The 72,089-nt window shown below is 44.9% G+C and overlaps 1 long non-coding RNA gene across 4 annotated transcripts; it reads right to left on the bottom strand.

Moving 5' to 3' along the window:
• Positions 1–19,058: 19,058 nt before the first annotated feature.
• LOC120974437 (uncharacterized) lies at positions 19,059–64,890 on the bottom strand. 4 transcript variants are annotated; one of them, XR_012201895.1, is made up of 5 exons: positions 64,397–64,890; positions 64,236–64,271; positions 63,186–63,363; positions 19,638–19,784; positions 19,059–19,548 (listed from the first exon to the last, which is right to left on the bottom strand). It is a non-coding gene; the product is annotated as an uncharacterized lncRNA (long non-coding RNA). The 4 variants fall into 4 exon arrangements; XR_006671015.2 differs by lacking the exons at positions 19,059–19,548; positions 19,638–19,784 and adding an exon at positions 60,909–61,304; XR_012201894.1 differs by lacking the exons at positions 19,059–19,548; positions 19,638–19,784 and having other exon boundaries at positions 62,941–63,363; positions 64,397–64,491; positions 64,569–64,890.
• Positions 64,891–72,089: the final 7,199 nt, after the last annotated feature.

The raw sequence follows: 72,089 nt of genomic DNA, 5'->3' as shown, positions 1-72,089 counted from the left end.
ATATGATTAGTTGATAGCTTATAGGGTTTTTGTTGTCGCAGAAATCTAGGAGCCCCCCTCCATCATCCCCGCCGTCGTCCCCGTCACCGACCCCCTCCGACCTCGAGGTGAGAACAACCAAATCCTTTTTTAGAAAGATAATTAAACGATATTTCGGGTTGACTTTAAGTCTGTCGAGTCTCCATCATATATGAGAGGACGAAGAATCCCGACTGTTGTCGTGGGGGTTGCTTCTCCCTCGTTCCCGTGTGCTAGACATTTTGGTGTAATGCACTCGGGGACGAATGGAGGAGCGATCGAACATCACCAACGGTCGAATGTATACACCACGTGAGCTGAGAGTTTTCAAGAAAAGACTCGACAAACCGATAGTCAACCCGTGATGAATAATAATGATCTAATTTAGTTTTTGTAGTACATATATTTAATTGTACAAGTTTAACCTTCGAATTATGAACGTAGGAAATGTCGTCATCGGACGACGAAAGTCTCCCGGGGGAGTGCGGCTGGTGCCACGACGATCGAGGTCTGTGCGACAGGCCTCACCTGGATGATGATCGGCGCTTCAACATTAAGCTCGAGGAGACCTTCGATGTTGAAATGGTACGCAACGACGATAAGTCTTTTTTCGTAATTAAGCATGACTTCAACTATTTCAACGTGTAATTTTCATCTTTTACAATTCGAGTATAGCTTATCCCATGCCATGCAAGACGCTATGTCTTGGAGAGGATGGATTTTGAAGACCATGAAAATTTTGAAATGAAGAAAATTCACCTAAGGACCCATCATGATGTGGATTTTGAAGTAAATTTGTATAATGCTGAGAGCGTAACCCATTTTGGTTGCAAAAATTGGGAAGCATTTTGCAAGATGTATGGTTTTGATGAGGGTATGCTTGTCACCATGGATCTTGGTGATCCTGACATCGACCAAGACAATATGTGAAGGAAATATGCCCTAGAGGCAATAATAAAGTTATTATTTATTTCCTTATTTCATGATAAATGTTTATTATTCATGCTAGAATTGTATTAACCGGAAACATAATACATGTGTGAATACATAGACAAACACAGTGTCACTAGTATGCCTCTACTTGACTAGCTCGTTGAATCAAAGATGGTTAAGTTTCCTAACCATAGACATGAGTTGTCATTTGATTAACGGGATCACATCATTAGGAGAATGATGTGATTGACTTGACCCATTCCGTTAGCTTAGCACTTGATCGTTTAGTATGTTGCTATTGCTTTCTTCATGACTTATACATGTTCCTATGACTATGAGATTATGCAACTCCCGTTTACTGGAGGAACACTTTGTGTGCTACCAAACGTCACAACATAAATGGGTGATTATAAAGGTGCTCTACAGGTGTCTCCGAAGGTACTTGTTGGGTTGGCATATTTCGAGATTAGGATTTGTCACTCCGATTGTCGGAGAGGTATCTCTGGGCCCTCTCGGTAATGCACATCATAAGCCTTGCAAGCAATGTGACTAATGAGTTAGTTGCGGGATGATGCATTACGGAACAAGTAAAGAGACTTGCTGGTAACGAGATTGAACTAGGTATTGAGATACCGACGATCGAATCTCGGGCAAGTAACATCCGATGACAAAGGGAACAACGTATGTTGTTATGCGGTTTGACCGAGAAAGATCTTCATAGAATATGTGGGAGCCAATATGAGCATCTAGGTTCCGCTATTGGTTATTGACCGGAGACGTGTCTCGGTCATGTCGACATAGTTCTCGAACCCGTAGGGTCCGTACGCTTAAAGTTCGGTATTATGAGTTTATGTGTTTTGATGTACCGAAGGTAGTTCGGAGTCCCGGATGAGATCGGGGACATGACGAGGAGTCTTGAAATGGTCGAGACGTAAATATCAATATATTGGACGACTATATTCGGACATCGGAAAGGTTCCGAGTGATTCGGGTATTTTTCGGAGTACCGGAGAGTTACGGGAATTCGCCGGGGAGTATATGGGCCTTATTGGGCTTTAGGGGAAAGAGAGAAGAGAGGCTGCGCTCCCCCCAAGGCCTAGTACGAATTGGACTAGGGGGAGGGGCTGCGCCCCCTCCTTCCTTCTCTTCTCTCTTCCCTTTCCTTGACTCCTACTCCTACTACTTGGAAGGGGGGGAATCCTACTCCCGGTGGGAGTAGGACTCCTCCAGGGCGCGCCATAGGGGACGGCCCTCTCCCCCCTCCTCCACTCCTTTATATACGTGGCCAGGGGGCACCCCATAGACACAACAATTGATCTCTTGATCTCTTAGCCGTGTGCGGTGCCCCCACCATATTCCACCTCGATCATATCATAGCGGTGCTTAGGCGAAGCCCTGCGTCGGTAGCATCATCATCATCGTCACCACGCCGTCGTGCTGACGGCTCCCGTGAAGCTCTACTGGATCGGAGTTCACGGGACGTCATTGAGCTGAATGTGTGCTGAACTCGGAGGTGCCGTACGTTCGGTACTTGGATCGGTCGGATCGTGAAGACGTACGACTACATCAACCGCGTTGTGCTAACGCTTCCGCTTTCGGTCTACGAGGGTACGTGGCCACACTCTCCCCTCTCGTTGCTATGCATCACCATGATCTTGCGTGTGCGTAGGAATTTTTTTGAAATTACTACGTTCCCCAATAGTGGCATCCGAGCCTGGTTTTATGCGTAGATGTTATATGCACAAGTAGAACACAAGTGAGTTGTGGGCGATACAAGTCATATTGCTTACCAGCATGTCATACTTTGGTTCGGCGGTATTGTTGGATGAAGCGGCCCGGACCGACATTACGCGTATGCTTACGCGAGACTGGTTCTACCGACGTGCTTTGCACACAGGTGGCTGGCGGGTGTAAGTTTCTCCAACTTTAGTTGAACAGAGTGTGGCTACGCCCGGTCCTTGAGAAGGTTAAAACAGCACTAACTTGACGAACTATCGTTGTGGTTTTGATGCGTAGGTAAGAACGGTTCTTGCTCAGCCCGTAGCAGCCACGTAAAACTTGCAACAACAAAGTAGAGGACGTCTAACTTGTTTTTGCAGGTCATGTTGTGATGTGATATGGTAAAAGACATGATGCTATTGTATGAGATGATCATGTTTTGTAACCGAGTTATCGGCAACTGGCAGGAGCCATATGGTTATCGCTTTATTGTATGCAATGCAATCGCCCTGTAATGCTTCACTTTATCACTAAGCGGTAGCGATAGTCGTAGAAGTAATAGTTGGCGAGACGATGATACGTCTCCAACGTATCTATAATTTTTGATTGTTCCATGCTATTATATTATCTGTTTTGGATGTTTATGGGCTTTATTATGCACTTTTATATTATTTTTGGGACTAACCTATTAACCCAGAGCCCAGTGCCAGTTTCTGTTTTTTCCCTTGTTTCAGTGTTTCGCAGAAAAGGAATATCAAACGGAGTCCAAACGGAATGAAACCTTTGGAAACGTTATTTTTGGAAAGAAAGCAATACGGGAGACTTGGAGTGCACGTCAGGGAATCAACGAGGAAGGCACGAGGCAGGGGGGTGCGCCCTCCACCCTCGTGGGCCCCTCGTGGCTCCCCTGATGTATTTCTTCCTCCTATATATACCAATATACCCTAAAACCATCGGGGAGCAGAATAGACCGGGGGTTCCGCCGCCGCAAGCCTCTGTAGCCACCAAAAGCCAATCGGGACCCTGTTCCGGCACCCTGCCGGAGGGGGGATCCCTCACCGGTGGCCATCTTCACCATCCCGGCGCTCTCCATGACGAGGAGGGAGTAGTTCACCCTCGGGGCTGAGGGTATGTACCAGTAGCTATGTGTTTGATATCTCTCTCTCTCTCTCTCTCTCTCTCTCTCTCTCTCTCTCTCTCGTGTTCTTGATTCGGCACGATCTTGATGTATCGCGAGCTTTGCTATTATAGTTGGATCTTATGACGTTTCTCCCCCTCTACTCTCTTGTAATGGATTGAGTTTTCCCTTTGAAGTTATCTTATCGGATTGAGTCTTTAAGGATTTGAGTACACTTGATGTATGTCTTGCATGTGCTTATCTGTGGTGACAATGGGATATTCACGTGATCTACTTGATGTATGTTTTGGTGATCAACTTGCGGGTTCAGTGACCTTGTGAACTTATGCATAGGGGTTGGCACACGTTTTCGTCTTGACTCTCCGGTAGAAACTTTGGGGCCCTCTTTGAAGTTCTTTGTGTTGGTTGAATAGATGAATATGAGATTGTGTGATGCATATCGTATAATCATACCCACGGATACTTGAGGTGACATTGGAGTATCTAGGTGACATTAGGGTTTTGGTTGATTTGCGTCTTAAGGTGTTATTCTAGTACGAACTCTTGAATAGATCGATCCGAAAGAATAACTTTGAGGTGGTTTCGTACCCTACAATAATCTCTTCGTTTGTTCTCTGCTATTAGTGACTTTGGAGTGACTCTTTGTTGCATGTTGAGGGATAGTTATATGATCCAATTATGTTATTATTGTTGAGAGAACTTGCACTAGTGAAAGTATGAACCCTAGGCCTTGTTTCCTAGCATTGCAATACCGTTTACGCTCACTTTTACCACTTGCTACCTTGCTGTTTTTATATTTTCAGATTACAAATACTCATATCTATCATCCATATTGCACTTGTATCACCATCTCTTCGCCGAACTAGCACCTATACAATTTACCATTGTATTGGGTGTGTTGGGGACACAAGAGACTCTTTGTTATTTGGTTGCAGGGTTGCTTGAGAGAGACCATCTTCATCCTACGCCTCCCACGGATTGATAAACCTTAGGTCATCCACTTGAGGGAAATTTGCTACTATCCTACAAACCTCTGCACTTGGAGGCCCAACAACGTCTACAAGAAGAAGGTTGCGTAGTAGACATCAAGCTCTTTTCTGGCGCCGTTGCCGGGGAGGTGAGTGCTTGAAGGTATATCTTTAGATCTTGCAATCAAATATTTTTGTTTCTTGTTTTATCACTAGTTTAGTCTATAAAAGAAAACTACAAAAAAAATGGAATTGAGTTTGTCTCGTACGCTTCATCTTTTTAATGTCTTTTGTGACTATGATGGAAAGGAAAATTGTGCCAAAGTGTTAGAAGAAGAATGCATTAAAATGTTTGGCACTAAATCTTTGAATGATGAGCATGATTGCAATGTTGTTAGTATGAACTCCTTGAATATCTATGGTACTAATGATGGTTGCACTAGTTATGATGAAAATGTCTCCTATAAACATGTCAATTTTTGTGGAGTGCATTGGGTTTGCAAGTACACACCAAATAGGGAAGATAGATATTGCAAGAGGCATAAGCATTTAGAAACTAAATGGTTGCAAGAAAGGCTAAATGTTAGTGCTGAAAATTTAAAATATCTTAGCCATACTTGTTGACTTTGCAATGAACAAGGTCATTTAAATATCAAATGCAAATTGTTTCATGATCGAATCGTGTCCAAAAATTTTGATGACTTGATTTCCCTTGCACATTATAATGAACTTAGTCTGCTTTTAGGTTATGAAGAATTGAAACATCAAACTAAGTTTATTCCAGAATATAACCTCGAGAAATTCCTCGATATTGATCTAGAAGAAATTTATATGTATTTGCGGTGAATTGCATTGAAAATCCTTATATTGCCAATTACATAAAGAAAACAAAACAAATAGAAGATGAAGAGAATACTAACGAAAGGGAAGAGACTTCCCAATATTCTCCTATTGTTTCTTATGATGAATCAGGTAACGAGGAGGAGCCTTCTATTCAACCAATCTCATTAATAAGGAGCTCCAAAAAGAGGATTGAAACCACACATGATGTGGTGAAGAAGAATAAAATAAAAAGGAAGAGAGGTAAAAAGATATCTCCCCCAAATAATGTTGCTCCTATTATTGGTGTGCCTAATGAAAATGAATCAAAAATAATTATGGAAGATGATGCACTTGATGATGATCTCGTTATGCCTATTGCTTGTTGTTGTGATGATTATGATTGGGAAGATAATGATACTTCTTATGATCTTGAAAATCTTTTTGGCACTTGCTTGGAAGAATATGATAATTGCTATACTATTGGTGCTATCCATACTATTAATGATGAGAGTGATTATGCTTATGATATGAAAAGGCCCAAGCTTGGGGATGCTATGTTTGAAGAAGATGATGTTTTTGAGAATATATTTGCTGCAATTAATGTTTGTCCCAAGCTTGGGGATGCTACGTTTAATAAAGATGATATTTTTAGTCTCCCAAGTTTTGATATGCAAATTTATAATGATGATAGCATGCCTCCTACTTATGATGATTATTGTGATGAAACTTATGCTATAAAAAGTAGTGATGATTATATTTATAAAACTTGTCATGATTATGATTACCCTTTTTCTGAACATTACTCTTTTAATGTGGAAACAATTTATAGTATTCAAGTCTCTTATGATACTCCCACTATTCTGAATGAGAAGAATTTTGCTTATGTGGAGAGTAGTAAAATTTCTATGCAAGTAGATCATGAAAAGAATGCTTTAGGTGCTGGTTATATTGTTGAATTCATTCATGATGCTACTGAAAATTATTATGAGGGAGGAATGTATGCTTGTAGGAATTGCAATAATATCAAGTTTCCTCTCTATGTGCTTAAAGTTTTGAAGTTATGCTTGTTTTGCCTTCCTATGCTAGTTGATTATTGTTCCCGTAAGTTGTTTGCTCACAAAATCCCTATGCATAGGAAGTGGGTTAAACTTAAATTTTCTAGTCATATTCTTCATGATGCTCTCTTTATGTTTCAATTCTTATCTTTTATGCGAGCATCATTGAAATCATCATGCCTAGCTAGGGGCGTTAAACGATAGCGCTTGTTGGGAGGCAACCCAATTTTATTTTAGTTTCTTGATTTTTGGTTCTGTTTAGGAATAAATAATCCATCTAGCTTCTGTTTAAATGTGGTTTTATGTTTTAATTAGTGTTTGTGCCAAGTAGAACCTTTGGGAAGACTCGGGTGAAGTCTTTATGATCATGCTGTAAAAAACAGAAACTTTAGCGCTCACGAGATTAGCTAAAACTTTTTACTGGAGAGTGATATTTAGTTGATTCTTTTTGAAGATGATTACTAGAAAAATTCCTCAGGTCCACCAATTTATTTTAAAATTTTTGGAGTTCCAGAAGTTTGCATTAGTTACAGATTACTACAGACTGTTCTGTTTTTGACAGATTCTGTTTTTCGTGTGTTGTTTGCTTATTTTGATGAATCTATGGCTAGTAAAATAGTTTACAAACCATAGAGAAGTTGAAATACAGTAGGTTTAACACCAATATAAATAAATAATGAGTTCATTACAGTACCTTGAAGTGGTGTTTTGTTTTCTTTCGCTAACGGAGCTTACGAGTTTTCTGTTAAGTTTTGTGTTGTGAAGTTTTCAAGTTTTGGGTAAAGATTCGATGGACTATGGAATAAGGAGTGGCAAGAGCCTAAGCTTGGGGATGCCCAAGGCACCCCAAGGTAATATTCAAGGACAACCAAGAGCCTAAGCTTGGGGATGCCCCGGATGGCATCCCCTCTTTCGTCTTCGTTCATCGGTAACTTACTTGGAGCTATATTTTTATTCACCACATGATATGTGTTTTTCTTGGAGCGTCATTTTATTTTTTCTTTAGCTTTGCTTGCTGTTTGAATAAAGTACCAAGATCTGAAATCCTTAAATGTTAGAGAGTCTTCACATAATTGCATAATTATTCAACTACTCATTGATCTTCACTTATATCTTTCGGGGTAGTCTGTCGTTTGCTCTAGTGCTTCACTTATATCTTTTAAGAGCACAATGGTGGTTTTATTTTGAAGAAATAGATGAACTCTCATGCTTCACTTATATTATTTTGAGAGTCTTAAACAACATGGTAATTTTCTTAATCCTAATATGCCAGGTATTCAAGACTAGTAAAAACTTTCTTATGAGTGTGTTGAATACTAAGAGAAGTTTGATGCTTGATGATTGTTTTGAGATATGGAGGTAGTGATATTAAAGTTGTCACTACAAAAAAAAGACACATCCGTGACATTTTGGGCCGAACGAAATTTATTTATGTCATACATATGACACTTCTATGATGATAATTGTGACAAAACCCGGTATCATCATAGATGTGGTGGGCTCCTACTTCTATGACAAAAAATCATGACAGAAAATGGGCTTTTCGTCCTGGGTGGGCCGGAGACGCAGCTGCATGACATTCTTTGGGCCGTCCATGATGGAAAAAACCGTGGTAGAAGCGAGGGCGAGGAAAATTTCGGGGAGTTCCCAGTTACGGTGGGAGGTCGGGGGCCGAGCGATGCGCGTTTCTCTCGTACACGTACGCGCGTGTGTGCGAGGCGTTGGCTCTAACTGAACCCGAGCGAGGCATTGGGCTCTAACTGAACCCGAGCGATTGCACTGTAGGCTACGCGTTACTGAACCCGAGCGATCGATCGATGGCTGTTAACTGAACCCGATCGAGCGATTCCTTCGCTACTGCTGCTAACTGAAGCCGATCGATGCTGCCTCTGGATGAGCAGTGAGCGTTGCTGGGGGGGGGGGTTGGATGAACAGTTCCCGATGGGGGTGGATGAACAGGACCCCGTGGTGTTGCCTCTGGATGAACAGGACCCCGATCGATCGAGCCGGTTGGGGCTGGATGAACAGGATCCCGTGGAGGGCAGGATGAACAGGACCACCCCGTGGAGGGCAGGATGAACAGTAGACGGTGGAGGTCTGGATGAACATTAGCCCGTGGAGGGGTGGTTGAACAGGAGCCCGTGGAGAGGGCTGGTTGAACAGTAGCCGGTGGAGTAGCACGTGGTGGAGGCTGGATGAACAGGAGCCCGTGGATGAACAGTCGCAGGTGGAGGCTGGAGGAGGTCGACGGTGGATGAACAGTAGCCCGTGGAGGCTAGAGGGGGTCGACGGTGGAGATGAATAGTGTCCCGTGGAGTCCCGTTTTGCGGTACGCCACACCCCTCCCGATGAACAGGACCCCCGTTTCGACCGTAGGAGGTCCGTTTCGTCCGTTTTGCGGTACGCCATACCCCTCCCGATCAACAGGACCCCTGTTTCGACCGTAGGAGGTCCGTTTCCTCCGTTTTGCGGTACGCCAGACCCCTCCCGATGAACAGGATCCCGTTTCAAACGTGGCCGGTCGAACACAAGGCCGTTTCCTCCGTTTTGTGGTACGCCAGGCCTCGTTTCCATCGGCTGTTCCATCCAAGCCCTCCCGATGAACACGACGACGCATTCCGTTCCGACCCAGCCGGTTGGCTCCCCATGAACATGACGACGACGTTGTTTGTCCGTTCCGACCCAGCCATGTACACGAGCCCTGGCCATACGTATGCGCGAGTAGGTGTTCGAGACCCTGCCCGTATGTACGTACGTGGTCGTATTTTCTTTCTTGCACACTGGCCGCTGTACGTACGTGTACAAGCTACGTGCGCGCCTCTACTACGACACGTGCGCGCCTCTACATCGACCAGTATGTACGTACACGTTCGCGACCAGAATGACAATGCTACGTATGCTTCGACCAGGTGGGTCCCGACTGTCAGGCACTTCCTTGCCTGCGAAGATGTAGCTGGTGGGTCCCAGTAGTCAGGGGGGCGAATCGTTTTTTTGCCTGGACGCACTTCCTTGCGTGCGAAGATGTAGCTGGTGGGTCCCAGCAGTCTAGGGGAAACGTTTTTTTCACGAAATACAGTGGCCCGTCCGGTGGGTCCCAGCTGTCAGGTGGAGGAATCATTATTTTCCGCGTAATAAGGAGGCACTTCCTTGCTGCGGCCGTGGACCCAACTGTCAGCCTCTCCACGTACAGTCCACGTCCGATGGAAGTCGTTCCTTGACCACGTTCACCACACCGCGCCGAGAGCACCAGGGCGGTGGACGATGACGAGGCCTAGGAAGGGGACGACGGGGAGCCGGGGAAGACGCGGCAGTGGAAGCCCGCGCGGAGAGGAGTACGAGGGTTCACTGGTTCGGCTGCGGTGTGAGGCTGCCGTCACCGCAGGGCCTGGCCAGCAGTGGGAATAGTAGGGGGCGGTGAGGCCTCCGCGGCAGCACAGCCGACCATGGGAGGCAGGAGCATGCAGCATGACCGACGCTGCTTTGGGCGGCTGGAGCAAGAAGACCAGAGGTTGAGGAAGCACTACGGCCGTTGGATGGACATCGTACGGTCACTGGAGCTAGAATCGTTCATATTGACTAAAGTTGACAAACGCCCCCGTCCCAGTCAACTTAGTAGGCCCACAAGTCAGCCTCCCACCATGGTGGGTCCCAGCTAGCAGGGGGAGTATTCATTTTTTGTGCGTAATAAGGAGGCACTTCCTTGCGTGCGAAGATATAGCTAGTGGGTCCGAGCTGTCAGCGGCGGTAACATTTTTTTCGTGAAATACAGAGGCCCTTTCGGTGGGTCCCTGATGTCAGGTGGAGGAATCATTATTTTGCGCGTAATAAGGAGGCATTTCCTTGCGTGCGGCCGTGGACCCAGCTGTCGGCCTCTCCACGTACAGTCCACTTCAGATGCATGTCGGTCGTTGACCACGTTGACCAGGCCGCGCCGAGAGCACCAGGGCGGTGGACGACGACGAGGCCTAGGAAGGGAACGACACGGAGGCAGGGAAGACTCGACAGTTGTTTCCCACGCGGAGGGGAGTACGACTGTACGAGGGTTTACTGGTTCATCTACCGTCACCGGAGAATAACAGTAGGTGTGGGTGAGTAGAGGGATGGCTAGGCCAGCGATGGGAGTACAGTGGGGCGGTGAGGCCTGCGCGGCAGCACAGCCGGCCACGGGGAGGAGGGAGCAGGCAGTCCCGCCGGCGCTTGTTTGAGCGGCTGGAGCAGGAAGAGCAGAGATTGAAGAAGCACGACGGCCGTTGGATGGACATCCAACAGTCAGTGCTTGTGCGTCAACCTTTTTATAGGAAAGCCTCAAATCTGTGGAAAACAGCATACAACCCATCTGCCATTATTTCTAATAATTTACAGCCCATTTGCAAATTCTTAAGGGTATTTTTTGGAGCCCATATTCTTTTTGTTAGCATTACAGCCCATATTGCGGCCACGGTTAAAAAATTATACGAAATTTTGCATATTTCGGTGCGGTCCGAACTGTTTTTAATCCCGAAATTTCGACTAACATTCAAACTGATTTTAAAAATAAATGTATATCAATATAAAATCCAACAAATTCTCCACGCATAAAAATTATTGTAATTTAAAATCTTGAAATGAAAAAAAAGATATTTGAAACTAATTGCCGGTTTCATGTGTTTAAAAAATGTACAGCCCATTTCTCATTACTGATGGGCCATTTTCTCGGCCAGCCGAATGAAAGCTCTCCTCGTCTTGAAAGATTTGCAGCCCAACAGGCCTGACAAAGCGACTTACTTGGCAAATCACAAAAAAACTGGGCTGTGGCCGTGGACCCAGCTGTCAGCCTCTCCATGTACAGTACTCTTCCGATGGAAGTCGTTCCTTAACCACGTTGACCACGCCGCGTGGAGAGCACCACGGCGGTGGACGACGGCGAGGCCTAGGAAGGGGACTACGCGGAGCCGGGGAAGACGCGGTAGTGGAAGCCCGCGCGGAGAGGAGTACGAGGGTTCACTGGTTCGGTTGCGGTGTGAGGCTGCCGTCGCCATAGGGCCTGGCCAGCGGTGGGAATAGTAGGGGCGGTGAGGCCTCTGTGGTAGCACAGCCGGCCATGGGAGGCAGGAGCATGCGGCACGACCGGCGCTGCTTTGGGCGGCTGGAGCAAGAAGACCAGAGGTTGAAGAAGCACTACGGCCGTTGGATGGACATCGTACGGTCACTGGAGCTAGAATCGTTCATATTGACTAAGTTGACAAAGCCCTTCGTCCCCGTCAACTTAGTAGGCCCACAAGTCAGCCTCCCACCAAGGTGGGTCCCAGCTAGCCGGGGGAGTATTCATTTTTTTGTGCGTAATAAGGAGGCACTTCCGGTGGGTCCGAGCTGACAGCAGGGGGAATGTTTTTTCGTGAAATACGGTGGCCCGTTCGGTGGGTCCCAGCTGTCAGGGGGAATCGATTTTTTCGCAAAATACTGGTGGCCCGTCTGGTGGGTCCCCGCTGTCAGGTGGAGGAATAATTATTTTCCGCATAATAAGGAAGCACTTCCTTGCGGCTGCCGTGGACCCAGCTGTCAGCCTCTCCACGTACAGTACTCTTCCGATGGAAGTCAGTCATTGACCACATTGACCACGCCGCGCCGAGAGCACCACGGCGGTGGACGACGACGAGGCCTAGGAAGGGGACGACGCGGAGCCGGGCAAGACGCGGCAGTGGATGCCCACGCGGAGAGGAGTACGAGTGTTCACTGGTTCGGCTGCGGTGTGAGGCTGCCGTCGCCGCAGAATAACAGGGGGTGTGGGTGAGTGGAGGGATGGCCTGGCCAGTGGTGGGAGTAGTATGGGGGCGGTGAGGCCTCCGCGGTAGCACAGCCGGCCACGGGGGGCAGGAGCAGGCGGCACGACCGGCGCTGCTTTGGGCGGCTGGAGCAAGAAGACCAGAGGTTGAAGAAGCACTATGGCCGTTGGATGGACATCATACGGTCACTGGAGTATTGACTAAGTTGACAAAGCCCTCCGTCCCCGTCAACTTAGTAGGCCCACAAGTCAGCCCAACAATATGGTGGGTCCCAGCTAGCAGGGGGTATTCATTTTTTTGGGCGTAATAAGGAGGCACTTCCTTGCGTGCGAAGATATAGCTGGTGGGTCCGACCTGTCAGCGGGGGGAACGTTTTTTTCGCGAAATACAGAGGCCCTTCCTGTGGGTCCTAGCTGTCAGGTGGAGGAATCATTATTTTGCGCGTAATAAGGAGGCATTTCCTTGCGTGCGGCCGTGGACCCAGCTGTCAGCCTCTCCACGTACAGTCCACTTCCGATGGATGTCGTTCATTTACCACGTTGAGCAGGCCGCGCCGAGAGCACCAGGACGGTGGACGACGGCGAGGCCTAGGAAGGGAACGACACGGAGCCAGGGAATACTCGGCAGTTGTTTCCCACGCGGAGGAGTACGAGGGTTTACTGGTTCGTCTGCCGTCGCCGGAGAATAACAGCATGTGTGGGTGAGTAGAGGGATGGCTAGGCCAGCGATGGGAGTACGGTGGGACCGTGAGGCCTGCGCGGCAGCATAGCCGGCCGCAGGAGGAGGGAGCAGGCAGTCCCGCCGGTGCTTGTTTGAGCGGCTGGAGCATGAAGAGCAGAGATTGAAGAAGCACGACAGCCGTTGGATGGACATCCAACAGTCACTGCTCTCGTGTGTTGACTAAGTTGACAGGGCGTTGCCTGTGCGTCAACCTTTTTTTTATGAAAGCATACGCGTCAACCTGTAGTAGGCGCACAAGTCAGCCTCAAACCTATGGAAAACAACATACATCCCATCTGCCATTATTTCTAATAATGTACAGCCCATTTGCTAATTCTTAAGAATTTTTTTGGAGCCCATCTTCTTTTTGTTAGCATTACACCCCATATTGTGGCCACGGTTAAAAAGTATACGAAATTTTGCATATTTCGGTGCGGTCAACTGTTTTTAATCCAGAAATATCAATTCACATTCAAACTATTTTGAAAAATAATTTATATAAATAAAAATCCAAATAATTGTCCACGCATAAAAATCAATGGAATTTAAGATCTTGTAATGAAAAAATTTGAAACTAATTCCCGGTTTGATGTGTTTTAATAATGTACAGCCCATTTCTGGGCAAACCGAATGAAACTCTCCTCGTCTTGAAAGATTTGCAGCCCAGCAGGGCCGATAAAGCAAGTAGGCCTTGTTTGGGTATTTCTTAAAAAAAATAGAACTGGGCTAGCCATTTTCAGCAAGAAAAAAACACAACTGGGCTCATGATGTGGTAAACATAAATAAAACCCTGGCTAGACGGGCCACAGCCCCCGCACAGCCCCGTTGTTACCCTGATCCGTCGCTAAAACTAGTATAAATAACAACTGCTTGTTCCTAAAAAAAACTGCGCGACTTGCTGGGTCCCTGGTGTCAGCCGCTCGTAGTGTAATTCTCTCGTTTATTGACTACGTTGACAATGGCGTGAGCCCCAGATGTCCAACCATTAGGAGGAACCATATTTTTGGGTTTGTACTATAGAGGCACTTGCTTGCGTACTGCCATGACGCTGGTGGGTCCCTACTGTCATCCTCTCAACGTACAGTCATCTCCTTGTTCCTCTCGGTTATTGACGACGTTGACAACGCAAGAGGGTGGCGCACCGCGCACGGCGAGCGAACCAAGGCCGCAAGGCGGAGGACGACGGCGAGGCCTCGGACGGAACGAACAGGAGCCGTTGAAGATGCGCCGGTCCAGTCGCAGGCGGAGGGGAGTACGAGGGTTGACTGGTTCGGGCGCGGGTGCGTGTTGGGGCTGACGTCGCCGGAGAATAATAGGACGTGTGGGGGAATAGAGGGAGGGACTGGCCAATGTTGGAGGGTACGTACGATAGGGCGGCGGAGGCGCAGCCAGCCATGGGAGGCGGGAGCAGGCGGAGCCGACGGGGTGGTTTGGTTTGGGCGGCTGGAGGAAGAAGAAGACAAGAGATAGAAGATACACGACAGATGTTGGATGTCAATCCAACGGCTGGTAGGCAGAATCGTTTGTTGACTGGCTAGTAAGTCGACACCACCTTGGATAGGCTATTTCCTCGCGGGTCCCAAATGTCAGAATCCAAATCTGTCACGGTCATGCAGCCTTTCCTATGAAAATTTACAGCCCATTTGATGTGCTAGTTCGAAATAAGTTTGTGGGTGCTGGTGGGGGCTAATCACTTGGCTTCTGTAATGCACAGTGAGCTCAAGCAGTCGGCGAGAGTGATGTTATTTCCCTTGGTTGGGATTTGTTACAATATTTCACTCTAAATTAAACGAATGGCAAGCCATTTGCCTTGTTTCAAAGAAAATATGACAGTCACAGCCGAGTTGAAAAGGGCAGGAACATCTAACTCCAGCTTACAAACTGTACAAAAGCACGAGGGTTAATTGTTCACCAGGTTTACAAAAAAAACCAGATTGAAAAGGGCAACAACATCTAACTCCAGCACTGTTTTCAGCAGTCACAGTCAAATGGATCGGTCAGGTCCATAGAATGAACATCCTGGGTCGTAAAATTTACTGGATTATGACCACAATATGTTGTAAATAGAAGCCCGGCACGTTCAGAAGCTCTTTTGCCCACCTGAAACTCCTTTTTTTGCTCTTCGACATACCCATCCGTCAAAACCATGCTGCTGATAAACTTAAGCCTGATGGACAATAGTAACCTCGCATTCAGCAGGAAGAATGTGACAAATCTTGTGTTTGCACGGTTGGCTACATATCGTTCTAGCGTTATTGTCTTCAATCGAATCTCATGAGAAGTGAGAAAATCCCGATGCTTACGAATCCAGTGATTGGTTATAACTTTCTTACCCCGTCCTGTTGCCTAAATAGACATGAAGATTGAAAACAGTTAAGGTCTAAAAGAAGAGTGTCGAAAGAGCAACAGCTGAACGGTTAATTCTAGTACACTATATGCGGGCTTCCAATGTGCGTGAAATTATCACCTTTATATACAACTTCTCCAGACATGGAAAGCATTGCAGCAAGCCAATAATCTTGTTCAGATCAAAACTATTCATTTGGATATATAAGATCTTGACAGAATCCAGCACCATTGATAGGCCATCCATGGAGAAACTCTTCATTGAGCATAGAACATAATATTAGTACAAAATGTGTACTCCAAGATGATATATAAATTATGCACAGAAATTTAAAATGCAGCTTATGGTTACAAGTGTAGATGATAATATAAAGTACCTGAAGAACTATGGAGCCAAACACCATATTGAAATGAGCACAAAGATCATGTATTACACCCAAGGTCTCCAGTTTAGGTGCAGAGAGGACGGTTATTTGCAATGGTGAATAACTAGAATCAAGGATCAACCTTTGAAGCGAACGGGCATCTTGGATGATGAGCTGCCTTCCGTCAAAAGAAATTCCAATTCTTACAAGGTTAGGCGACTTTATTTGGAGACAACCGATTCTAACTGTGAAAACAAGCACCAAGCACTCCAGCGCAGGGCAACTGGAGTGGATGATGCTGTGCAATGAGGCCTTCAATATACGAACCCGCACAAGTGAAAGTTTCTTGAGAAATGGGAGTCGAAGGTTTAGTACCAGATTGTCTGGTAGGTAGCACAGCGCAAAGGTGGCGGTATGGAGAGAGGACGAAAACCACGAGATGGACATCGGTGCTGAGGGCACAAGTTCATGGCGTTCGGTATATGGTATGTGATTTCCAGGGGAATAGTAGAACCCAAGCAGCTGTAGTTCTGTGAATTCAGGGGATTTCAGCCAGGCGTCCACTGTGCAGGGCATGGTATGCTTGCTCAGGTAGCATGACAGGATGCAGAGGCTTTGAATGGAGCCCTGGTGGGAGGAGATGATGGCTCTGGGGATTTCAAAATCATTGAAGAGAGATAGCTGACGACAGTCGAGATTAAGGGGCACGGCGCGCCATAGAGGGCGCCACTGAATTGAGAGGACTTGGGTGCGGCAGCAATCCTTGGTGGGGAGAAGCGAGATGATCTCCCCAAGGACGGCGTCCGGGAGATCGCTGATGCGGTCCACCCGAGATTCTACGGGTTCCTGGGATCCGGTGGGGGCGGGGTCGCCGCTTCTCCCCGCGCTGCCGGGTGCGGGATCTACAACAGGCGTCGCCGCTGGCGGGAGCCTCATCTTCTTGGCGCTGGGGTCAGCCGACTCCATTTTCCTCGAGGGCGTCGCGTCGCGCTCACAGATTTGAGCAGAGTAACGAATGACGAGCCTAGTTGTAGTGTGAGCGAAGAAGAAGTGGAGCTGGGGGTTTTCTGTAGGAGTGAGGAAGAAGGGGAGCTGGGGTTTTCTGTAGGAGCGAGGTGAGGAATTTGGGGGTACGAGTGGAGCGAGCTGACGTGAGGTGGGTGGGAGCGAGGAGGAAGAAGAGCACCTAGTGTGGATGGGCTTTTGAATTGATTTTACTATTTACTAGTGTTGATGGGCTATTTTGTCTTGGGCCCAGAGAAACAATTACTACTAGTACAGTGGAGATACTCTACAGCTACCCAGAAAAACAATTACTACTAGTACAGTGGAGACACTCTACCGCTTCTAGCTCCTCCTAGGTCATTGAAATGTCTCCCTCTACTGAATGCCGTTGTACTTTTGTTCACCGACATGCGGGCCATGCAGCGCACGGGCCCAAATGCCATCCACCAAATTAGAAGGCAGTATGCAGGGGGAGAGTCACCCCGGTCGTAGCGCGGCAGTAACGAGCCGTCGTATCACAAAACCCCACCTCCCCGCAGTCTAAGTTTGACGGACGAAGCAACCATCATTTCACTCTTCGCTGAATCCCCTTCTCCCTCACCGTCTTCAAGAAAGGCAACACTTGCATCTGCCACTGTTCTTCTCTCCGAACGAAGGGAAGGTAAGCAGATCCGTGATGTTGGTATATTTTCGTTCAGAGAAAAAAAAGAACTTTTGCAAAGCAGTAACCGATCCTCACTCTCTTTTTTGTTTCATTGTCATTGCGATTGTGTTTTCCTTTCAGTGGTCTCCTAGTATTCGTCAGTTTCATGATGGACCAAGGAGAACCAGGCAAAGATCTGCCGATATTGGAGCAGATGCGGGAGGCTGATCCCCACGAGACAGAGAGCTCCAGGAAGATGGAGGCAACCACCGAGCTGACCCCAGATACGCTCACGGCCACTACTGAGATGGTCAACGCCCATTTGAGGTTACAGCCCCCGTGGCACTGCAGGAGCAGTTTCCCCCCTTCGAGGATGTGTCCCCCCCGCTGAGCTGCCCAAGGTGATTTCCTTCTTTGCCGATCTCGATTGTGGTTTTTCATCTAAGTATGTGGTGATTTTTTTAGAAAAGGAAGTATGTGGTGATTAATAATGCAAAATTTTATTAGCTTCGATGCCATGCTATACATAGTGGTTTAAATAACTTGTGTTTCTTATACTGAAAAGTAATTCAGAATTTGTTTCTGTTTCAATTAGAGCCCTGATGCAGACAAGGATTGTGTGGTTGTACATGTCACTCGCTATGAGGCGGACGACCTGAATATACGCACTGGGAAAACAGAGTTCTTAGGATGTTGGATGCTGGAAGCCATTTGCGCTTATACAGATGTCGAGTTGTATCCTAGCCTCACTGTTGTCAGGCGTGTTGTCCAGGGTGTACTGAAGCACAAGAAGTTCAAAGCTACTTCTTCGTTTGTGAGGCATACTGTTCTTGTCAAGCTTACGCAGGAAGATGACGTGTCATGCCTCCACAAACAAGTTTATCAGTGGCAAGGCCACAAGGTTGTCTTCATGAAGGTTCACATGATTGAGCTACCGCGGGACGTCCTCGATGATGTTCATGGCAAGGTCCGTCTTGTGTCCAGCCCAAATTAGATCGAGGCATGAAATAGTTGCCCCAGCTAGTATTTAATAGTAGTTTGGATTGTGTCTAATTATCCGAACCTTGCCTGTTATCGACCCCTCTGAGGCTAGTACTCTGTTTGAATCCGTCTATGGGAACTGCTGCTACTTTTGTGTGCCCGTGAATCATGTGAGAACCATCGTAATTGTTGCCAAAATAGATGCGTCCTCACTAGTTTTTTCATGAATATGGCATGGTAAGACATAAGTTGTCACGGTTTATAATACGAGCAGTGTGTGTTTTGATGAAATAGAGCACTCGTTCGAGAACCGTGCGCCGACGTATACATAAGTACTTGTAAACACTGTTGGTGCTACCCCACTTGTAAGCAGTTGTGCAAAACACGGCACATTGGCTCAGCTCGCTTCAACACTAGGCTATCGACCAGCTAACAATCAACAATCTGTTGTCTGACATATAATCAACTATGTATCTTGTTACAGTGGTTCATGCAGTTAATTGAGACCAGAATGTAATAAATTCCAAACGTTCACACGCTAGTCCAGCGCTCATGTGGAACACTCACATTAAACTCGTCTTCATAAAAAACTTGAAAAGCATAAGTTAAGCAATTTTATACATCTCAATGATTCATAGAACATAACAAACATATACTAGTTCACAGCAAAAGACAAAGTTGTGAGAAGGTTTACAAATCAGGAAAAAACAAGCAAGGCTTCTCTGAGCAAAGGGCCTCCCGGCAGGCTTAAATTTCCTGGAGTTCACTCTGATTTTTTCTTGTTGCCACCATTCAGGGTTAGGTTCTCTCATTCCAGAATAACCAATTATAATTGTGGTCTCAGCTGGAATGCTGAACTGAACCATGCAGTGTACTAACCAGCTGAAATGCTTGTGCATTCCACTAAATTTAAGCACCGCTATTTGCAGAAATAAGCAGACCACAATGCCTCTTGTCCGCGCACCTGTCCAAAAAACCGCCATGCAGCCGTGCCAGCTAGTCCTCGGTCCATGGATGAACTGGTAGAAAGTGCATTCCGGACTAGGATGCAGTTGTTTTCGCTTGTCCCTGCACTGCAATCAGGAAGTAAAACGTATGAATCAGCTTCTTTTAGATTGCATTGGTCATTCTACCTTAGTTACTAGTACCAATGTAGGGATACCTTGAAGACGGGAGGTTAAACGACGGCAACGAGGGATAGCCATCTCATTTTGCGCAGTTGTACTAAAACTGAGGTGTGTGCTTTTGATTGCGCAGATAGAAACGATACGGAGACAGACATCCCGAAACGATATGGAGACAGACATCCCTGTTTGCGCAAATACGAAATACGGTTATTTAAACAGTGACAGATATTACTACTTTCCCCCGTTTCCTCTTAGAACCAAGTCCTAGATTCATGCTACAGCTTTCCCACTTTCTTCCCTATTTGAACCAACGCTTTGAGTCGACTGCATGAACTAGCTTTACTTCTAATAATTGTAGAAGTCTAGATGGCTTTGGAACAGCGGACGGAAGTAGAAAAGGATCCACACGAAGGGAGCTGGGGCAGTAGAGCAAGGCAGGTTTCGAAGGAATATATACCTGAGGGTCGTCGGAATGTGGCAAAGACGGCGTCGGGAGGCCGCATCTTGGCCACAATACCGCAGGGAGGAAGAAGGGGTCGGAGACCCTCCCGAGCCGGCGCTCTCTCGGAGAGAATGACACGGCCGCCGATCGGGACGCGCGGGCAGCCGTTGGTCTCCTCCCTCGCCGCCGACGACAGCGTGAACGATGCACCTACACCCCTGCCCCGGTCGAGGTTGTCCGGCCGGATTTGTGACCAGCCGTGAGCTGAGACAGAGTGTGGCCGCCTATGTGTTGCTTAGATCTGGAGAGCATGAGAGAGTGAACGAGAGGAACCCTAGTAAAGCAAGCGCTAAGGCTCCTGCTTTTATATATAGTGGAGTGATTTTGTTGTACCAGCTTGAAAAAAATGCGCTCCTACGTGTACCCGCAAGTGGGTGTGAGAGAACTAGTGCGTGCGTGCACCGTTTCTCCTCGTGAGAGTACAATATACTATGCCCAAAGAACGTTCGCCGCAAGAGTAATAGTATAAGTGTGTGACGTGTGAGCTAAAATAAAATGTGCGCGCCATCTTTTGTTTTTTAGAAGTTCTGAGGGTAGGATGTGAAGAGCACATATGTGCGTGACGTCTACCTGCAGATAGACGGTGGGTGCGATGTGCGAGTCTGCGAGAGGACTCGGGAGAGTCGTGACTCGTGAGGGTGCGTGTGCGTGAGAGAGAGGGGGGGGGCACGTATCAATGCAATGCATGTGTCCGTAAATCATTATCCGACAAACGTTCGCCACAAGCCTTTTCCTGACGAACGCCATAAGAACCGTTAGATCGGCATCCGACGGTGTCAGTTTTGCCATGTCATTTAACAGAACAGCCACTCCCCCTACACACAAATCTTCCACGTTAGTGTTAGCAACTGCCGTATGCTCCCTCCGTTCCGAAATGCAGTGCATATAGCTTTATTGAAAATTCGAACCTCACAAACTTTTACCGAGTTTTCGTGTACCAAATTGCACATGTAGAATACCATGTATATATCATTTCATTCATCTTTGAGAGGTAACTATAAAGATGGGTGAGGAGTCTACAAAGAAAGACCATCGTATCACCCGCAGCAATTTCAAGCATCCTTTAGTGTCGAGGAATATCATAGGAACTCTATATGATATGATTTTTATAGGATTTTTTCCTTTAGAGCCAATTGGTTCATAGGAATAGATTCATATACTCCACATTTCAAAGGAAATAAACATGATATCATTTCTATAGCTTTAGAGCAACTTGGTTCATATGAATGGATTCCTATACTCCCTTAATTTCAAAGGAAAATAAACATCAACGTATATTCAATAGAAAAGTTCCTACGATATGAACCAAATTACATCTCTTTTCTAATCCCTCCTCATAGGAATTGAGATACATGTCATCTCTAGATTCAATAGAAAAGTTCCTATGATGTGAACCAAATGACATCTCTTTTCCAATCCCTACTCATAGGAATTGAGATGCTCCATGTCATCTCTTTCCCTATAACTTCCATGTATAAATCTTCTATTCCTAAATAGATAGTACAACCCACTAGTAGCTTTTTTCCAAAACATGCAACTATGGCAGAAGAACTATATAGTGTGCCAATAACTTTGAAAGATGGTCGCTGGATGAAGCTAACCCGACAGTGCAGAGATAGGCAAATCCGAGCACTACTGGCCGTTGGATATCATCAACATTCCACCAGATCTGCCACATGTACAATTTAGAAGACTCCATGGTTGAACTTAAGCATAATGCACAAACCTCAAAACACAAGCACTTCTCCTTTGTTCTAGAATCTTCTGTACCATAATTGATTATTTTTTTCTAAATGAATTGCCATTATTTGTTTTTTACTTTATGATTTACAATGCACAACCCCATGAATCTTAACATTTTTATAAAACTAATTGATTTTGAATGAGATGAACTATAAGAACTAAGCGAACATCTACATCATGCATATATGACTCAAAGCTTTACATGCTATAATGTGTATTTATTCGTAATTTGGTTTCGAAATCTCATGCGTTCAATACATGTGTACCTTACTAGTTTTGAGTAGAGTAGCAAATTTCACGCGGCCCCGGGTATATCAAAATGCAGGGCCCATGCATCATTGCCTTTCGGTCGAACCTACGTCCACAATTTTTTGTACGTACTATATATATCTCCACTGGTCCCCGAACCCAAAATGTTGCCTCGTTCCTGTAAAACCAAGCGGCCCACACATATTTAAGGCGTCGACTCGAACTCGTTTACTACGACGTTGCCCCGCACGCCGTAGTACTCCTACAAACCCTACCACCGCACTCATCATCGGTTTTCTTCAAGAGGACGAGGGAGAAGCCGATTTGTAGTGGAGGCACTTTCAAAAAAAAAGGATCTGTAGTGGAGACCCCTACCCTAGGGTGCCCTAGGTAGCTGCCGCACGCATCATTGTTTTCTCTTTTCTTTATGCTCTTGCGCCCTAGAGTGAAATGATGGTTGCTTCGTCCGTCCAGCTTAATGTGGGAAAGGTGGGGCTTTGTGATTTGACCCCTCATCGCTCATTTTCTACTACTGCGACGCTACGACCGGGGTGCCTCCAATTCCAACCGCTGCTCCGAACTGTAATTTGGTGCATCGCACGTGGAACAAGACAGTGGATGAGCCACATGTCGGCCAAAGGGGTCCTGTTAAGTGTGTCGCCATTTCGTGTGCGGACTGACCCTGCTTGAGTTGCTACGCCAACACGACAGGAGCAGCCTGCCACTTGGTTTTGCTCCTTGGTGAATCCCGACTATATTGATCTAAAAAGATACGTGCTGAACTACCCTCTCCGTCTCGGTTTTTTATTTTTAGGCGTCTCGGTTTATAGGGCCTGCACGTAGTTCTAGGTCATCCATTTGACTAACTAAATATGAGTTACTATGTCACAAAAAGTATATCATTGGATTCTTACGCGGATGTAGTTGTATTTAAAAGTTGAGGGCGGGGCTTTTCCTGCGCGGTAGGCGGGGCAGTTCCGCCTAATCGGTTCGACAGAGACGCGAGAAGACGAGGGAGTAGGCTGCTACAAACGTAGGGCTGTGTGATTTGACAGCGAGTTACTGCTGGACAGGTGGGGCCCTGTGATTTGACTTGCCATTATCATTTCAACTGCGGCGCTACGACCGACGTGAGTCTCCCGATTCCTGACCACCTCCATACAGGTGCCTCTCCCAATGCTCCACCATGTAGTAGAGGCTGGCTCTTGCATGAGAGCCCACATCTCCACTTTTTCCTTGCCTCTCTTTCCTCCACATATGCAAAAATGCCATGTAAAGCGCACTATTGTACTTACTTTTACTTGCTCCTACAGGTGCTTAAGCTTGCCACATAGGCATAAAGTCTGATGTGGCAAGTTAATCAGGAAGAGAGAGACTAGTTTGGTGACCCAAGGAAGAAACGGTGCTAAGCGCGTGTACCTAGCTGAAAAGACAATTTTGAGTCTATAGCTAATTAAATGAAGCAAACTTAGCAACACCATTTCATTGGAAGAGGTCACTCCTTGGCAAATGCAATAAATACTAGTACTCCCTGTGTCCCATAATATAAGAACGTTTTTGGCACTACACTAGTGTCAAAAACATTCTTATATTATGGGACACAGGGAGTACGAAGAAAGAGATAGAGAGGAGTAAAAAAAATACACTTATAGCCAACCTTATAGCCAACCTTGTTGTAGTATGACTGACTAAGTGATGACTATGTATGACATGCCAACATCAGATAGCCTAACGCACCGTGTTAAATCTCCAAGGGCGCGACCGCGCGAGTGACGCGACGGTCGTGGTAGGCGCGACCATGATACAGGCTGCTGGCAGCCCTTGGATCTGAGGTCAAACGGTCGCATGCTAAGTTGCTGAAAATTTGCAGAATAACCCCCCAGGATAGGATATTCACCCATAGGTCTAGAATCACACCATGCAACCGTTCGATCCCAGATCCAAGGGCTCTCAGAAGCCCGTATCATGGGAGAATGGAAAGCCACTACCCTGCCGTTCGCACGCTAGTAGTTTGCTCCTACTCGTCCCCGCACGTCCTTCAATACTATGGCGGTTCGCTCCTAGTCGTCCCGTCCATTCACATTACGGCAGTTCCACTAATCCTAACCCTCCTCCCAAATCCATGGCGTCCCAAATCTCCATGATCGGCGGTGAGTACAAGGTTAGAACCATCACCGGCGATGAGTTCGACGTCATCTACACCCGTTCTTCCGCGACGGTGAAAGGATGCCTTTCTCGCTTCAGACGCATGTTCGAAAACTCAGATGATGAGTGGGTCGCTAGGCTAGATGTTGAGTACACCACAGTCCTGGGACGAGAGAAGGATCTAAAGGACGAAGAGAGGAAGAAGCCCGCCGTGATCTAGGTTTGCGTACATAACGTTTGCTTGGTCTACCACATATGCCATGCCGACGTTGAGTGCCAGGATTTTAAGAACTTCCTCAAGGACAAAACAGTGAAATTCGTTACTGTAGACTTTAAGAACGACAAAGAAGTCCTGGGTCGGATAGGCCTCATTGTAGGCAACCCCTTCAACCTCCAGAAGAATCGGCTGGTGCCCTCTCGTCAGCCTTCAATGCTGACCCTGGCAGGAGCCATGGTTCATCCTTCGTACCATAAACTAGAGAAACCTCATTACACGTTTCATCGTCATGCATGGCAGCGGAATGTACTAGGTAGACCACATCCACTACGCTGCAATGGATGGCTACCTTTGTTTCAATATCTACAAGGGTTGGATGAAGAGCAACAGCCAAGTGTGTGGTTCAAGCAAAGAAGTATCGGCCAAGAGGAAGAGGGACAAGGACGAAGTCGAGGATGTGGACGAGGACTCCGAGTAAGGTGGCAGTGTCATTGCTCATGGTGGTTCTAAACTTCTAATGCAGTGTCTACCGGATTAGTTGCATAGTTTAATTTCAGGTGTGCTTAGTTTAATTTGAGGGGTGTGTTGTGCTGAGCCCCTAGCAGAACTATGTTATGTTTCTTCTCGTTACTTTAACTCTTCAGTATGTACATACTACTAGTATTTCATTAATAGAATTTAGCACCCCGATTAAGCATGTACTAGCTTTTTAGATAGTACTATATGCATAATTTGGCGACGAGCGCTCTCTATATGTACCACCTTTTTTTAATTTCAATTTTTGCTCCATGGCGCAATCCATCGATACTACTACTGTACAAAAGTATAATTTTTTTAAAAGGCTAAAGTACTGTTCATCACATATATAGCCAGTTAAATTCTCAACCTAGAACGATGTGCATGCCATGTAGTAAACCGATACGGAGGAAGTATAGTAAAAATGAGGTGATTTTACCGAGCGATCGGCGGGGGAGCATGGCCTGTCATGCGGTCCCACGTGTCATGATGTACCAAGGCGATGCGCGTGTCCCTCTTGAGGCAGAAGCAATACTACGTGGTTTGAGATGATGGCGAACCGAAGTGTGAAATAATGGTTGCTTCGTTCGTCTAGCAAGGTGCGGCATTGTGATTTGACGTCTCATTGCTCATTACTACTACTGGGCGGGACGAGTGGGGTGCGTCCCCCCTGCTGTTCTGCACTGTTATTTGGTGCTTGACACGTCGACCCGGTTGCTATATGTCCCACATGTCGGCGGCAGGAAGTACAGAATTCATGAAAGGGAGCGTCGACGGAGGAGTATACTACAGAATTCATGAAAGGGAGCGACTTAGTTTTGGAAAAATCTGTTTTTACGGAGTACGTACCCACTAGGGTTTATAGGGCTCATCTAAAAAACATTCGTTTCTCCGTTTGATAAGTCTCAATTCTACTATACTAGTAGTAGTACCATTACATGTTGGATTTCGAGGTGCGTTAGATCACCCGACGCAAGCAGTGTCAAGAGGAAACTAACCAATGCATGTACAAGTTCATGGAAATTTAGTAGTCATTCATGCATTCGTTCTAATTAATGCCTCGGTAAACATAACTTCTTGAGAAAAACGAGCGTACTAATTACTTGTGCAAACTACGAAATTAATTCGACCACTCACCGTCTACCTTGGTTGGAGAGATTTTGAAATTGAGCCATAAACTGGAAAGGAGGGAGTAGTAACTTTTGTCTCGATTACTATTTGTGGCCTTGTATAGATGCAAAATGTATTTTTTATAGTGGCCTTGTATAAGTAAATGGAGGGAGTACTAACCAAAGTACGTAGTAGGGACGAGGAGTAAACAGAGGGAGTAGTAAAATTTTCTCCTCGTGCTGCGAGCCACCGCGCGCGTGGGCGAGGGAGCGGGCGTAAAGGCGTACAGTAGTAGTAGTACTACTACTACTCCTCGAAAGCAAGCTTCACCTCATCCTGCGAGCCACCGCGCCCGTGGGCGGGGGAGACGGCGTACTAAGCAAGCTTCTCCTCGTTCTGCGAGTTGACGGGACACATCAAAAGTACTCCAGTGTATAGAGCCTTGCCTCTAAGGTAGGCCCCACATGGTTTGCCTCTTTTTTTAATTTAACATAACGCGTCAAGTCGCAATTTGTTTGTTCACCCGTGGTAGACGATCCTCCCTCCACCAAGTGGACAACCAGTACACGTGCCAAATTACCATGTGGGCTGCCTTTTTCGTACCGAAATGAGCTCCACCGTGTACCCGCGCGGGTGTGGTTGGGAAAGAGACGGGAGTACGTGCGCCGTGCGTGCACCTCTTCTCTTCGTGCACGTCCCCCACCTACGTGGGTGTGTGTGAGAGAGATACAAACCTAGACATAATGCGCCGTCCATCCCCATGCCTCCGCCCAGTCCGACCACCAGTCACCACCATGCCCCACTCCTCCTCACCTTATCTCTCATCTTTCTCCCTCCATTTTTATATACAAGGGGCCACTATCAAAATTACAATTTGTAGATATACAAGGCCACTAACACTAATCGATGCAATATTAATGGTGTTTGCCTTGTGGTACTAGCAAAGGAGGACATTAATTATCCCTTGCATGCATGCGGGAGTTTGTAAAAAAATGCATCTTGATGTTCCGTGCAATGCACAGGCATCTTGCTAGTCCATGAAAACAACACATGGCAAAATTACATGGCGAATGAGGGATTTGAATCTTTTGGGAGGGGCTGTTTGGATCTTGCCCGGGGTAGCCAAAATATTGGCGACCCTTTTGTCCACCGGTGCCTTTGCCACCGATGAACGAGGAATGGCTCGGGTGCTCATGCTGTCATGCATCCTCCAGCGCGCACGTTGGAGACGAGCTCGCACGAGCTGTGTTTTTTTGTCCCACAACGCCGCCCGAGCCGCCCGCAGACCGACCGGCGACCCGCAAATTACGCCATCCAACCGTAGCCGCACACATTATGACAGCAACTCAACCAACCGAACGAAATTCACGCAAACACGTAGACAAACTGATATTTCATATAAACAACGACGAAAATCATATAAAATACCGGATTTCATACAAACATGACGGATTTCATTACATTCAAATGAACTACCCGGTGCTAGTTCTGGACAGCACAGGTATATAATACCTGGCCTAAATGGTCGCCCGCCGATCAATTTGTGTTCCTCATGTCCGGCAGCATGATCATCGGACTGCCGGGAGCCCCGGAGGTATATGCTTCAGCGCAAAGGATGGCTCGCTTCCCCATTGCCCAACTGATATCATTGGCTGGTGCCGAAGATGATGGTGGCCGGCACCGGTTCGAGTTCATCACCGGCCACTACTTCGCCATGGCCGGCACCGGCTCGAGTTCATCCTAACATTCCCCTCTTCCGTGGAGCCCATGCAGGGTCGACGAAGGTCCTCGCAACAAAAGGATCCGGCAAGACACCTGCTGTGTACGCCGGCGTCGCCTCTGCGGTGGCCTTCATGGGACCCAAGCGGCGGCGGCCTCCCGTGTTCTAGTTCTCCTCGATGATGGCGGCAGACGCGGAGGCGCTGGCCACCGACTCGTCGCTCTCCGCGCACCCGGCTTCTGTCGTTGCTTGCATGGCGCGGCCGCCGGCATGGGAGTCTCGGCCACAGAAACGGGAGACGCGGTACGAGGCGGCGGCGTGGACGGCAGCAACGACGCCCGTGCGCCGCTCCTCGTCGAGCTGGCCTGGAGCGGCGAGTTGCTGAACCGCGCGCCGGCTTGGGGCGGCAACTGGCTCCGTCGGGCGAGGGGAGGGAGGTGGATCAGCGAGCTGCATAGCTCGTATCCGGCGGGCTACCCAGCCGGCTTGGATGCAGAATAACTACTCTTCGTAAGCCATTGTAAGAGTGGACAAAATGGTGGAGGAGATAGGGGAGCGGCGGAGGTGTGAGATTCTTGGTCGGCGTTTGGCCTCGTTTAAATAGACGGCGGACGGGAGGAGCTCGGCCGGCGTTGCGTCTAATGCCGGCCCGGTCATGAACGGACGTGTGTCCAGAGTGGGGTTCTCGGCTTCCACACGGGCGGGTTTCATGGAGGCGTACGTTTGAATGCGGCACGGAGGCGTGTTCAGCCGGGCGTGCCGCGAGTGGCGCCCTCGACTCTGACCTAGGACAACGCGCCGTTCTTCCACTGACGTGTGGGCTCTTTGGGTGCATGGCCTGCATGTCAGTGACCCAACGCAGGCAGCGCACAGCAGAGGAACCTTTGGTGGGCCAGGGCGGTCAGAAGCGGGCATTTCATAAACCGATGATTGTTCATTGAGTGTGACGTCATCTTTTTCATGTAGATAAGCCTACTATGTTGATAGCCCGTTCGATACATTGTGATTCATAAAGACCGCTGCAAACATCAATGTTCTACTTATCACAGATAAGATTGATTAATACCCGTAACAATCCATGTCCTTAACAAAGGGTGCATGCACGTATAGGTTGAGCGTGTGTCTTGCGTCGTGTGCTGTGTGCATGCAGGCGTGCGAGTGTTGCGTGCGTGCAAGGGTACGTTTCAGTGTTGCATGCATGGGTGCGTACGTGCGTGTGTTCGTGAGTGCATGTGTACGTGTTAGTGTTGCACGCCAGCATGCGTGCGTGTGTACGTGTCAGTGTTGCACGCCTACATGCGTGCGTGTCTTGCGTGCGTGCATGTGTACGTGCGGGGTGAGGCTACACGTCAGTCGACTGACTTTTTCATCTCTGGTGATTAGATTTTCCAACCGTTGGATACGAAATCAAGGGCCTCCAGTTTATCATCAATTCCACCCCCCCCTTAGCCGCCAGCCACCACCGGCCGAACCGCCAGCCCCCGCCGCCCGCGGCCGGCCCGCCCTCCTCAAAACCACTCCCCACCGCCGGTCCGCCGCCGCACCGGCCATCGCTCTAGCCCCCCCCCCCCCGCCAAGCTTTTTCTCCGGGGATCCCCACCCCACCGCCCAATGAACGCCCCCCAACCGCCGGTGACTGCCAACCAGAGGTCTCACGACTTCGAATACCCACCGACCACTAATTTATTACCATTTCTGTCCTTCATATACGCGCTGACGGGTGGGCCCTATGGTAATGTGCGCTGCTGAATGTGGACCGTTTGACTGGTCAATTGATCGTGTTATCAACAAATTACGGAGCTGTATGGTGAGCCAGTGACTGTATGATCACCCTAAAATGTAATCCTATTTTATTAACACAGTACAGACTCAAACTACCATTTCTTTCTTTCATATACGGGCTCACAGGTGGGCCCCACGGTTACGCGCCCCGATGGTGCAACAGTAGTTGCGCCGCGTTGAACGTTTGACTGGTCAATTGATTGTGTCATCGACAAAATACGGAGTTGTACGGGTGAGCCAGTGACCGTATAATCATGATATGTACTCCCTCTGTCCCAAAATATAAGAACGTTTTTAACACTACACTAGTGTCAAAAACGTTCTTATATTATGGGACGGAGGGAGTATTTGTTTAACACGGTACAGACGCAAGGGCTCATATATACGCGCAAGCACTCACCGCTATAAGCGCACACACGCGAACCCTGCCCCTATGAGCACCTTCGAGGGAGTGGGCCAGCATATATGATCTTGAGATTTTACGAAGTCATCATAGGTGCCTCGTAGTCGAGTGGAACGTCTCCTCCCACTGAACGTACATCGCCGGAAAATACTGAAATTAACACAAGATAAATGTGAGCACCGGGACTTTAACCTTGGTGGGCTCGAGAAACCACTGTCCTCTAACCATCCAACCACATGTTGGTTAGCACGACAAAATGTATGTGGTGACTGTGATGAGCTTATTCTGAAGTCCAGTGACCATATCGTGCTTTCGCTTCAAATACAATGACCGTAAGTGTCGTCAACAAAATACGGAGCACGCATAAAATGCAAAGTCCATCAGTGTCATCAACAAAATATGGAGACGTATCGTGAGCTAGATACCGTTGTACTATTGTATATGCTTATTTTCTTACTGGCCGATTGCGTGTGTGGTGTGGTGGGCACATCATTTCTAGTTGTGGTGGGTCAACATGAAGACTCATGGGTCGGTTCCATCCTGCGCCACATATAGGTTGGACCGAGACGTGTTATACGAAGACCCATGTGGAGGACTCGGCGTACAACACGAAGCTACCAGAGTCGCGGAGGACTCTATCCCCACTGGTGATAAGCCGACTATATATGATTTGTAACCCTAGGCCCTTAGTATGTTATACAATCTTGGGGGCTAGTTGTCGATAGTATACACACACGCACAATGCCTGGTATTCACGTGTACTTTGTACACACCCCTATCACTAATATACAGTACCAGGAGTAGGCTCTTTCTTCAACTGCAAGGGTCCGATCCGAACTAGGGTAAAACTTTGCCTCGTATTACCATCCAGCCTAACAGCCAGGGGTATCCTATCGAATGATATGATGAAATCATATCTGCCAACTACTAAGAGAGAGGTGTGTCGGGGGGGGCAATGTTTGTGAGAGAGGCCTAAAGATAATGTGCGTGCGGGAGACACGTAGGCACATATATGTGCGTATAGAGGGCTAGTAGAGACCGTGCATGTGTATATATGCATGTGAGAGAAATAGTGTTTTCCAACTAAGATTAGTGAAAAGAGTGGTACATAGTAGTCAGAAAGAGAGAGAGAGAGAAAAAACAGAGAGAGCATGTGCGTGAGACACCCCGACACCCTGAGAGACATTGTGAGCATGTGTGAAAGAGAAATGCCGATGCATATAAAGTGTGTGCACTTATGCGTTAGATAGAGAGATATATAACGCGTTTCTGAGAACGGGGCGAGGCATAGTGCATCTACGTGTAAAAGGCGGTTCCACGCATTAAATTAAAATATAAATGGCATTATTATTTTTGGATGAGATCATGAATTTTGCAAATTGCGTATGGACGAATATCGGTCAATCAGACACCCATACTCTATTGAATTCTAGCATGTGCATGTGTTTATTTCATATTATCGATCCATAGAGTGAGAGCGGTTTGAAATACAGGCAATGGATGCTTTTGCAATTCATATATAAACATTAATTAGTGCACTCCATGTGTTAGTGTGAAGCACTTTATACATTTGTCACTCTCATGGATACATTCCAAATTGCTAGCTACGAAATAGAATACATGTCGAATTCAACATAAAGGGGATTTCGAAGATTCGAATTCATAGGAAGTGCATTCATCTATTTGAACCCGAGATAATGGCATTTGTAAATCAGATGTAAAAGGGGGCATCAATCTTTGTTGTGAGTTTGAACATTCTATATATATTCATACGCATATCTAACTTTTTTTTGCAACCAAGGAGATTATATCTGGAACCATGCATGAACTGAGGTAAGTTGCATATTTTTTAATATATACTCGTGTACAATGTATATTCAAATGTACCCCCTCCATTCCAAAATAATCGTAGCTTTAGGATTTTCAAGAGTAAAGATTTGTGAAGTTTGACAAATCCTGAAAGTTCAATTCAAGAGAACCGAAAACGTTAATGCTTCTGCTCCCAAATATTGAACGAAGCGCCAAATAGGCCTCTGGTCACCCGAAACCGCGCGAGACTAATGTTTTGGTGGTAGGAAATTACTGTCCTGACTCTGGCCCGTGTAGCCTATCGGCCCGATTCCAAAGGTCTAAACCGGGGTAGGTTTGTAACTTCACCAAGACGGCAGTCTCAACCGCCTCCGAGAAGCATTCATACGCCGTGGGCGCCTACCCATGCGCTCGGCCGAAATCTACCCCGCCCACATTTGGGACACCTGACATGACTGTCCTACCCCCAACCCGCAATATGTCCGAAATTTTAGATGGGGGCAAAGTTTGTAACTTTCCCCAAATTTCAAACAAGCGCGTCTCAAACCGAAACATTGTTCCCCCTTAGTTCCCCGCCTCCCTCCGTTTCCCCATTCATACTCCGTGGGCGCGAAAACACCCTCTCCACCAGCCGTGAAACCCCAGCCTCCTCTGTCCTCCACCCCATAGCGGCCAATCCACCGCCGCCCTCCTCCATCACGCCGGAGCCGGTACCCCGACGTCGTCGTCCAACGCATCCGCAACCGCAACGCCCTCAAGGACTTAGCAGCTGAAGCCGAGGCAGAGCTGCCTCCACGACGCCGACGTGCGCCATACCAGAACCACTCCGACCACGCCGTCCTGCGCCTCACTGCTGCGGCTCCACTGTCGCTACCGTCCACCGCACCAGAGCTGTTCCCGCTACATCGTCGTTCGCCGCCTTGGATCTGCTTCCCCGCCGCCGACAGACGGCCACCGCACCACACTCAACAACTTGGCCATGGGTTCGTCCAAGGCTGCACCGTCCTCCACAACTTCTGGTTTTCGGCGAACAACAAGAAGATCGTCGGAAAAATAGAAGGAGGACACAACACTGCCAGCAGAAAGAGGTACTCCTCTTCCCTTATTCGTGCAAATCTTACGTCTCCGCTCACACCGTATTTATCCCACGAAAGAAACTAGTTGAGCGCTTCTTACTGCATCTTCTTCGTGATACTAAATGCACAAGGTTTCCTCCCTTTTACTATTTCACCTTTGCTAGAGGTCAGTAGCCCGCCTGGATTTCAATTCAGGGTCAGTCGAACCGCAATTAAAAGAAGCAGCACCCGCTTAGGCGCACGGAGCACCTAGTCCGCCTGTTCCCCGGGGAAGCGGCGCATCGGTGTCTATCATAGGGGTGTGGGGCGCAGGAGCTGCTTGCGCCCAATCTGGAGGTCGGCGGGGCTTGAATGGATGGCCGGGGGGCGGTGCCAAGCACGGCGGTGCGGTGAGGTCGAGGGGAGGGCGCAGGCAGGGGAGGAATACTGGGCCAGTGGTCGCTGGCGTTTCGAGGAAGATCGTCAACACTGACTGGCTGGAGGTAGATGAAGGCGATCTGCCCGTTCTTTGTACATCGGACGGTGCAGAAAAAATGGACTGACCTATTTGCTTTCAGTCGACTGTTATTTTCATAGAATCCTGTAGTAATTTAGTGTGCCATGCATGTTGTAGAGCTATCATATGTCTCCCGTCATTTATTTCTCACCGACCTGCTATCTGCTACCTTTACACTGTACTAATTGTGCACACACTTCACCCATACTCACACTATTGTTTTTTTATGCATGGGTATTTCAGACTCTGACGCAGTGTTGATGAATGCAGAAAAGAAAAGACAGAAGTGGCTCCAGTGTAATTCGAAGATAAGCACTAAGCGTTTCAGCGCTCTAATGGGTGCAGTGTCAGCAGTTGGAGACAGTAAACGTACCTCTGCAGTTGATGATCTCAATTGCCACACACAACCATCCCAGGTGCTTGCTTTAACTTCGCGCTGTCAAATGTGGTTGCATGTTGCATATGGTGTCTAGCTTGTATTGCTTCCAATTTGGTTAAATTGCATCTGCTTACTTTACACATTATACCTTTGATAATGACATGCCTTCCTGTTTTTGATACATACTACATATGTCTATTAACCATGTTCGTACATCAAACTAATGCTCTTTTGTATCCCTCGTCAATCACTTATGATGAGACAGTCACCCGAGTGGGTTACTGTGAGACGCCCTACTCGTTTAAAGAGTGCAGTGTCATCCTCCCCACATGATTCTCAAGAAACAGCAAGGCTAAATGAAGATAGTCAACGTAGCTCTCTAGTTGATCACCGCAATTCCCCCACACCACCATCGCAGGTGCTTGCTCTTACTTGGCAGTGTGATATGTGGTTGCATGTTGCATATGGTGTCTACCTTGTAATGCTTCTAATTAGGGTAAATTGCATCTGCTTAGTTAACACATTATACCTGTGAATATGACATGCCTTCCTGTTTTTGGTACATACTACGTCTTTCTATTAACCATGTTCTTACATCAAACTACTTTTCTTGTGTATCCCTCATCAATGCTCCTAATTTGTTAAATTGCATCTCCTTAGCTTACACATTATACATGTGAATATGACACGCCTTCCTGTTTTTGGTACATACTACATCTGCCTATCACACCATGTTCTTACATCAAACTACTGTTCTTGTGTATCCTGCGTCTATCGCTTATGATGAGACAGTCATGCGCGTGGGTTAATATGAGACGCAATACTCTTATAAAGAATGCAATTTCATCCTCTCCACATGATTCTCAAGAAACAGCAAGCCTAAATGATGATATTGAACGTAGCTCTGTACCTGAAGACCGCACTTCCCCTACACCACCATCACAGGTGCTTGCTCTAACTTCGCAGTGTGATACGTGGTTGCATGTTGCATACGGTGTCTAGCTTGTAATGCTTCTAATTAGGGTAAATTGCATCTTCTTAGTTTACACACTATACCTGTGAATATGACATGCCTTCCTATTTTTGGTACACACTACATCTATGTGTTAACCTTGTTCTTACATGAAACTACCTCTATTCTGTATCCTGCATCAATCACTTACGATGAGTCACCTTTATTCGTTGCATATTGCATATTATTTCTAGCCTGTTGCCATGTATTGCTTCTAATTTGGTCAAATACATTTGTTAGGGCACCCTTTTAATTTGGCAGAGTGATATTGGTTTCATCTTTCATATGGTTTCTAGCTTGCATCGATTCTAACAAGTTCAAGCACCTTGTGCTTAGTTTACACTTTATACATCATACATGTCAATATGTCACGCCGTCCTGTTTTTCATACATATTCCATCCTCCTATCATGCGGCTGCCTTACATGAAAGTAGTGTTCGTCAGTATCATGCATCAATGAGTTCTGAAGAGCAAATTTTATTCCTTTTTTCTTGTGGGTTTGACTTGACAAGGAAAAATCAAGAAAGAGGAAGGAAAAGAGTAAGGAAGGCGATGATGGTGGTCCTCTGCAGCAACGTAAACGGAGCATCTGTACCGATTCTCCTTGTACTGATAGTGCATTACAAGGTCCAAGTTTCCGCTCCCCTACTCCACCATCCAAGGTGCTTGCTCTAACTTGGCAGTGTGATATCTGGTTGCATGTTGCATATGGTGTCTAGCTCGTATTGCTCCTAATTAGTGTAAACTACATTTGCTTAGCTTACACATGATACATGTGAATATGACAGGCTTTCCTGTTTTTGGTACATACTATATCTGTCTATCACACCATGTTCTTACATGAAACTACTCTTCTTGTGTATGCTGCATTAGTCACTTATGATGGGACACCTTTAAGTTGGCAGTATGATATTGGTTTGCGTCTTGAATATGATTTCTAGCATGTATTGCTTCTAGTTTGATGAACGCCACCTATGACGAGACAGTTTTAACTTGGCAGAGTGATATTGATTGCACCTTCCATATGGTGTCTTGCAGTGTTTCTAATTTGTTGAAGTGCCTTCTGCTTAGTTACCACATCATAGGTGTGAATATGTCAAGCCGTCCATTTTTTCGTACATATTCCATCCTCGTATCATGACTTTGCCTTTCATCAGAGTAGTGTTCGTCAGTATCATGCATGAATGAGTTCTAAAGAGCGAATGATATTCCTTTTTCTTGTCGGTATGACCTCACAATGCAAAATCAATAGAGCTGAAGGAATTTGGCAAGGCATTGGATGATGGTGCTCCTTCCGAGCAACTGAAACGGAGGTTCTCTACAGATTCTACTCCGCCATCCTCCCAACAAGATTCGCAAGACAACGCAAGGCTAGACAGTCAACGTAGCTGTGTAGATGATGAGCACATCTCCCCTACTCCACCATCACAGGTGCTTGCTCTAACTTGGCACTATTATATGTGGTTGCATGTTGCGTATGATGTCTAGCTTGTATTGCTTCTAACGCCTGTGAATATGACATGTGTTCCTGTTTCTACATCAGACTACTATTCTTGCATATCCCGCATCAGTCACTTATGATAAGGCACCTTTAAGTCGCCACTGTGATATTGGTTGTGTCTTGCATATGATTTCTAGCATGTACTACTTCTAATTTGTTGAAACGCCATACAGTTTGAACTTGGCAGAGTGATATTGGTTGCATCTTTCATATGGTGTCTAGCTTGCAGTGCTTCTAATTTGTTGAAATGCCTTCTGCTTAGTTACCACATCATAGGTGTGAATATGTCACACCATCCTGTTTTTCATACATATTCCATCCTCGCATCATGTGTTTGCCTTTCATCCGAGTAGTGTTCGTCAGTATCATGCATGAATGAGTTCTGAAGAGCGAATTTTATTCCTTTTTCTTATCGGTTTGACTTCACAATGCAAAATCATTACAGCTGAAGGAAATTAGTCCGGCAGTGGATGATGGTGGTCCTTCGGAGCAACTCAAACAGGGGGTCTCTACAGATTCTACTCCGCCATCCTCCCAACAAGATTCACAAGACAACACAAGGCTGGACGGTCAACGTAGCTGTGTAGATGATGAGCACATCTCCCCTACTCCACCATCACAGGTGCTTGCTCTAACTTGACACTATTATATGTGGTTGCATGTTGCGTATGATGTCTAGCTTGTATTGCTTCTAACTTGAATTGCATCTGCTTACTTTACACATAATGCCTGTGAATATGACACGTGTTCCTGTTTCTAGAACATACGTGTACATGATGAGCACATCTCCCCTACTCCACCATCACAGGTGCTTGCTCTTACTTGGAACTGTTATACGTGGTTGCATTTTCTGTATGATGTCTAGTTTGTATTGCTTCTGATTATGTTGAATTGCATCTGCGTAGCTTACAACTTATACCTGCAACGATCACTTACCCATAAGACACATTTGACTTGGGACTGTGATGTAGGTTGCATCTTGCATTGTCTTCTAGCTTGTACTGCTTCTAATTTCTTGAAATGGCACTTACGACGAGACACTTTTTACCTGATAGAGTGATATTGGTTGCATGTTCATATGGTGCCTAGCTTTCATTTCTTCTAATTTTGTTGAAATGCCTTCCGCTTACTGTTTTTTCATACATATTCCATCCTCCTATCGTACGTGTGAATATGAAATGCTGTCCTTTTTTGTATATATTCCATCCTCCTATCCTGCGCTTGCCTTACATCAAAGTAGTGTTCGTCTGTATCATGCATCAACCAGTTATGCAGAGCTAATTTTATTCATCTTCTTGTGGTTTTGACTTCATAAGGCAATATCAGAAAATAGGAAGGAAAAGAGTAAGTTAGGGGATGTTGGTGGTCCTCCGGACCGACGCAAACAGAGACTCTCTAGATTTGCCACTGCTACTGATAATGAAGTTGAAGTCCCAAGTCTACATGATGAGTTCATCTCCCATACTCCACCATCGCAGGTGCTTGCTCTAAGTTGACAGTGTGATAATTGGTTTCATGTTGCATATGTTGTCTAGCCTGTATTTCTTCTATTTTGATTAAGTTGCACGTGCTGAGTTCATACGTTATACATGTGCATATGACATGGCTTTCTGTGTCTAGAATACACTGCATCTATCTATCATACCATGTTCTTACATCAAAGTACTGCTGTTGTGTATCCCGCATCAGTCACTCATGATTGGACGCTTTTAACATGGCAGTTTGATAGTGGTTGCATCTTGCATTGATTTCTATGTTGTACTGCTTCTAATTTTTCGAATTGCCACTTATGACAAGACACTTTTAACTTGGCAGAGTAATATTGGTTGCATCTTTCATATGGTGTCTAGCTTGCATTACTTCTATTTTCTTGAAAATCCTTCTGCTTAGTTTGCACATCGTAGCTGTGAATATGTCATGCCGTCCTGTTTTTCTTACATATTCCATCCTCATACGGTTGTCTTACATCAAAGTATTGCTTGTCTGTATCATGCATCAATGAGTTCTGAAGAGTGATTTTATTCTTTTGTGTTGTGGGTACAGCTTGACATGGCAAAGTCAAAAAAGAGCAAGGAAAATAATATAGTAGGGAGTGCTGTTACTCGTCGGGTGAAACGGAAAAGGTTCTGCCATCGAGATTCTGCTGGTACTTATAGTGCAGTAGAAGGTCCAAGTCCACTGGCTAAATCTACAAACACAGTATCACCTGCTCCACCAGCTGCAGCATCCGCTTCAACTGTACCAGCATCTCAACCAGTTACTTGTTCGTTTGCTCCGAAACTGGCCAGTTCCCAAGCTGCCTTCACACCTAACACTACTTCCGAAGCACTGCTGACACAACAGGACTTGGCAAGATCAGATGAACCTCATGAGCATCAACACCACGACGGTACCTGACCGAGTCAAGTTGCAGTTGCATGCTCCTTTATATGTACTCTCACAGTTTGATGTACACTAACACTTTCCATATTCGTTGTTGAACTAGCACCACGGCGCAAGCGGAAACAGACATCAGGGATAATGCTTGACAGATTAACAAAATCTAAAGGAGGAAGAATGGAGATCCATTTTGAGGCAGGTTTAAAAAGGCCACGTGATGCTACAGAGTCAGCCAAGTTAGTATCAGAGGCAGCCGTTGCCGTTAGGTGTCATGCACGTATCCTCCCAACGTGGATCCAGTACAGGAATGAGAAAGACAATACCCAGTTTAACACCTTCCTTGACCATTTATCCGTAAGTAATGTTATTCATCGCAATTAGTAATATTGTCTTGTTCTGTCCCATACTCTCTAGCTTCCTCCTAATAAGACACATTCTTTTTTCAACAGATGAGGTTCAAGTTGGATCCGAAAGATGATGCAACTAAACAAGCATGCACTCATGTTTTTTCAGTCTGCTCTGCGATAGTATCGGTAGCACCTTAGAAAATCTCACTTTGAAGGCAAGCCTAACAATGAAATCGCCCAAACATCTCCAGTGGAATATATTACAGATGAAGACTGGACAACCCTCGTTAAACACTGGTCTGATCCAATGTATCAGGTAGGCTATATGTATTTGATCAGACCACATATTGAACTTGTATTTATGTATGTGCCTTACAAGTGTATCTTCTTCTAGGCTAACTGTTTGAAGAACAAAACCAACCGTTCTAAAGTGAAATTCCAACAGACAACAGGATCTCGTAGCTATATTGCACACTGCGAGGCTCTTGTAAATAGCTGCTACTTCCTTGTTTTTTTGTGCCATATTATCGTATCTATATTGACTTGTTCCAAATACAGAGGAAAGCCCGTGCGGACCAAAAAGAACCTGAACCGAATGCAGTGCAAATCTTCAAGGATTGCCACACCAGCAAGATGAAGGGCATGAGCACACCAGTTCAAGCCGCTGTTGTAAGTCCTTACTCCTCCTGCCCTGAACTGATTGGTACTGTGATGTGTTCATTTAACTACTTGGTTTGCAGCCAATGTCAGTTACTCTGTTCACTCTTTTGGTCTTGATCTGTAATCTAGTTGTTATGTTCACGTGCGCACACAATGATAAAATAGCCTGTTTGTTTTATATCTATTTGCCCATGATATGAATGATGTCATACTATGTTCATCCTACTTTAAACCATGCCTCTTTATCCTTAGATGTCAATGAATGTGAGGAAATAGACAATACAGTAGGCATGCTACATGGACATATGTTCCGAAAGTGATTTTATTATGTAGTTGGCACTACAATACATGCTAATGTACTACAGTAGTTCACCAAAAATAAGTTATGTATAAACGTTTAACCTACTTTGTTTGTTTTTGTCTCATTAGTAACTTATCTGGTACACTAATCTACAAGTTCAAACTTTCAGGAAGCTATGGAACAAATGATTGAACAGCCACAACCACCTGAAGGTGACGAGGCTACTACAGGCACAATGTCACCTCTTGTTGCAGTGCGTCAGTATCTCTCCACTAACAGTGCAAAAAGCACCTTCCTGCGTAATTCTGGGTTGGTTGTCAAGGTAACCTCGTCCAAATCGCCTACTGAACATAATCTTCCTGCTAGACAGAGTGATATATCTGCGCTCCAGACACAAGTCCAATCCCTAATGGACGTTGTTTCAGAAACAAGAATAGTGGTTGAGAAATGTCGTCAAGATATGAATGGTTTTGAAACCAGACTATCAGACATTCGCTTCGTTGTTCAAGAGCAATGGCCGAAAAAAGGTGGAGATCGTGCTGCTCCATCAGATTCTACAGCCTGAAACATTAGCACTCAGGTCAAATGATCTGTGCTTCTATACATCTGATGGTGCTTTTATCTGGAAGGACTGTAAACTTTATGCCAACAGGCCTTTTGTTGTATGGTTGGAATTTATTTTGTTGTGATACAACATTTATGATGCTGCCTCAGGCTGCAGTAATTACGATGCTATTTTTGTATAGTGTAGGTTTATCTTAGTAATGTATTCGGCCGAAAGCTTCGTAGGAGCCCAACATGCCAACATTCGTCGGGCCCATTCCAATTGGGCTAAAAACGATTACGGGCCGAAATTGGCATGTAGCCCACTAAAAATATCTGGGCCTAAATCAGCATAAGCTTTCATATTTTTCTGGTAGGCCTGTGCCCATAGTGGGCCTTTAACAGGCCTAAACATAATTTGGGCCCTCAGTAAAAATAGGTCATTTACAGGTGTAAATATCTCGAGCCCATAAAAACCATGGGCCTTTAATAGACCGAAAGTGAGATTGGGCCCATTTACGATGCGGATCTTTGATAGGCCGAAATTCGGACGGGCCGTAAATGCGCCGGCCTAATACACGGGCCTTTAACAGGCCGGAACTTCGGTCGGGCTAGATTATCGTCATTTTTATATGGGCCGTTAATGGGCCCGATATGACGTTGGGCCACATATGGCCCATGGTTTACGTACAGCGTTAACAGGCCGAAAATGACAACAGGCCGAAAGTGGCCCAAAGCTATAGTGGGCCTCTAACAGGCCGAATGTCAGACATGGCCGAATATGACCCAAACCCTTCAGGTTCATTTATGGGCCGAAAGTTTTGATGGCCTGTAAATGGGCCCAAATGAAGCCGGACCTTTAACAGGCCGGAAATACACCGGGCCGTAATTCGGCCCAATTACTTAGTGGACTGTTAACGGGCCAGAAGTGACCATCGGCCGCGTTGATGACAAGTTCAGGACAGGCCATTGACGGGCCGATTTGACAGAGAATGTTGGGCCTTTAGCTGGGCCGGCCCATTATGGTTTGCAGAATCTTGTGGGCCTTTAGCTGGGCCGGCCCATTATGGTCCGCAAAATCTTGTGGGCCTATAGCTGGGCCGACCCATTATGGTCTGCAAAATCGTGTGGGCCTTTAGCTGGGCCGGCCCATTATGGTCCGCTAAATTTTGTGGGCCTTTAGCTGGGCTGGCCCATTATGGTCCGCTAAATCTTATGGGCCTTCGGTTAGGCCGGCCCATTTAAACTTTGTGGGCCGGTCCACGTGTCAACATATCATAGGCCCATCTCGACCGTTGGATGAGTGACACCTATGCCAACGCGGAGCTGACGCGTGGATCCGTCAGCCAATGAGAATTTTACACATGGAAAATCGGCATTGGTCGTGGCTGTTAATGGGTTATCGGATCCAAAATCCGACCCGATAGCTTAACGGCGTTCCGTTACGGTGGATGCCACGTGTCGGTCACCCTTGACGAAAGCACATATGTGACGCGTGATTTATCATCATGCAAGTGGACACTTCCGTGATGATAATTTTGGCAATGTCATGGAACACTTCTACGACAGCACAAGTATGACTATCTTGATTCTGTCATAAATTTGTTATGGATGTACATGCATGACAGAAAACGCGACCTACTGTGACAAACACGTATCATCACGGAAGTGTATTTTTTTGTAGTGTGTGCTAGTTGAGTAGTTGTGAATTTGAGAAATACTTGTGTTGAAGTTTGCAAGTCCCGTAGCATGCACGTATGGTAAACGTTATGTAACAAATTTGAAACATGAGGTGTTCTTTGATTGTCCTCCATATGAGTGGCAGTTGGGGACGAGCGATGGTCTTTTCCTACCAATCTATCCCCCTAGGAGCATGCGCGTAGTGCTTGGTTTTTGATGACTTGTAGATTTTTGCAATAAGTATGTGAGTTCTTTATGACTAATGTTGAGTCCATGGATTATACGCACTCTTACCCTTCCATCATTGCTAGCCTCTTCGGTACCGTGCATTGCCCTTTCTCACATTGAGAGTTGGTGCAAACTTCGCCGGTGCATCCAAACCCCATGATATGATACGCTCTTTCACACATAAACCTCCTTATATCTTTCTCAAAACAGCCACCATACCTACCTATTATGGCATTTCCATAGCCATTCCAAGATATATTGCCATGCAACTTTCCACCGTTCCGTTTATCATGACACGTTCATCATTGTCATATTGCTTTGCATGATCATGTAGTTGACATCATATTTGTGGCAAAGCCACCATTCATAATTCTTTCATACATGTCACTCTTGGTTCATTGCATATCCCGGTACACTGCCGGAGGCATTCATATAGAGTCATACTTTGTTCTAGTATCGAGTTGTAATCATTGAGTTGTAAATAAATAGAAGTGTGATGATCATCATTTTTTAGAGCATTGTCCCAAGTGAGGAATAAAAAAAAGGGAAATAGAAAGGCCATAAAAAAAGAGAGGGCCCCAAAAAAAAGAGAGAAAAAGAGAGAAGGGACAATGTTACTATCCTTTTACCACACTTGTGCTTCAAAGTAGCACCATAATCTTCATGATAGAGGGTCTCTTGTTTTGTCACTTTCATATACCAGTGGGAATTTTTCATTATAGAACTTGGCTTGTATATTCCAACAATGGGCTTCCTCAAATGCCCTAGGTCTTCGTGAGCAAGCAAGTTGGATGCACACCCACTTAGTTTCTTTTGTTGAGCTTTCATACATGTATAGCTCTAGTGCATCCGTTGCATGGCAATCCCTACTCCTTGCATTAACATCAATCGATGGGCATCTCCATAGCTCATTGATTAGCCGCGTTGATGCGAGACTTTCTCCTTTTTTGTCTTCTCCACATAACCCCCATAATTATATTCTATTCCACCCATAGTGCTATATCCATGGCTCACGCTCATGTATTGCGTGAAGGTTGAAAAGGTTTGAGATTACTAAAGTATGAAACAATTGCTTGGCTTGTCATCGGGGTTGTGCATGATGAGAGCATTCTTGTGTGACGAAAATGGAGCATGACTAAACTATATGATTTTGTAGGGATGAACTTTCTTTGGCCATGTTATTTTGAGAGGACATAATTGCTTAGTTAGTATGCTTGAAGTATTATTACTTTTATGTCAATATGAACTTTTATCTTGAATCTTTCGGATCTGAATATTCATACCACAATTAAGAAGAATCACATTGAAATTATGCCAAGTAGCATTCCACATCAAAAAATTTGTTTTTATCATTTACCTACTCGAGGACGAGCAGGAATTAAGCTTGGGGATGCTGATACATCTCCAACGTATCTGTAATTTTTGATTGTTCCATGCTATTATATTATCTGTTTTGGATGTTTATGGGCTTTATTATGCACTTTATATTATTTTTGGGACTAACCTATTAACCCAGAGCCCAGTGCCAGTTTCTATTTTTCCCTTGTTTTAGTGTTTCGCAGAAAAGGAATATCAAACGGAGTCCAAACGGAATGAAACCTTCGGAAAAGTTATTTTTGGAAAGAAAGCAATACGGGAGACTTGGAGTGCACGTCAGGGACTCAACGAGGAAGGCACGAGGCAGGGAGGCGCGCCCTCCACCCTTCTGGGCCCCTCGTGGCTCCCCTGACGTATTTCTTCCTCATATATATACCAATATACCCTAAAACCATCAGGGAGCAGAATAGATCGGGAGTTCCGCCGCTGCAAGCCTCTGTAGCCACCAAAAGCCAATCGGGACCCTGTTCCGGCACCCTGCCGGAGGGGGGATCCCTCGCTGGTGGCCATCTTCATCATCCCGGCGCTCTCCATGACGAGGAGGGAGTAGTTCACCCTCGGGGCTGAGGGTATGTACCAGTAGCTATGTGTTTGATCTCTCTCTCTCGTGTTCTTGATTCGGCACGATCTTGATGTATCGCGAGCTTTGTTATTATAGTTGGATCTTATGATGTTTCTCCCCCTCTACTCTCTTGTAATGGATTGAGTTTTCCCTTTGAAGTTATCTTATCGGATTGAGTCTTTAAGCGGTGACAATGGGATATTCACGTGATCTACTTGATGTATGTTTTGGTGATCAACTTGCGGGTTCAGTGACCTTGTGAACTTATGCATAGGGGTTGGCACACGTTTTCGTCTTGACTCTCCGGTAGAAACTTTGGGGCACTCTTTGAAGTTCTTTGTGTTGGTTGAATAGATGAATCTGAGATTGTGTGATGCATACCGTATAATCATACCCACGGATACTTGAGGTGACATTGGAGTATCTAGGTGACATTAGGGTTTTGGTTGATTTGTGTCTTAAGGTGTTATTCTAGTACGAACTCTTGAATAGATCGATCCGAAAGAATAACTTTGAGGTGGTTTCGTACCCTACAATAATCTCTTCGTTTGTTCTCCGCTATTAGTGACTTTGGAGTGACTCTTTGTTGCATGTTGAGGGATAGTTATATGATCCAATTATTTTATTATTGTTGAGAGAACTTGCACTAGTGAAAGTATGAACCCTAGGCCTTGTTCCCTAGCATCGCAATATCGTTTACGCTCACTTTTACCACTTGCTACCTTGCTGTTTTTATATTTTCAGATTACAAATACTCATATCTATCATCCATATTGCACTTGTATCACCATCTCTTCGCCGAACTAGTGCACCTATACAATTTACCATTGTATTGGGTGTGTTGGAGACACAAGAGACTCTTTGTTATTTGGTTGCAGGGTTGCTTGAGAGAGACCATCTTCATCCTACGCCTCCCACGGATTGATAAACCTTAGGTCATCCACTTGAGGGAAATTTGCTACTGTCCTACAAACCTCTGCACTTGGAGGCCCAACAAAGTCTACAAGAAGAAGGTTTCGTAGTAGACATCAGACGACAATGATGCTACGATGGAGATCAAGGTGCCGCGCCGGTGACGATGGTGATCATGACGGTGCTTCGAAGATGGATATCACAAGCACAAGATGATGATGACCATATCATATCACTTATATTGATTGCATGTGATGTTTATCTTTTATGCATCTTATATTGCTTAGATCGACGGTAGCATTATAAGATGATCTCTCACTAAATTTCAAGGTATAAGTGTTCTCCCTGAGTATGCACCATTGCGGAAGTTCTTCATGCTGAGACACCACGTGATGATCGGGTGTGATAAGCTCTACGTTCAAATACAACGGGTGCAAAACAGTTGCACACGCGGAGTACTCAGGTTAAACTTGACGAGCCTAGCATATGCAGATATGGCCTCGGAACACTGAGACCGAAAGGTCGAGCGGGAATCATATAGTAGATATGATCAACATAGTGATGTTCACCATTGAAAACTACTCCATCTCACGTGATGCTCGAGCATGGTTTAGTTGATTGGATCACGTGATCACTTAGATGATTAGAGGGATGTCTGTCTAAGTGGGAGTTCTTAAGTAATATGATTAATTGAACTTTAATTTATCATGAACTTAGTCCTGATAGTTTTTGCATAACTATGTTGTAGATCAATAGCTCGCGATGTTGCTCCCCGTTATTATTTTGATATCTTCCTAGAGAAAAATATGTTGAAAGATGATAGTAGCAATGATGCGGACTTGGTCCGTGATTTGAGGTTTATCCTCATTGCCGCATAGAAGAATTATGTCCTTAATGCACCGCTAGGTGACAGACCTATTGCAGGAGCAGATGCAGACGTTATGAACGTCTTGACAAAAGCTCGGTATGATGACTACTTGATAGTTAAGTGCACCATGCTTTACGGCTTAGAACCGGGACTTCAAAAATGTTTTGAACGCCACGGAGCATATAAGATGTTCCAAGAGTTGAATATGGTATTTCATACTCATGCCCGTGTCGAGAGGTATGAGACCTCTGACATTACTTTGCCTACAAGATGGAGGAGAATAGCTCAACCAGTAAGCATATGCTCAGATTGTCTGAGTACTACAATCACTTGAATCAAGTGGGAGTTAATCTTCCAGATAAGATAGTGATTGAAAGAGTTCTCTAGTCACTATAACCAAGTTGCTAGAACTTTGTGATGAACTATAATATGCAAGGGATAACGGAAACGATTCCCAAGCTCTTCGTGATGCTGAAATCGACGAAGGTAGAAATCAAGAAAAACATCAAGTATTGATGGTTAACAAGACCACTAGTTTCAAGAAAAAGGGCAAAGGGAAGAAGGGGAACTTCAAGAAGAACGGCAAGCAAGTTGCTGCTCAAGTGAAGAAGCCCAAGTCTAGATCTAAGCTTGAGACTAAGTGTTTCTACTGCAAAGGGACTGGTCACTCGAAGCGGAACTACCCCAAGTATTTGGCGGATAAGAAGGATGGCAAAGTGAACAAAGGTATATTTGATATACATGTTATTGATGTGTACTTTACTAGTGTTTATAGCAACCCCTCAGTATTTGATACTAGTTCAGTTGCTAAGATTAGTAACTCGAAACGGGAGTTGCAGAATGAATAGAGACTAGTTAAGGGTGAAGTGACAATGTGTGTTGGAAGTGGTTCCAAGATTGATATGATCATCATTGCACACTCCCTATACTTTCGGGATTAGTGTTGAACCTAAATACGTGTTATTAGGTGTTTGCAATTAGCATGAATATGATTTGATCATGTTTATTGCAATACGGTTATTCATTTAAGTTAGAGAATAATTGTTGTTTTGTTTACATGAATAAAACCTTCTATGGTCATACACCCAATGAAAATGGTTTGTTGGATCTCGATCGTAGTGATACACATATTCATAATATTGAAGCCAAAAGATACAAAGTTAATAATGATAGTGCAACTTATTTGTGGTGCTGCCGTTTAGGTCATATTGGTGTAAAGCGCATGAAGAAACTCCATACTGATGGGCTTTTGGAATTACTTGATTATGAATCATTTTGACGCTTGAGAACCATGCCTCATGGGCAAGATGACTAAGACTCCGTTCTCCGGAACAATGGAGTGAGCCACTGACTTATTGGAAATAATACATACCGATGTATATGGTCCAATGAGTGTTGAGACTCACGGCGGGTATCATTGTTTTCTGACCTTCACAGATGATTTGAGCAGATATGTGTATATCTATTTGATGAAACACAAGTCTGAAACACTTGAAAAGTTCAAAGAATTTCAGAGTGAAGTGGAAAATCATCGTAACAAGAAAATAAAGTTTCTACGATCTGATCGTGGAGGAGAATATTTGAGTTACGAGTTTGGTCTTCAGTTAAAACAATGTGAAATAGTTTCACTACTCACGCCACCTGGAACACCACAGTGTAATGGTGTGTCCGAACGTCGTAACCGTACTTTATTAGATATGGTGTGATCTATGATGTCTCTTACCAATATACCACTATCGTTTTGGGGTTATGCATTAGAGACAGCTACATTCACGTTAAATAGGGCACCATCTAAATCCGTTGAGACGACATAATATGAACTATGGTTTGGCAAGAAACCAAAGTTGTCGTTTCTTAAAGTTTAGGGTTGCGATGCTTATGTGAAAAAGTTTCATCCTGATAAGCTCAAACCCAAAATCGGAGAAATGTGTCTTCATAGGATACCCAAAGGAAACAGTTGGGTACACCTTCCATCACAGATCCGAAGGCAAGACATTCGTTGCTAAGAATGGATCCTTTCTAGAGAAGGAGGTTCTCTCGAAAGAAGTGAGTGGGAGGAAAGTAGAACTTGATGAGGTAACCGTACCTGCTCCCTTATTGGAAAGTAGTTCATCACAGAAATCTGTTCCTATGACTCCTACACCAATTAGTGAGGAAGCTAATGATGATGATCATGTAACTTCAGATCAAGTTACTACCGAACCTCGTAGGTCAACCAGAGTGAGATCCGCACCAGAGTGGTACGGTAATCCTGTTCTGGAGGTCATGTTACTTGACCATGACGAACCTACGAACTATGAGGAAGAGATGATGAGCCCAGATTCCGCGAAATGGCTTGAGGCCATGAAATCTGATATGAGATCCATGTATGAGAACAAAGTGTGGACTTTGGTTGACTTGCCCGATGATCGGCAAGGCATAGAAAATAAATGGATCTTCAAGAGGAAGACGGACGCTGATAGTAATGTTACTATCTACAAAGCTAGACTTGTCGAAAAAGGTTTTGACAAAGTTCAATGTGTTGACTATGATGAGATTTTCTCACTCGTAGCGATGCTTAAATCTGTCCGAATCATGTTAGCAATTGCCGCATTTTATGAAATTTGGCAAATGGATATCAAAACTGCATTCCTTAATGGATTTCTAAAAGAAGAGTTGTATATGATGCAACCAGAAGGTTTTGTCAATCCAAAAGATGCTAACAAAGTGTGTAAGCACCAGTGATCCATTTATGGACTGGTGCAAGCATCTCGGAGTTGGAATGTACGTTTTGATAGTGTGATCAAATCATATAGTTTTATAGAGACTTGCGGTGAAGCCTGTATTTACAAGAAAGTGAGTGGGAGCACTACAGCCTTTCTGATAAGTATATGTGAATGACATATTGTTGATCGGAAATGATGTAGAATTTTCTGGAAAGCATAAAGGAGTATTTGAAAGGAGTTTTTTCAAAGAAAGACCTCGCTGAAGCTGGTTACATATTAAGCATCAAGATCTATAGAGATAGATCAAGACGCTTGATAAGTTTTTTCAATGAGTACATACCTTGACAAAATTTTGAAGTAGTTCAAAATGGAACAGTCAAAGAAGGAGTTCTTGCCTGTGTTACAAGGTGTGAAATTGAGTAAGACTCAAAGCCCGACCACGGCAGAAGATAGAAAGAGAATGAAAGTCATTCCCTATGCCTCAGCCATAGGTTCTATAAAGTATGCCATACTGTGTACCGGATCTATTGTATACCCTACACTGTGTTTAGCAAGGGAGTACAATAGTGATCTAGGAGTAGATCACTGGACAGCGGTCAAAATTATCCTCAGTGGAATAAGGATATGTTTCTCGATTATGGAGGTGACAAAAGGTTCGTCGTAAAGGGTTGCGTCGATGCATGTTTTGACACTGATCCAGATGACTCTAAGTCTCAATCTGGATACATATTGAAAGTGGGAGCAATTAGCTAGAGTAGCTCCGTGCAGAGCATTGTTGACATAGAAATTTGCAAAATACATACGGATTTGAATGTGGCAGACCCGTTGACTAAACTTCTCTCACAAGCAAAACATAATCACACCTTAGTACTCTTTGGGTGTTAATCACATAGCGATGTGAACTAGATTATTGACTCTAGTAAACCCTTTTGGTGTGGGTCACATGGCGATGTGAACTATGGGTGTTAATCACATGATGATGTGAACTACTAATGTTAATCACATGGTGATGTGATCTAGATTATTGACTCTAGTGCAAGCTGGAGACTGAAGGAAATATGCCTAGAGGCAATAATAAAGTTATTATTTATTTCCTTATTTCATGACAAATGTTTATTATTCATGCTAGAATTGTATTAACCGGAAACATAATACATGTGTGAATACATAGACAAACACAGTTTCACTAGTATGCCTCTACTTGACTAGCTCGTTGAATCAAAGATGGTTAAGTTTCCTAACCATAGACATGAGTTGTCATTTGATTAACGGGATCACATCATTAGGAGAATGATGTGATTGACTTGACCCATTCCGTTAGCTTAGCACTTGATCGTTTAGTATGTTGCTATTGCTTTCTTCATGACTTATACATGTTCCTATGACTATGAGATTATGCAACTCCCGTTTATTGGAGGAACACTTTGTGTGCTACCAAACGTCACAACGTAAATGGGTGATTATAAAGGTGCTCTACAGGTGTCTCCGAAGGTACTTGTTGGGTTGGCGTATTTCGAGATTAGGATTTGTCACTCCGATTGTCGGAGAGGTATCTCTGGGCCCTCTCGGTAATGCACATCACTATAAGCCTTGCAAGCAATGTGACTAATGAGTTAGTTGCGGGATGATGCATTACGGAACGAGTAAAGAGACTTGCCGGTAACGAGATTGAACTAGGTAGTGAGATACCGACGATCGAATCTCGGGCAAGTAACATACCGATGACAAAGGGAACAACGTATGTTATTATGCGGTTTGACCGAGAAAGATCTTCGTAGAATATGTGGGAGCCAATATGAGCATCCAGGTTCCGCTATGGGTTATTAATCGGAGACGTGTCTCGGTCATGTCTACATAGTTCTCGAACCCGTAGGGTCCGCACGCTTAAAGTTCTGTGACGATCAGTATTATGAGTTTATGTGTTTTGATGTACCGAAGGTAGTTCGGAGTCCCGGATGAAATCAGGGACCTGACGAGGAGTCTCGAAATGGTCGAGACGTAAAGATCGATATATTGGACGACTATATTCGGACATCGGAAAGGTTCCGAGTGATTCGGGTATTTTTCGGAGTACCGGAGAGTTATGGGAATTCGTCAGGGAGTATATGGGCCTTATGGGGCTTTAGGGGAAAGAGAGAAGAGAGGTTGCGCGCCCCCCAAGGCCTAGTACGAATTGGACTAGGGGGAGGGGCTGTGCCCCCTCCTTCCTTCTCTTCTCTCTTCCCTTTCCTTGACTCCTACTCCTACTACTTGGAGGTGGGGGAATCCTACTCCCGGTGGGAGTAGGACTCCTCCAGGGCGCGCCATAGGGGCCGGCCCTCTCCCCCCTCCTCCACTCCTTTATATACGTGGCCAGGGGGCACCCCATAGACACAACAATTGATCTCTTAATCTCTTAGCCGTGTGCGGTGCCCCCCACCATATTCCACCTCGATCATATCGTAGCAGTGCTTAGGCGAAGCCCTGCGTCGGTAGCATCATCATCACCGTCACGACGCCGTCGTGCTGATGGAACTCTCCCGTGAAGCTCTACTGGATCGGAGTTCGCGGGACGTCATCGAGCTGAACGTGTGCTGAACTCAGAGGTGCCGTACGTTCGGTACTTGGATCGGTCGGATCGTGAAGACGTACGACTACATCAACCGCGTTGTTCTAACGCTTCCGCTTTCGGTCTACGAGGGTATGTGGACACACTCTCCCATCTCGTTGCTATGCATCACCATGATCTTGCGTGTGCGTAGGAAACTTTTTGAAATTAGTACGTTCCCCAGCAATATGGACATTTGGGTCCTTGTTGATACGCCTCCAGTTCTACCGCTATGTGAGTTTCTCAAACATAGTTAATAATTAACTAATTTATATTATTCATTTCAAAATAGTTGACAGCTTATTTCCATTGACAACTTATTTTGATTGTTCAAAGAATGTGCAGAAGATGGTAGACAGAACCTACTACACATTCCTCCTCAACTCCTCATCCACAAAAAAAACAAGTCATTCAGCATCTTTCCCTTGCGTCTGCCATGGCCAGCGTGAGTTCTGGGTCGAGAGATTGCCACCAGGGAGAGGCGAGCATGGAAGCGGAAGCACGAGAGATGTCCCACCTCGCTGCGAGAGCAACCGACATGTCCCGCCGCGCGGAAGTAGCAGCACAGAGGTCCCGCCGCGCCGCTGAAGCAGCACGGAGGTCCCACCGCACCGTCGATGCAGCAGACTGGTCCGGCCGCGCCGCGGAAGCAGCAAAGATGTCCCGCCGAGCCACGAATGCAGCAGAGATGTCCCGCCACGCCGCGGTGGCCTGGGAAAATTTCTCGCGGGCACGCGACGACTGTTACAGGCGCATGCATGTGATCGTCCATAGCCAGATGGATCAGATCTCCGGCTGGGCAAGGTTGCAGGACGACATGAAAGCCTCGTTTGAACAGGCTACTGGCGTCATCCGACAACTAAGGGAGGGCAATGAGAGGCTCCGGGCCGAGCGCGACCTGCTGAGGGAGAAGATCGTCCGAAGTGCAGACCAGCAGGAGGAGACCAGTGCCTTGTTGAAGAGGACCGGCGTCATCGTCAAGAAACTTATGGACGAGAATGACATGCTCCGCAACGAGCGCCAAAGGCTGGTGGAGGAATCCATCGATGTTCTCAAGCAGCGTGTTCAAGACACGAAAGAGCTCATCGCCGCTTGCCGCGGATACTAGTTCCCGCGGCCTGCAGCAACACATCAAGAAAGTAGAGATGAGCGAGCCAGATCCTTGTCTTCCTTCTTCTTTTGCCCTTGTCTATTTCGGGCATAGCCGGATGTGGCTTTTTTAATTATCTTTCTAATTATGTAAGACAATTAATCATCCTTATCTTTCTGTGGAAGATCAATGTTGCGAGGCTGGAATGAAGAAAACTCTTGCTGTGGCGACCCTGGCGTTGCTGTTCTTCTAGTTGCTGCTGGGCCTCCTTCAGTTTCCTAATTTCTTTTGATGTAATAATCGGTTTAGGATGTGGATTGTGTCGTCGGTTGTGAAATGTTGGGTTCTAGCGCGGATGTTTGGCCTTTGTTGGCCTCTTGGGATGTTGCGATTTCAATCTGGTAGCTTTTAGTCCTTCGTGTTAGGCTGGAGTTGTGCTGAACTTCTTGTGAATTGTGGTGGTTTTCAGTAATGAAAATCGGAAGGGGCAAGCCCTTCTTTGATAAAAAAAATTAATCGTCCTTATATATTCATCAGTCTTGTTATAAGTCGCAGTAGATGCTATATAGGTCTGTCGGATCTTACATCAAGATCCGTGCTTTCAGATTTTCCTTTTTCTCTCTTAAATCTCAGTCGAGTGAGACATAGCCACGCCATTAAACAGAGGCTCGGGCGCCATTAATGGAGACCTTGGGAGAAGGTGGACTGCAGATGAAGGTCAAAGGGCTCTCCTCGCGATAAGCACGCGCAAGGGTCTGATCGCACGCCTCTCGTACTCAAATAGCTACCCTGCACGGCGCCTCCTAGCTAATAAAAAATGGGGACGCGTGGCGGCACGTAAATGGTACTAGTAAGTAGAACGCCCACAGTTTCAATAATACTTGTGTTTCCGATTGTAACGTGACAGCACTTGTTCCAAAATGACTTTGTTGATTAATGTGTGCGCCTTCCCAAATCGGACTGCAAATTTACCACAACATGTTGGTGCTATGTCATGGCACCAAGCCAAGTTTCATTATTTTCATGCATGTTTTGGATTTATAGGAATTAAAAAACTAAGTTTCTCAATGTTTCCAACCCAGCCACGACGCCCAGAATTTTGAATTTCATTCCCATTTCTTGCATGGAACCTAGAAATTTACCCGAGGACACACATGTGATTTGTCAACCAACTTTGGTGCACTGGAACATGTGCTTGTATTTCAAATTTGAATTATACACACAAAGGTGACACGTTCCCTCCCAGAACCACGAGCCTTCTTGAGAGAAGGTCCGATTTGCAAGAAGCTTATACCAAAATTTGTTCCTATTCGGCCAATTTTTTTTACCACGGCATGGTACTACCATGACATGACACCATGCCAAGTTTCATGATTTTAAAACCAAGTTTCTCAATGTTCTCGACCGAGCCACGATGCCCAGATGTTTGAATTTTATTCTCATTTTTTGCATGGGACCTACTCCCTCCTTCCATCTATATAGGGCCTAATGTGTTTTTCAAGACAGCCTTTGACTATTGACAAGATTAATAGCACATGAGATGTATACTATGAAAATTATATTATTTGAAGCTCCTTTGACATACAAATTTGAAGGTATGCTTTGTGTAAGTTGCATGTCATATATTATTGCTCTAACGTTTGGTCAAAGTTAGCCTCGAAAAACGCATTAGGACCTATATAGATGGAAGGAGGGAGTAGAAATTCACCCGAGGACACAAATGTGATTTTTCAACCAACTTTGGTGCACTGGAGCATGTGCTTGTAGTTCAAATTTGAATTATGCACATTAAATGACCAAAAACTCAATTAATGTGTAAATAAGGCCAAACGAAGCCAGGATAATTCCAAAATTTAACAGGGCACTAATGTAGTTCTATGTTGCCTTTGTAAAGAAACTCAAGGGGGACAACGTATATCGCTTCGCACTCAAAGATGGCACGTTCCCTCTCAGAACCACGAGCCTTCTTGAGAGAAGCTTCGGTTTGCAAGAAGCTTATACCAAAATCTGTTCCTATTCGGCCAATTTTTTTACCACAACATGGTAGTACCATGACATGACATGCATGCCAAGTTTCATGATTTTCAGACATGTTTTGGATTTACAAGAATTTTAAAACCAAGTTTCTCAATGTTCTCGGCCGAGCCACGATGCCCAGATGTTTTAATTTTATTCTCATTTCTTGCATGGGACCTAGAAATTCACCTGAGGACACAAATGTGATTTTTCAACTAACTTTGGTGCACGAGAGCATGTGCTTGTCGTTCAAATTTGACTTGTGCACATTAAATGACCAGAAACTCAATTAATGTATAAAAAACGACAAATGAACCCGGAATAATTCCAAAATTTAACAGGGCACTAATGTAGTTCTATGTTGCCTTTGTTAAGAAACTCAAGGGGGCAGCGTATATCGTTTCACACTCAAAGGTGGGACGTTCCCTCTTAGAACCACGAGCTTCCAAATCGGCCCAATTTTTTACCACAACATGTTAGTGCCATGACATGACACCATGTCAAGTTTCATGATTTCTAGGCGAGTTTTGGATTTACATGAATTTAAAATCAAAGTTTCTCGATGTTCTCGACCGAGTCATGACGCCCAGATGTTTGAATTTCATTCTCATTTCTTCCATGGGACCTAGAAATTCAACCAAGGACACACATGTGATTTTTCAACCCACTTTGGTGCACCGGAGCATGTGCATGCAATTCATATTTAGATTATGCACATTAAAAGTCCAGAAACTCAATTAATGTATAAAAAGGCCAAATGAACCCGAAATAATTCCAAAATTTAACAGGGCACTCATATAGTTCTATGTTTCCTCTGTAAATAAAATCAGGGGGAGGCAGCATAGATCGTTTCGCACACAAAGGTGACACGTTCCCTCTCGGAACCACGAGGCTTGTTGAGAGAATCTCCGGTTTTGCAAGAGGCTTATACCAAAAACTTGTCCCAATTCAGCCAAAAATTATACGTATGAAAACAGGGTTTTGATTATCCCAAACATCTCGCTACCTAGATCAATAATGTACTATGATTTGAATTCAACATAAAATGGATACAAATATTTGAATTGGAGAGCGTATGGTACATGTAGTTCATAGTGAAATATGATTACTGCTATATGTATGTTTTTTGTTATCAAGATAATATTTAAATTATTGTATAACTTGACAACAATCGTATTCAAATAAGTAAAATTGATTCAAATTTAGTCCATATGGTAGACGACAATATATATGTTCACATGGTGGAGTAAAATGTTCATATATGATGGAAGATCAAAATGTACGACTACATCAATTATAAACCGCAAGGTCACCTAACGATATATTCGAATTCAACATAACGTGGATTCAAAAATTGAAATTCGAGATCATGGCATCTATAATCATATAAAAAGGGACATTACTCTTTCTTTGGTGGGAACTGATTTTTTTTTTTTTTGTTGTTGAGGGAAGTGCGAATCGATTTGGTACTGTGCAGGGTAATCTTGTTCTCCCGATTTTTTTACATTTTTCTTGTAGTTTTTTCAATGGCATCTATAGCAATATAGTAAAAGGGGACATGACTCTCTTGTGTCTTGTATGAATTGTTTTTTTACACATTAAGTTTGTTCTGCCGAACAAGGAATCCGCACCTTGTAATTCCGAAATTTTCAAGCTCGAGTACCTTTTGTCTCACCTGCTTTGAAACTCCTGCTTCTTCAACCCACGCCGCGCCTTGTTATCCCGAAATTTGGACGCGCGCGAGAACTCCCTCCTCATCCGAAATCGCTCCCGCAGCCCAGACACACGAAATCCCCCTTCTACCCCTCAGCCGGAAATGAAGCTCCACGTCGCGGTGTCAAAACCGGTGGGGGTACGCTGGTAACTTACCCTACATTTCAGACAAGCGCGTCCCTAAGCTTGGCTCCCCCCTCCCCCTTCGCCCCCACATTCATACACCGAGGCCGGCAAAACCCGCGAAACCCCACGCTCCTCCGTCAGCCTCCCGACCGCCGCCCAGCCGGAGACTCTTCCCCGACTACGTCGTCCACCGCAACAGCTCGCCGTCCCTCATCCACCCACCGGATGAGGATCCGTTGTCGATCTCGTCGTCCCGCCGGATCAGCCGCCCCGTCCTCCACCTCCAAGGAGCTGCCCCGACGTTCGCCTCGTCTATCGCGCCACCTCAATCCCCACAGCGCCGTCTTGACCTGCCCCACTGGAACCGCAGCACCCTCACCAATTCCTCCGATGAAGCCGAGGCCAACTCGGCGCCACCAAGGAGGTTCTGCACTCACCGCTGCATTTTATCTTTTATTCGATCTCACGGGGCTGCCGGTGCTCGATACCGAGCAGACATGGCATGTCTCCATCGATGGTGCCGTCGCCGGCCACATCATCCACGGCGTCTCTCGCCCATGTCGTTGCTTCCTCGGCGGCGACTTCCACAACGGCACTAGCTGCAGCTGCTCCGGCTCTCGCTCGCGCTGCGGCTCTGTTCTTGTTGTCAGTCGCGCTGCTGCACTGCTCCTGCTTTCGTTCGTGCTGCTGCTCTGCTCTTGCTCTCGCTTGCGCTGCTGCTGCTGCTGCTGCACGACCTCCGGCAGCTACAGGAGTTGCTACTTTAGCACTCGCTCGCGGTGCTACTGCACGACTTGCTCTCTGCTAGTGCGTTCCCTGCTTGAACGTCTGCTGATTTAGATCACTGCTTCTCTGCTACTAGTGCTCGAACGCCCTAAACATCTATTGCAATGCTCTGTTACTAGTTCAATCAGTTTCGATAGTAAAATTCAGTTTCGACTGTGAAGTTCATTTTCTTCAGTTAAGTTCAGAGTGAACAGTACTTACAGCATCTGTCAGAGCGGCCGTGGCACGGCTGATGCGTTTTACATCTAGCACTTTTTGGTGATGTATTTTACATCATCTATTGCAGATGATATTAGGGTCCCACTTCAGATTAACGTTGTCTGTCTTGTCATGCTTCAGCCTCGTCGCCGTACACCTTAGCGGAGCTGCTCCAACAACGGAACCGTCCATCACAGCGGAGCAGTACCCTCGGCGCCATTTCCAGAGGCCTCGGATCTTCTTCCCCGCCTCCGACAGTCACACCAGCATCATCACCATCCTCCACGTCCAACCCAATGATGCTGAGGTCCACAAGGCTATGCCAAAGAGGTTGTACACTCGTCGCATCACTTTGTTTCTCCATTCCTCTGTTCTTCCAATTCATGTGAGCCAAACACCCAGGTTGACTGAAATCCTATGTTTCCAAATGCTCTGTTTTGCACGTGCATTCCTATCTTATTCCTGTGTTTTTCCTGTCCCTGCGTTTATAGAATCCTCCCATTCTAAGGAGCCCTTACAGATTTACTTCATTTTCAGATAGGCGTCAAAGAAAACTCTGTGTGTTATGTCCTGCTCCTGCCGTGCCGTCCTCCACCCCCACCTGAGGTGCACCATTGACAGAAGCGTTCACTGCAGCAGAGATCCCCCCTACAGACTTCCTTTCGCCGCCTCAGATCATCTTCCCCGTTGTCGGCAGCCACGCCAACTGCATTACCATCATCGACTGAGCAGATGAACCTGAGGACTACACAGTTCCGGAAGAGAGGTCGCAGTCTTTCGTGTTTGCTTACGTTATACATCGGTTATTATTACCTGCTACTTTATCGTTTAATCTTGAGTTTTGAATTGCCTATGGGTCTCATATCGAGCCAGCAACGAATAGTATCTGTCTACTATCTGGTTCATCTGGGGTCTTCTATGTGGTTCATGTTGGGTGGGCAACAAACAATAGATGATCCATTGTCTATCTTTTTAAACTGAAGCTATAATCTACCTGCTATCATTAGTTTTGGATCCATCCACTCGTTTGCTACCATCAGTCTTGATTTTTGCATGCACCCCTTAGGCCTTACAAAATCTAACTATTTTTTTTATTATGCATGTCAGATATTGTACACAATCGTACTGAACATGTAGAGAAAAAGAGAAGACCGTTGCGTGCGAATATAATGTCATGCAGACGCCGCTCCATGGTGGGCGAAGTGGCCCCCCTCCTGCATTTTCAGATTGTATTCCAGAGGAAGATAACTGTTCAGATGGAGATTCAGAAGGAGCCGACCACGCCTGTTTACCACCTGAGGTGTTTGCTCTAACCTGGCATGCTGATGTTGGTCATATCATGCATATGGCGCCTTGCGTTGCTTACATTATACATCTTATATGTCATCAGCTTAGTTTAGATTTTCTTTGTGTGAATGCCACCTGTTTGGTTTCTATATCATACTCCCACCATTCCTAAATATTTGTCTTTTTAGAGATTTCAACAAGTGACTACATACGGAACAAAATGAGTGAATCTACACTCTAAAATATGTCTATATACATCCGTATGTGGTAGTCCATTTGAAATCTCTAAAAAGACAAATATTTAGGAACGGAGGGAGTATATGGGAATTATGCAATGTCATCTTCTTTAGCCAGGCATCATATACGTGAATCATGCAATGCCATCCTGTTTAGCCAGTCATCGTATATGTGAATTGTATTGTGCCATATTTTTTTCCATAATGTATTCCATGTGTCAACAATGTTTATACATTCATCTACTCTTCCTGTGCATCAGCCATTTGAGTCGGTCATGGGAAAATCTGGAGTGAAAACAAGGTCTTCTGAGCAGTCAGTGCTACCTGACGATGCAAATTTCTTGCTGGTTACAGATAGCTCCTCAGAGGAGGATTCAGAGAGAGATGACCAGTCGTATTCCCCCCCCCCCCCCGAGGTGCATGCTCTAACTTGGCTGGGTTATATTGCTCATATCATGCATATGGTGTCTTGCATTGCCATGCCATCTGCTTAGATTAGACATGCTTTGTGTGAATGCCTCCTGTTTGCTTTCTATATCAGATATGTGAATTATGCAATGCCATGTTTTTCAGCCAGTTATCATATATGTGAATTATGCACCGCCATGGAGCCAGGCATCATATATGTGAATTATCTCATGCCATCTTTTTTTTTCATTACGTATTCCATTTGTCGACAATCTGTGTATATTGAACTACTCTTCATGTGTATCAGCCATTTGAGCCGGTTATGGAAAAATCTGGAGTGAAAACAAGGTCTTCAGAGCAGGCAATGGTACCTGTTGAAGCATATATCTCGATGGTTACAGGGAGCTCCTCAGAGCAGGATTCAGAGACAGATGACCAGTCCTATATCCCACCTGAGGTGTATGCTCTAAGTTGCAATGTTTATATTTCTCATATGATGCATATGGTGTCTTGCATTGCTTAGTTTAGACATCATATGCACAATATTGAATTATATCTGCTTAGTTTAGAGATCATACATGCGAGTGCCAGCTGCTTAGTATATGAATCAATTATGTCAATTATATCATGCCATCCTGTATACTTAGACATCATGAATGTGAATTATTTCATCCCAACCTATTTTAGAAAGACATCATATAGTTTTGTCATGTCATCCTGTTTAGGTACTCATCATATGTTGAATTATGCCATTATATCCTGTTAAGTTATCCATCATATATCTAAAGCTGTGTCATGCTATCCTGTTTAGTTAGGCATCATATATGTGAAATTGTGTCATGCTGTCCTGTTTGGTTAGACAACATATATGTGAATTACCACATATGTCTATCATACAATGTCTGTACGTTCAATTTCTTTTCTTGTTTATCAGCCATTTGAATTGGAGGGGGTGATGGTAGTATCTAAGGGAGCAAAAACCCGTTCTTCACAAAAGACAGTGCTACCCGTCGATGCAGATAGAACCATGGTTGTACTGGCCCACAAACTAGCCCGACCACAAATAATCGAGACTCTTCCAGATTGCACACTTACACCGTTGGGCAGAGAACCAGCTACAACCCATCTAACCACAACCCCAGCGGATAGTAACCCACTTATAGTTGACAAAGCACCATCTCCACCACAGAGTACCCCCACACGAGCAGTTTGTAAAGCTACTGCAATGCCCAAAGCACGAAGACCACCACAGCTAACCCAAACTCCACGTTTAAAGCAGAAGAGCAACTGTTCTCAGGTCAGATTCCGTAGCTATGGTCCATACTCCTTTGCTGTTGCATCACTGTATTTACTCATACCAACTACTTTCGAATTTGAAGGATCCAATTGAAACTCCAATGGCGCAACAGGTATGTTTTAAACCTATTTCTTTAACTGGATTGATGTTCTAACTTCTTGCTCAATGTTGATTTCAGTTTAAGTTGTATAAACAGTTATGTTCTCATGTGATGCACATTACAAGTGCTGCCAACGCTGTGTAGTTTCTCACACTTATATTCTGTCTATGTTGCTGTGTCTTAAAAATATATGAGTTGAACTGTGTCTCTATCTTGATTAGGGAACATAAACTAGAATGATATGGACAATACAGTGACCATAGTACATAGATATATGTTTGTTTCATGCTGTTATCCTGTCCACCTTACTACTGAACCGGTTTACCAAAATGAGTTTCGTATACTACAAGCTAAACATGTGATGTGTCTCCTTGTTTCTCTTGTAGTATGCAAACAGAATATTGGAGAAGAGCACCCCACTATGCAATGGTAGAGAAAATAATGCAGATAAGGTTCAAGATAGTGAGACAACCCGTTTGGTCTCCAAGAAAGGTGATAAAAATGATCTTGTAGACAGTGAGAAAACCCCACAGTCCTGCGTTGATGTAGTGTTCGAGTTACTGGCCAGTACCGCTGGCACAAGCTCTTCGAACTCGCTGTCTGAATCACTTCAGCTTCTTCAGTCTCAGCTACAAGCTGAAAGGCATCAGTCAGCTGTGCTGCGGCAAGAAGCCGAAGGACTAAGGAAGTCCCTGCAGAATTCAAATGAGTACTTTCTTGTGCAACAGCAAGCGCTGGAGGATTTAAGCGCGAAACAAGAGAAAGTTAATAAGCTTGCTATGCATCTTGCCAGCATTATGGGTACCCAGGATATTGTTTCTTGAACTCTTCTGAAGTGGTTTCAGTTCTGGACTTGTTTTGCTGCGGCGTTTATATGCTGCTTTGTTCCCTATATTTGCACTGGTGGCGAACTTTGATGCCCAGTGGATGTAATATGTGTAATAGCCGTGATAGCCTAGCATAAGTTGCTTGCTTATTTATTTCCTTGCTGTCTTGTTTATTTGTTTGCTTGTAGTCAGTTCAGTTCTTTTTCCGCGGTTTGCTAGTGGCTGCAATAACCTGTTTTTTAAAACTAAGCCACAATAACCATGGGCTAATATTTACTGTAGTGACACTGGGCCTCCTACGGGCCGTAGAAACAGTGGGCCTTCTATGGGCCGTAGAAACAGTAGGCCTTCTACAGGTCGTAGAAACAATGGGCCTTCTACAGGCCGTAGAAACAATGGGCCTTCTACGGGCCGTATCATCAATGGGCCTTATACGGGCCGTATGATCGATTGGCCAAACATGGGCCAATAACAAGCCGCATTATGGCCGTAAACGGGCTAGAGTTGGAATCGTCCGTTCATGGGCCGACCATAACGGACCATCGTTAATAGGCCGTATTTGATGACACTATGAAAAGGGCTAATAACGGACCACAAACAGGCCGATTGTAACCACGGGCTGAATTTGGCCCACAAGCAGAAAATGACAGTAACGGGTCGTAAGTAAACGAATGCTGGAAATGAGCCCAAGAATAAATGGGCTCTGAGAAGGCCGAAAGATAACATGGGCTGGAAACGGCCCAACGAAATAACGGGCCGTTAATGGGTATAATGTGATACACTGTTCATTACAGGCCAGTTTCACCACGGGCCGCTAATGGGTGTAAAGTGATAAACTGTTCATTACGGGTCAGTTTCACCACGGGCCGTTAATAGGCCAAGAGTTACATAGGGCCTCATATGGGCCGAAAGACGTCATGGGCCATACATGGGCCAGAAGTGAAAACAGGCTGGAATCATATTGGATGGCCCAGATGACGCTACTGGGCCTAATTCGGATAGGGCGTAACGGGCCTTGGGTTAGCGGGCTGTAAATGGGCTATATGCGAACAGGCCGTTAACAGGCTTTCCATGGGCCAGCCCGCCACCATTTGACCAAGTCAAACGGGCCGGCCTTTTCACAGGAATGGGCCTCTGTTGGGCCGTGCCACGTGTCGACGTATCATAGGCGTCTTCCGTCCAATGAGTGGATGACATCTGTCCCAACGATGAGCCGACACGTGTTTCCTCCAGCCAATGATGATTTTACACGTGGAAAATCCCCATTGGCCGGGGCTGTTAACGGGTTATCGGATCCAAAACCTGACCCGATAGCTTAACGGCGTTCCGTTACGGTGGATGCCACGTGTCGGTCACCCTTGACGAAAGCACTTCTGTGACGCGCGATTTATCGTCATGGAAGTGGACACTTCCGTGATGATAATTTTGGCAATGTCATGGAACACTTCTACGACAGCACATGTATGACTATCTTGATCACATAGAAAACGTGATCTACTGTGACAAACACGTATCATCACGGAAGTGTATTTTTTTTTGTAGTGTGAATTTATCACCAGAGAGCTCCAGTAGGAGTTGATGCTTGGTTACAACATCTAGCAGCAACTAGTAGAGCCCCATATCCAACCCAAATCATGGCCAAGGCCATCCAGGAGCTACATCAGAGAAGAAGGAACTGGGAGGAGCTCACCAGAGGGAGGTTGTAGCCGTAGCAGAGGCTCAGCCACACCACGGCTGTGGTGTGACCATCACCACATCCAGTAGAGGGTCTGGAAGCCACCGAAGCACCACCATGACGACCAGGGCAAGCGCCGGGCATGGTTGCGCCACCCCAGGGACATCACCGCACGGACATCACCGGCCTCGCCCTGTTTCAAGAAATGTTCAGAACAACTTTGTCAGATTCGATCAATTCTGAAGAAACCACCTTCGTCGTCAGACACATACATACAGGAAGCAAAAGAAGAAGAAACAGAGCAGGGACCTGGTCGATCATGAGATAGTGTTCATATCATTAGGAAGAAATAGGCCATTGTATAGCTCACACAAACAGATCTGCTACTATGCATAACACAAGCACCCACTTGCACTTGGTATATTTCTGTATCTAGGACACCCAGCAAGCTATTTTGTACTTGAGAAACTGAGAAATGCACGAACAATTTTTCAGAAGGTAACTCAACTTCTGTGCACGCATTTAGATAGGAAAACAAGGGCTTGTAGTATACACATTAATTAGAACAGGATCGCAAGACACAAATATAAGCTAGAATTGACAAGTACACATTAATTTTAACATAGCATCACTAGCTCTGTTGTTGTCTGCATATTACACGATATGGAAAAATGCTCAGGTCATTATTGAACCTTTGTCATGAAAAGGGTACATAGGAGGCTACAACTTTTCATCGAGGCATGATAGACAGGAACAAATGGACATTCTATATGAGAACAAAACAGCATTGATCAAACAGATGTTACGAGGACAGATATGTGACTGCTACAGATGCGTGAATTATCAGAAAAAAGGAAGAGCTATAGATATGCATCTCCCTGCCAAATACACAGGACTAGTGCAGCTAAAGGATGATGGGAAATTTGCATCTGATGCTACCACTTAATTTCAGTGCATGACAAGACAAAAAGCATGGCATCAACAACATCATCAGCAGCATACTACCATCGTAAATAGATGGACTAAATTGATGGACGCCCATCCATCCATGAGAGAAGACAGTACCTCTGGTTGATGAAGAGAAGAGAAGACCTACTGTTCCTGCGACCAAACCATCCATCCATGCATCAGAGGAGACCAGCCCATCCACCATGAGAGAATCACACAAGTCAGACAAGGGAATGGAAGGAAGAATGGGAAATCGCAGGAAGAGAGGGGGTGCTGACCTTGATGGTGTCGGCTGCTTGACCTTGAGTAGCACTTGAGTGGGCAGAGGAAGACCATGGCATCAGGGCTTGATCTGGCCCATGGCGTGGTGGATCTGCAAGGTAGAAGAGACAAGGTGAGGAGGAGGGAGAGGGTCATGGCAAATAAGAGGGATGGACCAGAAACCCTAGCCTCCTCTGTCGTTGCGTGGCTGTGCCATGTCGATGAGGCGGGCTGAGAGACAGAGGTGAGGTGAGGGTGGCGGATCCTGTCGAAGAAGAGCGGAGTGGCCGCTGGCGACGCCAGCCCGAAATCCTAGCGCCGGCTGGTTGCATACGGTGAAGACGGGCATGCCGGTCAGCGCGCTCGCGACCTCGTCGGGCCCGAGCACGAGGGACTGGGCGGTGCTATGGGGGAAGGAGGAGGCGACAGCGAGGTTGGAGAGGTGGCGACGAGGGGGTTGGGAGGCGGGGAGGGGGACATGCGGCCGCGGCATCGATCTGAATCGGGGGAGAGTGTGAGAGGGGATCGATGGGAGTTAGGGTTTGGGGTAGTTGGGCTGCGGGTGGGGTTTTCCTTTTCTTTTTTTCTCCTTTTTTCTGTAGATAAATGGGATATATGGATGGATGGATGGATGTGTGCCATGTCATCGATCCGTGGCACAAACGTTTCAACCAATGAGAACAAAGCTTATGTAATTGTATTTTTTCTTTTTGTTTCTCTTGTATTTTTTGCACAAGGGTGCATCTTGGAATGGCATAGTTTTTTCAAAGGGCGCTGATCTGTGCCGGTCGACCGGCCGAGTCGCTCCGCCGGTCTCCCTACGTCCGTTGGACTCATCCATCCATAGACGTTGGATCTGTGTTCTTTCGGTTATCTCTCAGCCCGCATCTCGCACGCACACATGAAAAAGAGAGAGATGCATCCACCTTCTTCACAACTGCTCGTGCACAACTCTCCCCCACGCGTCTGCCCACGTTTCCTAGGACGGCGACCTGCGATGTGCCCCTGCAACTCTCGCGCGGCGGCTTGCCGGCGTGGAGTCAGGGGAGGGAGGGGCCGGGTTGCGCGGCGGCTGGTGTGATCGGATTCTCGATCTGAAGTCAGGAAGACGAGGAAGACACACACACAAGGGAGACGTAGTCTCAAACGCACGATGAGATTGGATCGCACGATGCGTGTGTGGCCGGCGAATCGTTGGACCGACGCGTCGTTGTTAAATGTTTCCCTTTTCAAATGACATCATATTTTGCACAAGTTTGCATCTCTGAATGGCAAACAATGTTGCTTAAGAAAGTTTTCATTATCTTTGCATGAAAAATTCATTTCACATTTTTCAAGTGCCCAAAATGAGTTTTTGTTAAGAACCTACCAAATATTTGTTGAAAAATTGGACCAAATCATTTTTATAAAATATTAGGACATATTTAATGTAAATTGACCAAATGGTTGGGTGTCAAAAGCTTTGATCCACCTCTCGTGAAAAAGACAAATTACCGCCGATTCAGTAGGAAGTGGGTCAAGTTTGAACTGCAGCTGCCTCATAGTTTTCTCATGAATTTTTCCAACATAATCATTTTTAGGTAAATAAGTATCTATTTAATAAGAGAAATACCAAAAGTTTTATAGGATTCAACCGCTAGCTAGGAACGGTCATGCCGCCGTTTTAACCGCATTTCGAAACGGGCATAGAAAATTCAAAAAAAGTCAAATAATTGGAAAAACTTCGCATTGTGTCTTTATATGTGACCAAGTTATGAGGAAAAATAATAAACTTGTAATACGACAATCTGTTTAAAAAAGTGTTCTGAGAAATGAGCTATCAAGTGTGAAGATTCTTGGCTTTGAAGCCAAATAATCAATCTTATGGCCACATTCATGGCATAGATTGTTAAAATTATCTCATATTGTGCAAAATGGTGCATCTTGGAATGAAAAACAATGTTGCTTAAGGAATTTTTCATCTTCTTTGGACGAAAAATTCATTTTCCATTTTCCGAGTGCCCAAACTAAGTTTTTTTGTCAAGGACCTACCATATAGTTGTTGCAAAATTGGACCAAATAATTTTTATAAAATATTAGGACATATTTAATGCACAATTGACCAAATGGTTGGGTGTCAAAAGCTTTGATCCACCTCTGGTGAAAAAGACAAATTTCCGCCGATTCAGAAGGAAGCGGATCAAATTTGAACTACAGCTGCCTCATAGTTTGCTCTTTATTTTTTCCAAAAATCATTTCTAGGTACATAAGTATCCATTTAATAAGATAAAAACCAAAAAAAATTCCAAGATTCAACCACTAGCTAGGAACGATCATTCCCGCTGTTTTGACCTCATTTTCATGCAGGCATAAAAAATTCAAAAAGAAACAAAAAATTGGAAAACCTTCGCATTGTGTCATTACATGTGACCAAGTTACCAGGCAAAATAATAAATTTGTAATACGAAAATTCTTTTAAAAAAGTGTTCTCAGAAATGAGCTATCATGTGTAAAGATTCATGGCTTTCAAGCCAAATGATCAATCTTATGGCCACATTCATGGCGTAGTTTGTTCAAATGATATCATATTGTGCACAAGGGTGCATCTTGGAATGGCAAACAATAGTGCCTAAGGGAGTTTTCATTTTCTTTGGACGAGAAATTCATTTTCCATTTTTTGAATGCCCAAAATGAGTTTTTTTGTGAAGGACCTACCATATTTGTTCCAAAATTGGACAAAATCAATTGTATAAAATATTAGGTCATGTTTAATGCACAGTTGACCAAATGGTTGGGTGTCAAAAGTATTGATCCACCTGTGGTGAAAAGGACAAATTTCCGCCGATTCAGTAGGAAGTGGGTGATACGTCTCCAACGTATCTACTTTTCCTAACGCTTTTCCTCTTGTTTTGGACTCTAATTTGCATGATTTGAATGAAACTAACCCCGGACTGACGCTGTTTTCAGCAGAACTACCATGGTGTTGTTTTTGTGCAGAAATTAAAGTTCTCGGAATGGAACAAAACTTTGCGAGGATTTTGCAAGTTATAGTCACCTACTACGTGTTATGATCCCGCAACCCTAGAGTGACAATAGTCGGGACCACTCCCGGTGATGACCGTAGTTTGAGGAGTTCATGTATTCACCGTGTGTTAATGCTTTGTTCCGGTTCTCTATTAAAAGGAGGCCTTAATATCCCTTAGTTTCCAATATGGACCTCGCTTCCATGGGAGGGTAGGACAAAAGATGCCATGCAAGTTCTTTCCATAAGCATGTATGACTATTTACGGAATGCATGCCTACATTATATTTATGAACTGGTGCTAGTGTCGTATCGCCCTAGGTTATGACTGTCACATGATGAATATCATCCAACAAATTACCGATCTAATGCCTACGAATTTATCTTATATTGTTTCTGCTAAGTTACTACTGCTATCATTACTGTCGCACTTGCTACAAAATTACTGCTACCACTGTTACCATTACCATTGCTGCTATCACTATTATCAAAACTATCATACTGTTTTGCTATTGATTACTTGTTCCAGATAATTAATCTCCAGGTGTGGTTGAATTGACAACTCAGCTGCTAATACTTGCAAATATTCTTTGGCTCCCCTTGTGTCAAATCTATAAATTTGCGTTGAATACTCTACCCTCGAAAACTGTTGCGATCCCCTACACTTGTGGGTTATCAAGACCTTTTTCTGGCGCCGTTGCCCGGGAGCATAGCTATATTTGTTGAGTCACTTGGGATTATTATCAATTTATCACTATGAAGAATCTGAAGGATGCTAAGACTAAGATTTATCCCTCTAAGACGAGGGGAGGTAAGGAACTGCCATCCAGTTCTGCTTTAGATTCATCTTCTGTTATAAGTGAACTTGCAACACCACCACATGATATAAATCCCGATATGTCGCAAGTCATTGATGATGCTACTTCTACTATAAATGATGCTTATGATGATGCTAGTACCTTGCTTGATGATAATGATGTGCCACTGGGCGAATTTCTTGATGAACAAATTGCTAGAGTAATACAGCATCATTCATAGCATGCTAGAGATGAACAAATTTCTTGATGTTGTTGAATCTGATGATGAGCTTGAAACTGAAAATCCTTAAACACCTGCTAGAACTAGCCTTCCTAGATATGAATTGTTGGGGAACGTAGCCTGCAATTTCAAAAAAATTCCTACGATCACGCAAGATCTATCTAGGAGATGCATAGCAACGAGAGGGGGAGAGTGTGTGCACGTTGATACGTCTCTGTCGTATCTATAATTTTTGATTGTTCCATGTCAATATTCTACGACTTCCATATACTTTTGGCAACTATTTATATTATTTTTGGGACTAACATATTGATCCAGTGCCCAGTGCCAGTTCCTCTTTGTTGCATGTTTTATGTTTCGCAGAAACCCCATATCAAACGGAGTCCAAACGGGATAAAAATGGACGAAGCATATTTTTGGAATATTTGGAAAATATGGGAGGAAGAATCAACGCTAGACGGTGCCCGATGTGGCCACGAGGCAGGGGGCGTGCCTGCCCCCCTCATGGGCCACCCGTAAGGAGGTTACTGCTCTTCTTCGGCCGCAAGAAAGCTAATTTTCAGGAAAAAAATCTCGGCGAAGGTTTCAATCCAATTGGAGTTACGGATCTCCATATATATACAAAATGGTGAAAGCGCAGAATACCAGAACGCAGAAACAGAGAGAGACAGAGAGACAGATCCAATCTCGAAGGGGCTCTCGCCCCTCCCACGCCACGCCACGCCATGGAGATCATGGACCAGAGAGGAAGAAGAAGAAGGGGGGCTCTCTCCCCCTCGCTTCCGGTGGCGCTGGAGTGCCACCGGGGGCCATCATCATCACTGCAATCTACACCAACACATCCGCCATCTTCACCAACATCTCCATCACCTTCCCCCCTCTATCTACAGCGGTCCACTCTCCCGCAACCCGCTGTACCCTCTACTTGAACATGGTGCTTTATGCTTCATATTATTATCCAATGATGTGTTGCCATCCTATGATGTCTGAGTATATTTTCGTTGTCCTATCGGTGATTGATGAATTTCTATGATTGGTTTAATTTGCTTGTGGTTATGTTGTTGTCCTTTGGTGCCCATCATATGAGCGCGCGCGTGGATCACACCATAGGGTTAGTTGTATGTTGATAGGACTATATATTGGAGGGCAAGAGTGACAGAAGCTTCAACCTAGCATAGAAATTGATGCATACGGGATTGAAGGGGGACCAATATATCTTAATGCTATGGTTGGGTTTTACCTTAATGAACGTTAGTAGTTGCGGATGCTTGCTAATAGTTCCAATCATAAGTGCATAGAATTCCAAGTCAGGGATGACATGCTAGCAGTGGCATCTCCCACATAAAACTTGCTATCGCTCTAGTAAAGTAGTCAATTGCTTAGGGACAATTTCGCAACTCCTACCACCACTCTTCCACACTCGCTATATTTACTTTATTGTGTCTTTATCTAAACAGCCCCTAGTTTTTATTTACGTGCTCTTTATTATCTTGCAAGCCTATCCCACAACACCTACAAAGTACTTCTAGTTTCATACTTGTTTTAGGTAAAGCAAACGTTAAGCGTGTGTAGAGTTGTATCGGTGGTCGATAGAACTTGAGGGAATATTTGTTCTACCTTTAGCTCCTCGTTGGGTTCGACACTCTTACTTATCGAATGAGGCTACAATTGATCCCCTATACTTGTGGGTTATCAAGACCTTTTTCTGGCGCCGTTGCCGGGGAGTTATAGCGTGGGGTGAATATTCTCGTGTGTGCTTGTTTGCTTTATCACTAAGTAATTTTTATTTGCTGTTCTTAGTTGTTCTCTATCTTTAGTTATGGATATGGAACACGAAATACCAAAAAAATTAGGTGTACTTGCTGCTCATGGAGATGGGGAACCTCCTAAAACCCGCGATGCTGGTTATGTGAAAGATATTATGTACTACTTTAATAATCCTGAGAAAACCCCATTCAATTATGTAATGGGAGACACATTGGATCAACGTGAATACTTTAGGGATTATCGTTTGACTCAAAAAGGGAAACTATTATGGGATCAAATTCATATGTTGAAGTGGTATGCTAGGCAACTATGCTTGAGATATGATTATACTTGTTGCTCTAAGATGAAGTCTCCACACCTTCCCTTTTCATGCAAATTTAATGATAATGAAACTTTGGCTTCTTATGCTAGAGGTATATATGATTACTATGATGTGGAAAAATAGAAGAATTTTTTGCTTTTATGGGTGCTTATGAAATTAAATCTACGTTCCAAGAGTTTGAGAATCTTTATGATGCTGTTTATAGACCTGAAAATTTAGCTATCCTTAAATATAGCTATGCCAATTATGAATTCAATTCCGATATTGAAGCATTTATTGAGAAAGTCTCCGCTGTCCAAGAAGAGACTAATATTTTGCAGGAATCTATGGAAGAAGAAATTGATGAAACTATGAGCTCATTGGATGAAAACGATGATGAGGAGAGCGAAGAACAAAAGGAGGAAGAGTGGATTAGCTACCCGTGCCCACCTTCTAATGAGAGTAACTCTTCAAATCATACATTGTTTAATTTCCCTTCATGTTTACCGAAGGATGAATGCTATGATGATTGTTATGATCCCGTTGATTCTCTTGAAATATCCCTTTTTGATGATGCTTGCTATGCTTGTGGCCAAGATGCCAATATGAATTATGCTTATGGAGATGAACTTGCTATAGTTCCTCATGTTAAACATGAAATTGTTGCTATTGCACCCACGCATGATAGTCCTATTATCTTTTTGAATTCTCCCTACTACACTATATCGGAGAAGTTTGCACTTATTAAGGATTATATTGATGGGTTGCCTTTTACCGTTGCACATGATGATTTTGATGAATATAATATGCATGTGCTTGCTACTCCTACTTGCAATTATTATGAGAGAGGAACTATATCTCCACCTCTCTATGTTTCCAATATAATAAAATTGCAAGAAACTGTTTATACTATGCATTGGCCTTTACTATGTGTGCACGAATTGTTCTTTTATGACATGCCGATGCATAGGAAGAGAGTTAGACTTCATAATTACATGATATATGTTAATTTGTGCTCACTACTAAATTAAAAATCATTGCTAATTAAAATTGGCTTTGATATACCTTGGGATCCGGGTGGATTCACTACTTGAGCACTATATGCCTAGCTTAATGGCTTTAAAGAAAGCACTGCCAGGGAGACAACCCGGAAGTTTTAGAGAGTCATTTATTTCTGTTGTGTGATTTTATATAGTTTAAAAACAAAAATAAAATAAAGAGGGGAACCCAAAACTTTTCAAAAAGAAAAGTGAAAGTGAGAGAGACGAGCATTGTGAAAGTGTGGGACATCCTTGAACTTTGTTCATGCCCATGGAAACTTTGTGAATCTTAATTACAGAAACTTTTCAACAAAAATAATTAGCCCCTTGTACAATTCCATTGTATTTTAAAAATAATGTGCCAAGGTTTGCCTTTAGGATGTTTACAATGCTTGTTGGTTTGTGCGGTGCAGGACAGAAACTTTGGCTGTAGTGCACGATTTTACATTTTTTACTGGAACGTCAAATGGTTCTGAAACTATTTGCACTGTATTTTTATAATTTTTTTTTTATTTTTCCTAATTTTGGGAGATTTTTTTGGAGTACCATAGGTATGGTGAATG

Source organism: Aegilops tauschii, chromosome 2 (genome assembly GCF_002575655.3).
Source record: "Aegilops tauschii subsp. strangulata cultivar AL8/78 chromosome 2, Aet v6.0, whole genome shotgun sequence".
Lineage (NCBI taxonomy): Eukaryota > Viridiplantae > Streptophyta > Magnoliopsida > Poales > Poaceae > Aegilops > Aegilops tauschii.
Note: the sequence above shows the minus strand (reverse complement) of the source record. Positions and strands in the feature narration are given on the sequence as shown.